The sequence below is a fragment of the Camelus dromedarius genome, chromosome 23, assembly GCF_036321535.1.
Source record: "Camelus dromedarius isolate mCamDro1 chromosome 23, mCamDro1.pat, whole genome shotgun sequence".
Lineage (NCBI taxonomy): Eukaryota > Metazoa > Chordata > Mammalia > Artiodactyla > Camelidae > Camelus > Camelus dromedarius.
The window spans coordinates 34,172,655-34,244,743 of NC_087458.1; positions in this window are offsets into that span (position 1 = coordinate 34,172,655).

Genomic DNA, 72,089 nt, shown 5'->3' on the forward strand with positions numbered 1-72,089 from the left:
GAAGGACGACTTTCACACACACTTATCTCTCAGAAATGAGCAAGTGGAGAGACGTTCGTTCATCTAGCACCAAGGGAAAGGTTGCAGGAGACACTTTTTCTCTGTTTCTCAGTCTGTTTCGTAGTGCCGGTTTGAAGTTCCTGCAGTTTTCACTGTAAAACCGAGTTGGAGCTAGTACCTCCCCATATATATGTATGGAATGGAGTTTGCAACTGAAAAGAAACTTTGTGTTCCCAACAAGCTTTGTGAAGGACGGCTTTCACACACACATATCTCTCAGAACTGAGCAAGAAGAGAGACGTTCGTTCATCTAGCACCAAAGGAACGAGTAACAGGAGACACATTTTCTCTGCTTTCTCAGTCTGTTTCCTTGTGCCGGTTTGAAGTTCCTGCAGTTTTCACTGTAAAACGGAGTTGAAGCTACTACCTCCCCATATATATGTATGGAATGGAGTTTGCAACTGAAAAGAATCTTTGTGTTCCCAACAAGCTAGTTGAAAGACGGCTTTCACACACACTTATCTCTCAGAACTGAGCAAGTGGAGAGACGTTCGTTCATCTAGCACCAAGGGAACGGGTTGCAGGAGACACTTTTTCTCTGCTTTCTCAGTCTGTTTCCAAGTGCCGGTTTGAAGTTACTGCAGTTTTCACTGTAAAACCGAGTTGGATCTAATAACTAGCCATATATATGTATGGAATGGAGTTTGCAACTGAAAAGAAACTTTGTGTTCCCAAAAAGCTAGGTGAAGGACGGCTTTCACATACACTTATCTCTCGGAACTGAGCAAGCGGAGAGACGTTCGTTCATCTAGCAGCAAGGGAACTGTTTGCAGGAGACACTTTTTCTCTGCTTTCTCAGTCTGTTTCCTAGTGCCGGTTTGAAGTTCCTGCAGTTTTCACTGTAAAACCGAGTTGGAGCTCATACCTCCCCATATATATGTATGGAATGGAGTTTGCAACTGAATAGAAACTTTGTGTTCCCAATAAGCTAGGTGAAGGACGGCTTTCACACACACTAATCTCTCAGAACTGAGCAAGTGGAGAGACGTTCGTTCATCTAGCACCAAGGGAACGGGTTGCAGGAGACCCATTTTCTGTGCTTTCTCAGTCTGTTTCCTAGTGCCGGTTTGAAGTTCCTGAAGTTTCACTGTAAATCCGAGTTGGAGCTAGTACCTCCCCATATATATGTATGGAATGGAATTTGCAACTGAAAAGAAACTTTGTGTTCCCAACAAGCTAGGTGAAGGACGGCTTTCACACACACATATCTCTCAGAACTGAGCAAGAAGAGAGACGTTCGTTCATCTAGCACCAAGGGAACGGGTTGCAGGAGACACTTTTTCTCTGCTTCTCAGTCTGTTTCCTAGTGCCGGTTTGAAGTTCCTGCAGTTTTCACTGTAAAACCGAGTTGGAGCTAGTACCTCCCCATATATATTTATGGAATGGAGTTTGCAACTGAAAAGAAACTTTGTGTTCCCAACAAGCTAGGTGAAGGACGGCTTTCACACACACTTATCTCTCAGAACTGAGCAAGTGGAGAGACGTTCGTTCATCTAGCACCAAGGGAACGGGTTGCAGGAGACACTTATTCTCTGCTTTCTCAGTCTGTTTCCTAGTGCCGGTTTGAAGTTCCTGCAGTTTTCACTGTCAAACCGAGTTGGAGCTAGTACCTCCCCATATATATTTATGGAATGAAGTTTGCAGCTGAAAAGAAACTTTGTGTTCCCATCAAGCTAGGTGAAGGACGGCTTTCACACACAATTATCTCTCAGAAATGAGCAAGTGGAGAGACGTTCGTTCATCTAGCACCATGGGAACGGGTTGCAGGTGATATTTTTCCTCTGCTTTCTCAGTCTGTTTCCTAGTGCCGGTTAGAAGTTCCTGCAGTTTTCACCGTAAAACCGAGTTGGAGCTGGTACCTCCCCTTATATATGTATGGAATGGAGTTTGCAACTGAAAAGAAACTTTGTGTTCCCAACAATCTAGGTGAAGGACGGCTTTCACACACACTTATCTCTCAGAACTGAGCAAGTGGAGAGACGTTCGTTAATCTAGCACCAAAGGAACGAGTTACAGGAGACACATTTTCTCTGCATTCTCAGTCTGTTTCCTTGTGCCGGTTTGAAGTTCCTGCAGTTTTCACTGTAAAACGGAGTTGGAGCTACTACCTCCCCATATGTATGTATGGAATGGAGTTTGCAACTGAAAAGAAACTTTGTGTTCCCAACAAGCTATTTGAAGGACGGCTGTCACACACACTTATCTCTCAGAACTGAGCAAGTGGAGAGACGTTCGTTCATCTAGCACCAAGGGAACGGGTTGCAGGAGACACTTTTTCTCTGCTTTCTCAGTCTTTTTCCATGTGCCGGTTTGAAGTTCCTGCAGTTTTCACTGTAAAACCGAATTGGATCTAGTAACTAGCCATATATATGTATGGAATGGAGTTTGCAACTGAAAAGAAACTTTGTGTTCCCAACAAGCTAGGTGAAGGACGGCTTTCACACACACTTATCTCTCGGAACTGAGCAAGTGGAGAGACGTTCGTTCATCTAGCAGCAAGGGAACGGGTTGCAGGAGACACATTTTCTCTGCTTTCTCAGTCTGTTTCCTAGTGCCGGTTTGAAGTTCCTTCAGTTTTCACTGTAAAACCGAGTTGGAGCTAGTACCTCCCCATATATATGTATGGAATGGAGTTTGCAACTGAAAAGAAACTTTGTGTTCCCAACAAGCTAGGTGAAGGACGGCTTTCACACACACTTATCTCTCAGAACTGAGGAAGTGGAGAGACGTTCGTTCATCTAGCACCAAGGGAACGGGTTGCAGGAGACACTATTTCTCTGCTTTCTCAGTCTGTTTCCTAGTGCCGGTTTGAAGTTCCTGCAGTTTTCACTGTCAAACCGAGTTGGAGCTTGTACCTCCCCATATATATGTATGGAATGGAGTTTGCAACTGAAAAGAAACTTTGTGTTAACAACAAGCTAGTTGAAGGACGGCTTTCACACACACTTATCTCTCAGAAATGAGCAAGTGGAGAGACGTTCGTTCATCTAGCACCAAGGGAACGAGTTGCAGGTGACACATTTTCTTTGCTTTCTCAGCATGTTTCCTAGTGCCGGTTTGAAGTTCCTGCAGTTTCCACTGTAAAACGGATTTGGAGCTAGTACCTCCCCATATATATGTATGGAATGGAGTTTGCAACTGAAAAGAAACTTTGTGTTCCCAACAAGCTAGGTGAAGGACGGCTTTCACACACACATATCTCTCAGAAATGAGCAAGTGGAGAGACGTTCGTTCATCTAGCACCAAGGGAACGGGATGCAGGAAACACTTTTTCTCTGCTTTCTCAGTCTGTTTCCTAGTGCCGGTTTGAAGTTCCTGCAGTTTTCACTGTAAAACCGAGTTGGATCTTGTAACTAGCCATATATATGTATGGAATGGAGTTTGCAACTGAAAAGAAACTTTGTGTTCCCAACCAGCTAGTTGAAGGACGGCTTTCACACACACTTATCTCTCGGAACTGAGCAAGTGGAGAGACGTTCGTTCATCTAGCACCAAGGGAATGGGTTGCAGGATACACTTTTTCTCTGCTTTCTCAGTCTGTTTCCTAGTGCCGGTTTGAAGTTCCTGCAGTTTTCACTCTAAAACAGAGTTGGAGCTAGTACCTCCCCATATATATGTATGGAATGGAGTTTGCAACTGAAAAGAAACTTTGTGTTCCCAACAAGCTAGGTGAAGGACGGCTTTCACACACACTTATCTCTCAGAACTGAGCAAGTGGAGAGACGTTCGTTCATCTAGCACCAAGGGAACGGGTTGCAGGAGACACTTTTTCTCTGCTTTCTCAGTCTGTTTCCTAGTGCCGTTTTGAAGTTCCTGGACTTTTCACTGTAAAACGGAGTTGGAGCTAGTACCTCCCCATATATATGTATGGAATGGAGTTTGCAACTGAAAAGAAACTTTGTGTTCCCAACAAGCTAGGTGAAGGACGGCTTTCACACACACTTATCTCTCAGAAATGAGCAAGTAGAGAGACGTTCGTTCATCTAGCACCAAGGGAACGGGTTGCAGGTGACACATTTTCTCTGATTTCTCAGTCTGTTTCCTAGTGCCGGTTTGAAGTTCCTGCAGTTTTCACTGTAAAACCGAGTTGGAGCTAGTACCTCCCCATATATAAGTATGGAATGGAAATTGCAACTGAAAACAATCTTTGTGTTCCCAACAAGCTAGGTGAAGGACGGCTTTCACACACACTTATCTCTCAGAACTGAGCAAGTGGAGAGACGTTCGTTCATCTAGCACCAAGGGAACGGGTTGCAGGTGACACATATTCTTTGTTTCTCAGCATGTTTCCTAGTGCCGGTTTGAAGTTCCTGCCGTTTTCACTGTAAAACGGATTTGGAGCTAGTACCTCCCCATATATATGTATGGAATGTAGTTTGCAACTGAAAAGAAACTTTGTGTTCCCAACAAGCTAGGTGAAGGACGGCTTTCACACACACATATCTCTCAGAATTGAGCAAGTGGAGAGACGTTCGTTCATCTAGCACCAAGGGAACGGGTTGCAGGAGACACTTTTTCTCTGCTTTCTCAGTCTGTTTCCTAGTGCCGGTTTGAAGTTCCTGCAGTTTTCACTGTAAAACCGAGTTGGATCTAGTAACTAGCCATATATATGTATGGAATGGAGTTTGCAACAGAAAAGAAACTTTGTGTTCCCAACAAGCTAGTTGAAGGACGGCTTTCACACACACTTATCTCTCGGAACTGAGCAAGTGGAGAGACTTTCGTTCATCTAGCACCAAGGGAATGGGTTACAGGATACACTTTTTCTCTGCTTTCTCAGTCTGTTTCCTAGTGCCGGTTTGAAGTTCCTGCAGTTTTCACTGTAAAACCGAGTTGGAGCTAGTACCTCCCCATATATATGTATGGAATGGAGTTTGCAACTGAAAAGAAACTTTGTGTTCCCAACAAGCTAGGAGAAGGACGGCTTTCACACACACTTATCTCTCAGAACTGAGCAAGTAGAGAGGCGTTCGTTCATCTAGCACCAAGGAACGGGTTGCAGGAGACACATTTTCTCTGATTTCTCAGTCTGTTTCCTAGTGCCGGTTTGAAGTTCCTGCAGTTTTCACTGTAAAACCGAGTTGTAGCTAGTACCTCCCCATATATATGTATGGAATGGAGTTTGCAACTGAAAACTATCTTTGTGTTCCCAACAAGCTAGGTGAAGGACGGCTTTCGCACACAATTATCTCTCAGAACTGAGCAAGTAGAGAGACGTTCGTTCATCTAGCACCAAGGGAACGGGTTGCAGGAGACAGTTTTTCTCTTCTTTCTCAGTCTGTTTCCCAGTGCCGGTTTGAAGTTCCTGCAGTTTTCACTGGAAAACCGAGTTGGAGCTTGTACCTCCCCATATATATGTATGGAATGGAGTTTGCAACTGAAAAGAACCTTTGTGTTCCCAACAAGCTATGTGAAGGACTGCTTTCACACACACTTATCTCTCAGACCTGAGCAAGTGGAGAGACGTCCGTTCATCTAGCACCAAGGGAACGGGTTGCAGGAGACACTTTTTCTCTACTTTCTCAGTCTGTTTCCTAGTGCCGGTTTGAAGTTCCTGCAGTTTTCACTGTAAATCCGAGTTGGAGCTCATACCTCCCCATATATATGTATGGAATGGAGTTTGCAGCTGAAAAGAAACTTTGTGTTCCCAATAAGCTAGGTGAAGGACGGCTTTCTCACACACTTATCTCTCAGAAATGAGCAAGTGGAGAGACGTTCGTTCATCTAGCACCAAGGGAATGGGTTGCAGGAGAAACTTTTTCTCTGCTTTCTCAGTCTGTTTCCTAGTGCCGGTTAGAAGTTCCTGCAATTTTCACCGTAAAACCGAGTTGGAGCTAGTACCTCCCCATATATACGTATGGAATGGAGTTTGCAACTGAAAAGAAACTTTGTGTTCACAACAAGCTAGGTGAAGGACGGCTTTCACACACACTTATCTCTCAGAACTGAGCAAGGGGAGAGGCGTTCGTTCATCTAGCAACAAGTGAACGGGTTACAAGAGACACATTTTCTCTCCTTTCTCAGTCTGTTTCCTAGTGCCGGTTTGAAGTTCCTGCAGTTTTCACTGTAAAACGGAGTTGGAGCTTCTACCTCCTTATATATATGTATGGAATGGAGTTTGCAACTGAAAAGAAACTTTGTGTTACCAACAAACTAGGTGAAGGACGGCTTTAACACACACTTATCTCTCAGAACTGAGCAAGTGGATAGACGTTCGTTCATCTAGCACAAAGGGAACGGGTTGCAGGAGACACTTTTTCTCTGTTTTCTCTGTCTGTTTCTTAGTGCCGGTTTGAAGTTCCTGCAGTTTTCACTGGAAAACCGAGTTGGAGCTTGTACCTCCCCATATATATGTATTGAATGTAGTTTGCAACTGAAAAGAAACTTTGTGTTCCCAAAAAGCTAGTTGAAGGACGGCTTTCACACACACTTATCTCTCAGAACTGAGCAAGTGGAGAGACGTTCGTTCATCTAGCACCAAGGGAACGGGTTGCATGTGACACTTTTTCTCTGCTTTCTCAGTCTGTTTCCTAGTGCCGGTTTGAAGTTCCTGCAGTTTTCACTGTCAAACCGAGTTGGAGCTATTACCTCCCCATATATATGTATGGAATGGAGTTTACAACTGAAAAGAAACTTTGTGTTCCCAACAAGCTAGGTGAAGGACGGCTTTCACACACACTTATCTCTCAGAACTGAGCAAGTGGAGAGACGTTCGTTCATCTAGCACCAAGGGAACAGGTTGCAGGAGACACTTTTTCTCTGCTTTCTCAGTCTGTTTCCTAGTGCCGGTTTGAAGTTCCTGCAATTTTCAGTCAAACCGAGTTGGAGCTAGTACCTCCCCATATATATTTATGGAATGGAGTTGGCAGCTGAAAAGAAACTTTGTGTTCCCAACAAGCTAGGTGAAGGACGACTTTCACTCACACATATCCCTCAGAACTGAGCAAGTGGAGAGACGTTCGTTCATCTAGCACCAAGGGAACGGGTTGCAGGAGACACTTTTTCTCTTCTTTCTCAGTCTGTTTCCTAGTGCCGTTTTGAAGTTCCTGCAGTTTTCACTGGAAAACCGAGTTGGAGCTTGTACCTCCCCATATATATGTATTGAATGGAGTTTGCAACTGAAAAGAAACTTTGTGTTCCCAACAAGCTATGTGAAGGATTCCTTTCACACACACTTATCTCTCAGAACTGAGCAAGTGGAGAGACGTTCGTTCATCTAGCACCATGGGAACGGGTTGTAGGAGACACTTTTTCTCTGCTTTCTCAGTCTGTTTCCTAGTGCCGGTTTGAAGTTCCTGCAGTTTTCACTGTAAAATCGTGTTGGAGCTTGTACCTCCCCTTATATATGTATGGAATGGAGTTTGCAACTGAAAAGAAACTTTGTTTTCCCAACAAGCTAGGTGAAGTACGGCTTTCACACACAATTATCTCTCAGAACTGAGCAAGTGGAGAGACGTTCGTTCATCTAGCACCAAGAGAATGGGTTGCAGGAGAAACTTTTTCTCTGCTTTCTCAGTCTGTTTCCTAGTGCCGGTTAGAAGTTCCTGCAATTTTCACCGTAAAACCGAGTTGGAGCTAGTACCTCCCCATATATACGTATGGAATGGAGTTTGCAACTGAAAAGAAACTTTGTGTTCACAACAAGCTAGGTGAAGGACGGCTTTCACACACACTTATCTCTCAGAACTGAGCAAGGGGAGAGGCGTTCGTTCATCTAGCACCAAGGGAACGGGTTACAAGAGATACATTTTCTCTCCTTTCTCAGTCTGTTTCCTAGTGCCGGTTTGAAGTTCCTGCAGTTTTCACTGTAAAACGGAGTTGGAGCTAGTATCTCCCCTTATATATGTATGGATTGGGGTTTGCAACTGAAAAGAAACTTTGTGTTCCCAACAAGCTAGGTGAAGGACGGCTTTCACTCACACTTATCTCTCAGAACTGAGCAAGTAGATAGACGTTCGTTCATCTAGCACCAAGGGAACGGGTTTCAGGAGACACTTTTTCTCTGCTTTATCAGTCTGTTTCCTAGTGCCGGTTAGAAGTTCCTGCAGTTTTCACTGTAAAACCGAGTTTTATCTAGTACCTAGCCATATATATGTATGGAATGAAGTTTGCAACTGAAAAGAAACTTTGTGTTCCCAACAATCTAGGTGAAGGACGGCTTTCACACACACTTATCTCTCGGTACTGAGCAAGTGGAGAGACGTTCGTTCATCTAGCACCAAGGGAACGGGTTGCAGGAAACACTTTTTCTCTGCTGTCTCAGTCTGTTTCCTAGTGCCGGTTTGAAGTTCCTGCCGTTTTCACTGTAAATCCGAGTTGGAGCTTGTACTTCCCCATATATATGTATGGAATGGAGTTTGCAACTGAAAAGAACTTTGTGTTCCTAACAAGCTAGTTGAAGTACGGCTTTCACACACACTTATCTCTCGGAACTGAGCAAGTGGAGAGACGTTCGTTCATCTAGCACCAAGGGAACGGGTTGCAGGAGACACTTTTTCTCTCGTTTCTCAGTCTGTTTCCTAGTGCCGGTTTGAAGTTCCTGCAGTTTTCTCTGTAAAACCGAGTTGGATCAAGTACCTCCGAATATATATGTATGGAATGGAGTTTGCAACTGAAGAGAAACTTTGTGTTCCCAACAAGCTAGGTGAAGGACGGCTTTCACACACACTTATCTCTCGGAACTGAGCAAGTGGAGAGACGTTCGTTCATCTAGCACTAAGGGAACGGGTTGCAGGAGACACTTTTTCTCTGCTTTCTCAGTCTGTTTCCTAGTGCCGGTTTGAAGTTCCTGCCGTTTACACTGGAAAACCGAATTAGAGCTTGTACCTCCCATATATATGTATTGAATGGAGTTTGCAACTGAAAAGAAACTTTGTGTTCCCAACAAGCTAGGTGAAGGACGGCTTTCACACACAATTATCTCTCAGAAATGAGCAAGTGGAGAGACGTTCGTTCATCTAGCACCAAGGGAACGGGTTGCAGGAGACACTTTTTCTCTGCTTTCTCAGTCTGTTTCCTAGTGCCGGTTAGAAGTTCCTGCAGTTTTCACTGTACAACCGAGTTGGAGCTAGTACCTCCCCATATATATGTATGGAATGGAGTTTGCAACTGAAAAGAAACTTTGTGTTCACAACAAGCTAGGTGAAGGGCGGCTTTCACACACACTTATCTCTCAGAACTGAGCAAGTGGAGAGACGTTCGTTCATCTAGCACCAAGGGAACGGGTTGCATGAGACACTTTTTCTCTGCTTTCTCAGTCTGTTTCCTAGTGCCGGTTTGAAGTTCCTGCAGTTTTCACTGGAAAACCGAGTTGGAGCTTGTACCTCCCCATATATATGTATTGAATGGAGTTTGCAACTGAAAAGAAACTTTGTGTTCCCAACAAGCTATGTGAAGGACTCCTTTCACACACACTTATCTCTCAGAACTGAGCAAGTGGAGAGACGTTCGTTCATCTAGCACCATGGGAACGGGTTGTAGGAGACACTTTTTCTCTGCTTTCTCAGTCTGTTTCCTAGTACCGGTTTGAAGTTCCTGCAGTTTTCACTGTAAAGTCGTGTTGGAGCTTGTACCTCCCCTTATATATGTATGGAATGGAGTTTGCAACTGAAAAGAAACTTTGTTTTCCCAACAAGCTAGGTGAAGTACGGCTTTCACACACAATTATCTCTCAGAACTGAGCAAGTGGAGAGACGTTCGTTCATCTAGCACCAAGAGAATGGGTTGCAGGAGAAACTTTTTCTCTGCTTTCTCAGTCTGTTTCCTAGTGCCGGTTAGAAGTTCCTGCAATTTTCACCGTAAAACCGAGTTGGAGCTAGTACCTCCCCATATATACGTATGGAATGGAGTTTGCAACTGAAAAGAAACTTTGTGTTCACAACAAGCTAGGTGAAGGACGGCTTTCACACACACTTATCTCTCAGAACTGAGCAAGGGGAGAGGCGTTCGTTCATCTAGCACCAAGGGAACGGGTTACAAGAGATACATTTTCTCTCCTTTCTCAGTCTGTTTCCTAGTGCCGGTTTGAAGTTCCTGCAGTTTTCACTGTAAAACGGAGTTGGAGCTAGTATCTCCCCTTATATATGTATGGATTGGGGTTTGCAACTGAAAAGAAACTTTGTGTTCCCAACAAGCTAGGTGAAGGACGGCTTTCACTCACACTTATCTCTCAGAACTGAGCAAGTAGATAGACGTTCGTTCATCTAGCACCAAGGGAACGGGTTTCAGGAGACACTTTTTCTCTGCTTTCTCAGTCTGTTTCCTAGTGCCGGTTAGAAGTTCCTGCAGTTTTCACTGTAAAACCGAGTTTTATCTAGTACCTAGCCATATATATGTATGGAATGAAGTTTGCAACTGAAAAGAAACTTTGTGTTCCCAACAATCTAGGTGAAGGACGGCTTTCACACACACTTATCTCTCGGTACTGAGCAAGTGGAGAGACGTTCGTTCATCTAGCACCAAGGGAACGGGTTGCAGGAAACACTTTTTCTCTGCTGTCTCAGTCTGTTTCCTAGTGCCGGTTTGAAGTTCCTGCCGTTTTCACTGTAAATCCGAGTTGGAGCTTGTACTTCCCCATATATATGTATGGAATGGAGTTTGCAACTGAAAAGAACTTTGTGTTCCTAACAAGCTAGTTGAAGTACGGCTTTCACACACACTTATCTCTCGGAACTAAGCAAGTGGAGAGACGTTCGTTCATCTAGCACCAAGGGAACGGGTTGCAGGAGACACTTTTTCTCTAATTTCTCAGTCTGTTTCCTAGTGCCGGTTTGAAGTTCCTGCAGTTTTCACTGTAAAACCGAGTTGGATCAAGTACCTCCCCATATATATGTATGGAATGGAGTTTGCAACTGAAGATAAACTTTGTGTTCCCAACAAGCTAGGTGAAGGACGGCTTTCACACACACTTATCTCTCGGAACTGAGCAAGTGGAGAGACGTTCGTTCATCTAGCACTAAGGGAACGGGTTGCAGGAGACACTTTTTCTCTGCTTTCTCAGTCTGTTTCCTAGTGCCGGTTTGAAGTTCCTGCCGTTTACACTGGAAAACCGAATTAGAGCTTGTACCTCCCATATATATGTATTGAATGGAGTTTGCAACTGAAAAGAAACTTTGTGTTCCCAACAAGCTAGGTGAAGGACGGCTTTCACACACACTTATCTCTCAGAAATGAGCAAGTGGAGAGACGTTCGTTCATCTAGCACCAAGGGAACGGGTTGCAGGAGACACTTTTTCTCTGCTTTCTCAGTCTGTTTCCTAGTGCCGGTTAGAAGTTCCTGCAGTTTTCACTGTACAACCGAGTTGGAGCTAGTACCTCCCCATATATATGTATGGAATGGAGTTTGCAACTGAAAAGAAACTTTGTGTTCACAACAAGCTAGGTGAAGGGCGGCTTTCACACACACTTATCTCTCAGAACTGAGCAAGTGGAGAGACGTTCGTTCATCTAGCACCAAGGGAACGGGTTGCATGAGACACTTTTTCTCTGCTTTCTCAGTCTGTTTCCTAGTGCCGGTTTGAAGTTCCTGCAGTTTTCACTGTAAAACCGTGTTGGATCTAGTACCTCCCCATATATATATATGGAATGGAGTTTGCAACTGGAAAGAAACTATGTGTTCCCAATAAGCAAGGTGAAGGACGGCTTTCACTCACACATATCCCTCAGAACTGAGCAAGTGGAGAGACGTTCGTTCATCTAGCACCAAGGAAACGCGTTGCAGGAGACACTTTTTCTCTGCTTTCTCAGTCTGTTTCCCAGTGCCGGTTTGAAGTTCCTGCAGTTTTCACTGTAAAACCGAGTTGGAGCTCATACCTCCCCATGTATATGTATGGAATGGAGGTTGCAACTGTAAAGAAACTTTGTGTTCCCAATAAGCTAGTTGAAGGACGACTTTCACTCACACATATCCCTCAGAACTGAGCAAGTGGAGAGACGTTCGTTCATCTAGCACCAAGGGAACGGGTTGCATGAGACACTTTTTCTCTTCTTTCTCAGTCTGTTTCCTAGTGCCGGTTTGAAGTTCCTGCAGTTTTCACTGGAAAACCGAGTTGGAGCTTGAACCTCCCCATATATATGTATTGAATGGAGTTTGCAACTGAAAAGGAACTTTGTGTTCCCAACAAGCTGTGTGAAGGACTGCTTTCACACACACTTATCTCTCAGAACTGAGCAAGTGGAGAGACGTTCGTTCATCTAGCACCAAGGGAACGGGTTGCAGGAGACACTTTTTCTCTGCTTTCTCAGTCTGTTTCCTAGTGCCGGTTTGAAGTTCCTGCAGTTTTCACTGTAAAACCGAGTTGGAGCTCATACCTCCCCATATATATGTAATGAATGGAGTTTGCAGCTGAAAAGAAACATTGTGTTCCCAATAAGCTAGGTGAATTACGGCTTTCTCACACACTTATCTCTCAGAAATGAGCAAGTGGAGAGACGTTCGTTCATCTAGCACCAAGGGAACGCGTTGCAGGAGACACTTATTCTCTGCATTCTCAGTCTGTTTCCCAGTGCAGGTTTGAAGTTCCTGCCGTTTTCACTGTAAAACCGATTTGGAGCTTGTACCTCCCCATATATATGTATGGAATGGAGTTTGCAACTGAAAAGAAACTTTGTGTTCCCAACAAGCTATGTGAAGGACGGCTTTCACACACACTTATCTCTCAGAAATGAGCAAGTGGAGAGACGTTCGTTCATCTAGCACCAAGGGAACGGGTTGCAGGAGACACTTTTTCTCTGCTTTCTCAGTCTGTTTCCTAGTGCCGGTTTGAAGTTCCTGCCGTTTTCACTGGAAAACCGAATTAGAGCTTGTACCTCCCATATATATGTATTGAATGGAGTTTGCAACTGAAAAGAAACTTTGTGTTCCCAACAAGCTAGGTGAAGGACGGCTTTCACACACACTTATCTCTCAGAAATGAGCAAGTGGAGAGACGTTCGTTCATCTAGCACCAAGGGAACGGGTTGCAGGAGACACTTTTTCTCTGCTTTCTCAGTCTGTTTCCTAGTGCCGGTTAGAAGTTCCTGCAGTTTTCACTGTACAACCGAGTTGGAGCTAGTATTTCCCCATATATATGTATGGAATGGAGTTTGCAACTGAAAAGAAACTTTGTGTTCACAACAAGCTAGGTGAAGGGCGGCTTTCACACACACTTATCTCTCAGAACTGAGCAAGTGGAGAGACGTTCGTTCATCTAGCACCAAGGGAACGGGTTGCATGAGACACTTTTTCTCTGCTTTCTCAGTCTGTTTCCTAGTGCAGGTTTGAAGTTCCTGCAGTTTTCACTGTAAAACCGTGTTGGATCTAGTACCTCCCCATATATATGTATGGAATGGAGTTTGCAACTGGAAAGAAACTATGTGTTCCCAATAAGCAAGGTGAAGGACGGCTTTCACTCACACATATCCCTCAGAACTGAGCAAGTGGAGAGACGTTCGTTCATCTAGCACCAAGGAAACGCGTTGCAGGAGACACTTTTTCTCTGCTTTCTCAGTCTGTTTCCCAGTGCCGGTTTGAAGTTCCTGCAGTTTTCACTGTAAAACCGAGTTGGAGCTCATACAACCCCATGTATATGTATGGAATGGAGGTTGCAACTGTAAAGAAACTTTGTGTTCCCAATAAGCTAGGTGAAGGACGACTTTCACTCACACATATCCCTCAGAACTGAGCAAGTGGAGAGACGTTCGTTCATCTAGCACCAATGGAACGGGTTGCATGAGACACTTTTTCTCTTCTTTCTCAGTCTGTTTCCTAGTGCCGGTTTGAAGTTCCTGCAGTTTTCACTGGAAAACCGAGTTGGAGCTTGAACCTCCCCATATATATGTATTGAATGGAGTTTGCAACTGAAAAGAAACTTTGTGTTCCCAACAAGCTATGTGAAGGACTGCTTTCACACACACTTATCTCTCAGAACTTAGCAAGTGGAGAGACGTTCGTTCATCTAGCACCAAGGGAACGGGTTGCAGGAGACACTTTTTCTCTGCTTTCTCAGTCTGTTTCCTAGTGCCGGTTTGAAGTTCCTGCAGTTTTCACTGTAAAACCGAGTTGGAGCTCATACCTCCCCATATATATGTATGGAATGGAGTTTGCAGCTGAAAAGAAACTTTGTGTTCCCAATAAGCTAGGTGAATGACGGCTTTCTCACACACTTATCTCTCAGAAATGAGCAAATGGAGAGACGTTCGTTCATCTAGCACCAAGGGAACGCGTTGCAGGAGACACTTTTTCTCTGCATTCTCAGTCTGTTTCCCAGTGCCGGTTTGAAGTTCCTGCAGTTTTCACTGTAAAACCGAGTTGGAGCTTGTACCTCCCCATATATATGTATGGAATGGAGTTTGCAACTGAAAAGAAACTTTGTGTTCCCAACAAGCTAGGTGAAGGACGGCTTTCACACACACTTATCTCTCAGAAATGAGCAAGTGGAGAGACGTTCGTTCATCTAGCACCAAGGGAACGGGTTGCAGGAGACACTTTTTCTCTGCTTTCTCATTCTGTTTCCTAGTGCCGGTTAGAAGTTCCTGCAGTTTTCACTGTACAACCGAGTTGGAGCTAGTACCTCCCCATATATATGTATGGAATGGAGTTTGCAACTGAAAAGAAACTTTGTGTTCACAACAAGATAGGTGAAGGGCGGCTTTCACACACACTTATCTCTCAGAACTGAGCAAGTGGAGAGACGTTCGTTCATCTAGCACCAAGGGAACGGGTTGCATGAGACACTTTTTCTCTGCTTTCTGAGTCTGTTTCCTAGTGCCGGTTTGAAGTTCCTGCAGTTTTCACTGTACAACCGAGTTGGAGCTAGTACCTCCCCATATATATGTATGGAATGGAGTTTGCAACTGGAAAGAAACTATGTGTTCCCAATAAGCAACGTGAAGGACGGCTTTCACTCACACATATCCCTCAGAACTGAGCAAGTGGAGAGACGTTCGTTCATCTAGCACCAAGGAAACGCGTTGCAGGAGACACTTTTTCTCTGCTTTCTCAGTCTGTTTCCCAGTGCCGGTTTGAAGTTCCTGCAGTTTTCACTGTAAAACCGAGTTGGAGCTCATACCTCCCCATGTATATGTATGGAATGGAGGTTGCAACTGTAAAGAAACTTTGTGTTCCCAATAAGCTAGGTGAAGGACGACTTTCACTCACACATATCCCTCAGAACTGAGCAAGTGGAGAGACGTTCGTTCATCTAGCACCAAGGGAACGGGTTGCATGAGACACTTTTTCTCTTCTTTCTCAGTCTGTTTCCTAGTGCCGGTTTGAAGTTCCTGCAGTTTTCACTGGAAAACCGAGTTGGAGCTTGAACCTCCCCATATATATGTATTGAATGGAGTTTGCAACTGAAAAGAAACTTTGTGTTCCCAACAAGCTATGTGAAGGACTGCTTTCACACACACTTATCTCTCAGAACTGAGCAAGGGGAGAGACGTTCGTTCATCTAGCACCAAGGGAACGGGTTGCAGGAGACACTTTTTCTCTGCCTTCTCAGTCTGTTTCCTAGTGCCGGTTTGAAGTTCCTGCAGTTTTCACTGTAAAACCGAGTTGGAGCTCATACCACCCCATATATATGTATGGAATGGAGTTTGCAGCTGAAAAGAAACTTTGTGTTCCCAATAAGCTAGGTGAATGACGGCTTTCTCACACACTTATCTCTCAGAAATGAGCAAGTGGAGAGACGTTCGTTCATCTAGCACCAAGGGAACGCGTTGCAGGAGACACTTTTTCTCTGCATTCTCAGTCTGTTTCCCAGTGCCGGTTTGAAGTTCCTGCAGTTTTCACTGTAAAACCGATTTGGAGCTTGTACCTCCCCATATATATGTATGGAATGGAGTTTGCAACTGAAAAGAAACTTTGTGTTCCCAACAAGCTATGTGAAGGACGGCTTTCACACACACTTATCTCTCAGAAATGAGCAAGTGGAGAGACGTTCGTTCATCTAGCACCAAGGGAACGGGTTGCAGGAGACACTTTTTCTCTGCTTTCTCATTCTGTTTCCTAGTGCCGGTTTGAAGTTCCTGCCGTTTTCACTGGAAAACCGAATTAGAGCTTGTACCTCCCATATATATGTATTGAATGGAGTTTGCAACTGAAAAGAAACTTTGTGTTCCCAACAAGCTAGGTGAAGGACGGCATTCACACACACTTATCTCTCAGAAATGAGCAAGTGGAGAGACGTTCGTTCATCTAGCACCAAGGGAACGCGTTGCAGGAGACACTTTTTCTCTGCATTCTCAGTCTGTTTCCCAGTGCCGGTTTGAAGTTCCTGCCGTTTTCACTGTAAAACCGAGTTGGAGCTTGTACCTCCCCATATATATGTATGGAATGGAGTTTGCAACTGAAAAGAAACTTTGTGTTCCCAACAAGCTATGTGAAGGACGGCTTTCACACACACTTATCTCTCTGAAATGAGCAAGTGGAGAGACGTTCGTTCATCTAGCACCAAGGGAACGGGTTGCAGGAGACACTTTTTCTCTGCTGTCTCAGTCTGTTTCCTGGTGCCGGTTTGAAGTTCCTGCAGTTTTCACTGTAAAACCGAGTTGGAGCTAGTACTTCCCCATATATATGTATGGAATGGAGTTTGCAACTGAAAAGAATCTTTGTGTTCCCAACAAGATAGTTGAAGTACGGCTTTCACACACACTTATCTCTCGGAACTGAGCAAGTGGAGAGACGTTCGTTCATCTAGCACTAAGGGAACGGGTTGCAGGAGACACATTTTCTCTGCTTTCTCAGTCTGTTTCCTAGTGCCGGTTTGAAGTTCCTGCCGTTTTCACTGGAAAACCGAATTAGAGCTTGTACCTCCCATATATATGTATTGAATGGAGTTTGCAACTGAAAAGAAACTTTGTGTTCCCAACAAGCTAGGTGAAGGACGGCTTTCACACACACTTATCTCTCAGAACTGAGCAAGTGGAGAGACGTTCGTTCATCTAGCACCAAGGGAACGGCTTACAAGAGACACATTTTCTCTCCTTTCTCAGTCTGTTTCCTAGTGCCTGTTTGAAGTTCCTGCAGTTGTCACTGTAAAACGGAGTTGGAGCTAGGATCTCCCCTTATATATGTAAGGATTGGGGTTTGCAACTGGAAAGAAACTTTGTGTTCCCAACAAGCTAGGTGAAGGACGGCTTTCACACACTCTTATCTCTCAGAACTGAGCAAGTAAAGAGACGTTCGTTCATCTAGCACCAAGGGAACGGGTTTCAGGAGACACATTTTCTGTGCTTTCTCTGTCTGTTTCCTAGTGCCGGTTTGAAGTTCCTGTAGTTTTCACTGTAAAACCGAGTTGGATCAAGTACCTAGCCATATATATGTATGGAATGGAGTTTGCAACTGAAGAGAAACTTTGTGTTCCCAACAAGCTAAGTGAAGGACGGCTTTCACACACACTTATCTCTCGGAACTGAGCAAGTGGAGAGACGTTCGTTCATCTAGCACTAAGGGAACGGGTTGCAGGAGACACTTTTTCTCTGCTTTCTCAGTCTGTTTCCTAGTGCCGGTTTGAAGTTCCTGCCGTTTTCACTGGAAAACCGAATTAGAGCTTGTACCTCCCATATATATGTATTGAATGGAGTTTGCAACTGAAAAGAAACTTTGTGTTCTCAACAATCTAGGTGAAGGACGGCTTTCACACACACTTATCTCTCAGAAATGAGCAAGTGGAGAGACGTTCGTTCATCTAGCACCAAGGGAACGGGTTGCAGGAGACACTTTTTCTCTGCTTTCTCATTCTGTTTCCTAGTGCCGGTTAGAAGTTCCTGCAGTTTTAACTGTACAACCGAGTTGGAGCTAGTACCTCCCCATATATATGTATGGAATGGAGTTTGCAACTGAAAAGAAACTTTGTGTTCACAACAAGCTAGGTGAAGGGCGGCTTTCACACACACTTATCTCTCAGAACTGAGCAAGTGGAGAGACGTTCGTTCATCTAGCACCAAGGGAACGGGTGGCAGGAGACACTTTTTCTCTGCTTTCTCAGTCTGTTTCCTAGTGCCGGTTTGAAGTTCCTGCAGTTTTCACTGTAAAACCGAGTTGGATCTAGTACCTCCCCATATATATGTATGGAATGGAGTTTGCAACTGGAAAGAAACTTTGTGTTCCCAATAAGCAACTTGAAGGACGGCTTTCACTCACACATATCCCTCAGAACTGAGCAAGTGGAGAGACGTTCGTTCATCTAGCACCAAGGAAACGCGTTGCAGGAGACACTTTTTCTCTGCTTTCTCAGTCTGTTTCCCAGTGCCGGTTTGAAGTTCCTGCAGTTTTCACTGTAAAAGCGAGTTGGAGCTCATACCTCCCCATGTATATGTATGGAATGGAGGTTGCAACTGTAAAGAAACTTTGTGTTCCCAATAAGCTAGGTGAAGGACGACTTTCACTCACACATATCCCTCAGAACTGAGCAAGTGGAGAGACGTTCGTTCATCTAGCACCAAGGGAACGGGTTGCATGAGACACTTTTTCTCTTCTTTCTCAGTCTGTTTCCTAGTGCCGGTTTGAAGTTCCTGCAGTTTTCACTGGAAAACCGAGTTGGAGCTTGAACCACCCCATATATATGTATTGAATGGAGTTTGCAACTGAAAAGAAACTTTGTGTTCCCAACAAGCTATGTGAAGGACTGCTTTCACATACACTTATCTCTCAGAACTGAGCAAGTTTAGAGACGTTCGTTCATCTAGCACCAAGGGAACGGGTTGCAGGAGACACTTTTTCTCTGCTTTCTCAATCTGTTTCCTAGTGCCGGTTTGAAGTTCCTGCAGTTTTCACTGTAAAACCGAGTTGGAGCTCATACCTCCCCATATATATGTATGGAATGGAGTTTGCAACTGAAAAGAAACTTTGTGTTCCCAACAAGCTATGTGAAGGACGGCTTTCACACACACTTATCTCTCAGAAATGAGCAAGTGGAGAGACGTTCGTTCATCTAGCACCAAGGGAACGGGTTGCAGGAGACACTTTTTCTCTGCTGTCTCAGTCTGTTTCCTAGTGCCGGTTTGAAGTTCCTGCAGTTTTCACTGTAAAACCGAGTTGGAGCTAGTACTTCCCCATATATATGTATGGAATGGAGTTTGCAACTGAAAAGAAACTTTGTGTTCCCAACAAGCTAGTTGAAGTACGGCTTTCACACACACTTATCTCTCGGAACTGAGCAAGTGGAGAGACGTTCGTTCATCTAGCACTAAGGGAACGGGTTGCAGGAGACACTTTTTCTCTGCTTTCTCAGTCTGTTTCCTAGTGCCGGTTTGAAGTTCCTGCCGTTTTCACTGGAAAACCGAATTAGAGCTTGTACTTCCCATATATATGTATTGAATGGAGTTTGCAACTGAAAAGAAACTTTGTGTTCCCAACAAGCTAGGTGAAGGACGGCTTTCACACACACTTATCTCTCAGAAATGAGCAAGTGGAGAGACGTTCGTTCATCTAGCACCAAGGGAACGGGTTTCAGGAGACACTTTTTCTCTGCTTTCTCAGTCTTTTTCCTAGTGCCGGTTAGAAGTTCCTGCAGTTTTCACTGTACAACCGAGTTGGAGCTAGTATTTCCCCATATATATGTATGGAATGGAGTTTGTAACTGAAAAGAATCTTTGTGTTCACAACAAGCTAGGTGAAGGGCGGCTTTCACACACACTTATCTCTCAGAACTGAGCAAGTGGAGAGACGTTCGTTCATCTAGCACTAAGGGAACGGGTTGCAGGAGACACTTTTTCTCTGCTTTCTCAGTCTGTTTCCTAGTGCCGGTTTGAAGTTCCTGCCGTTTTCACTGGAAAACCGAATTAGAGCTTGTACCTCCCATATATATGTATTGAATGGAGTTTGCAACTGAAAAGAAACTTTGTGTTCCCAACAAGCTAGATGAAGGACGGCTTTCACACACACTTATCTCTCAGAAATGAGCAAGTGGAGAGACGTTCGTTCATCTAGCACCAAGGGAACGGGTTGCAGGAGACACTTTTTCTCTGCTTTCTCATTCTGTTTCCTAGTGCCGGTTAGAAGTTCCTGCAGTTTTAACTGTACAACCGAGTTGGAGCTAGTACCTCCCCATATATATGTATGGAATGGAGTTTGCAACTGAAAAGAAACTTTGTGTTCACAACAAGCTAGGTGAAGGGCGGCTTTCACACACACTTATCTCTCAGAACTGAGCAAGTGGAGAGACGTTCGTTCATCTAGCACCAAGGGAACGGGTGGCAGGAGACACTTTTTCTCTGCTTTCTCAGTCTGTTTCCTAGTGCCGGTTTGAAGTTCCTGCAGTTTTCACTGTAAAACCGAGTTGGATCTAGTACCTCCCCATATATATGTATGGAATGGAGTTTGCAACTGGAAAGAAACTTTGTGTTCCCAATAAGCAACTTGAAGGACGGCTTTCACTCACACATATCCCTCAGAACTGAGCAAGTGGAGAGACGTTCGTTCATCTAGCACCAAGGAAACGCGTTGCAGGAGACACTTTTTCTCTGCTTTCTCAGTCTGTTTCCCAGTGCCGGTTTGAAGTTCCTGCAGTTTTCACTGTAAAACCGAGTTGGAGCTCATACCTCCCCATGTATATGTATGGAATGGAGGTTGCAACTGTAAAGAAACTTTGTGTTCCCAATAAGCTAGGTGAAGGACGACTTTCACTCACACATATCCCTCAGAACTGAGCAAGTGGAGAGACGTTCGTTCATCTAGCACCAAGGGAACGGGTTGCATGAGACACTTTTTCTCTTCTTTCTCAGTCTGTTTCCTAGTGCCGGTTTGAAGTTCCTGCAGTTTTCACTGGAAAACCGAGTTGGAGCTTGAACCACCCCATATATATGTATTGAATGGAGTTTGCAACTGAAAAGAAACTTTGTGTTCCCAACAAGCTATGTGAAGGACTGCTTTCACATACACTTATCTCTCAGAACTGAGCAAGTGGAGAGACGTTCGTTCATCTAGCACCAAGGGAACGGGTTGCAGGAGACACTTTTTCTCTGCTTTCTCATTCTGTTTCCTAGTGCCGGTTTGAAGTTCCTGCAGTTTTCACTGTAAAACCGAGTTGGAGCTCATACCTCCCCATATATATGTATGGAATGGAGTTTGCAACTGAAAAGAAACTTTGTGTTCCCAACAAGCTATGTGAAGGACGGCTTTCACACACTTATCTCTCAGAAATGAGCAAGTGGAGAGACGTTCGTTCATCTAGCACCAAGGGAACGGGTTGCAGGAGACACTTTTTCTCTGCTGTCTCAGTCTGTTTCCTAGTGCCGGTTTGAAGTTCCTGCAGTTTTCACTGTAAAACCGAGTTGGAGCTAGTACTTCCCCATATATATGTATGGAATGGAGTTTGCAACTGAAAAGAAACTTTGTGTTCCCAACAAGCTAGTTGAAGTACGGCTTTCACACACACTTATCTCTCGGAACTGAGCAAGTGGAGAGACGTTCGTTCATCTAGCACTAAGGGAACGGGTTGCAGGAGACACTTTTCTCTGCTTTCTCAGTCTGTTTCCTAGTGCCGGTTTGAAGTTCCTGCCGTTTTCACTGGAAAACCGAATTAGAGCTTGTACTTCCCATATATATGTATTGAATGGAGTTTGCAACTGAAAAGAAACTTTGTGTTCCCAACAAGCTAGGTGAAGGACGGCTTTCACACACACTTATCTCTCAGAAATGAGCAAGTGGAGAGACGTTCGTTCATCTAGCACCAAGGGAACGGGTTGCAGGAGACACTTTTTCTCTGCTTTCTCAGTCTGTTTCCTAGTGCCGGTGAGAAGTTCCTGCAGTTTTCACTGTACAACCGAGTTTGAGCTAGTATTTCCCCATATATATGTATGGAATGAGGTTTGCAACTGAAAAGAATCTTTGTGTTCACAACAAGCTAGGTGAAGGGCGGCTTTCACACACACTTATCTCTCAGAACTGAGCAAGTGGAGAGACGTTCGTTCATCTAGCACCAAGGGAACGGCTTACAAGAGACACATTTTCTCTCCTTTCTCAGTCTGTTTCCTAGTGCCGGTTTGAAGTTCCTGCAGTTGTCACTGTAAAACGGAGTTGGAGCTAGGATCTCCCCTTATATATGTAAGGATTGGGGTTTGCAACTGAAAAGAAACTTTGTGTTCCCAACAAGCTAGGTGAAGGACGGCTTTCACACACTCTTATCTCTCAGAACTGAGCAAGTAAAGAGACGTTCGTTCATCTAGCACCAAGGGAACGGGTTTCAGGAGACACATTTTCTCTGCTTTCTCAGTCTGTTTCCTAGTGCCGGTTTGAAGTTCCTGTAGTTTTCACTGTAAAACCGAGTTGGATCAACTACCTAGCCATATATATGTATGGAATGGAGTTTTCAACTAAAGAGAAACTTTGTGTTCCCAACAAGCTAAGTGAAGGACGGCTTTCACACACACTTATCTCTCGGAACTGAGCAAGTGGAGAGACGTTCGTTCATCTAGCACTAAGGGAACGGGTTGCAGGAGACACTTTTTCTCTGCTTTCTCAGTCTGTTTCCTAGTGCCGGTTTGAAGTTCCTGCCGTTTTCACTGGAAAACCGAATTAGAGCTTCTACCTCCCATATATATGTATTGAATGGTGTTTGCAACTGAAAAGAAACTTTGTGTTCCCAACAAGCTAGGTGAAGGACGGCTTTCACACACACTTATCTCTCAGAACTGAGCAAGTGGAGAGACGTTCGTTCATCTAGCACCAAGGGAACGGCTTACAAGAGACACATTTTCTCTCCTTTCTCAGTCTGTTTCCTAGTGCCTGTTTGAAGTTCCTGCAGTTGTCACTGTAAAACGGAGTTGGAGCTAGGATCTCCCCTTATATATGTAAGGATTGGGGTTTGCAACTGGAAAGAAACTTTGTGTTCCCAACAAGCTAGGTGAAGGACGGCTTTCACACACTCTTATCACTCAGAACTGAGCAAGTAAAGAGACGTTCGTTCATCTAGCACCAAGGGAACGGGTTTCAGGAGACACATTTTCTCTGCTTTCTCTGTCTGTTTCCTAGTGCCGGTTTGAAGTTCCTGTAGTTTTCACTGTAAAACCGAGTTGGATCAAGTACCTAGCCATATATATGTATGGAATGGAGTTTGCAACTGAAGAGAAACTTTGCGTTCCCAACAAGCTAAGTGAAGGACGGCTTTCACACACACTTATCTCTCGGAACTGAGCAAGTTGAGAGACGTTCGTTCATCTAGCACTAAGGGAACGGTTTGCAGGAGACACTTTTTCTCTGCTTTCTCAGTCTGTTTCCTAGTGCCGGTTTGAAGTTCCTGCCGTTTTCACTGGAAAACCGAATTAGAGCTTGTACCTCCCATATATATGTATTGAATGGAGTTTGCAACTGAAAAGAAACTTTGTGTTCCCAACAAGCTAGGTGAAGGACGGCTTTCACACACACTTATCTCTCAGAAATGAGCAAGTGGAGAGACGTTCGTTCATCTAGCACCAAGGGAACGGGTTGCAGGAGACACTTTTTCTCTGCTTTCTCATTCTGTTTCCTAGTGCTGGTTAGAAGTTCCTGCAGTTTTAACTGTACAACCGAGTTGGAGCTAGTACCTCCCCATATATATGTATGGAATGGAGTTTGCAACTGAAAAGAAACTTTGTGTTCACAACAAGCTAGGTGAAGGGCGGCTTTCACACACACTTATCTCTCAGAACTGAGCAAGTGGAGAGACGTTCGTTCATCTAGCACCAAGGGAACGGGTGGCAGGAGACACTTTTTCCCTGCTTTCTCAGTCTGTTTCCTAGTGCCGGTTTGAAGTTCCTGCAGTTTTCACTGTAAAACCGAGTTGGATCTAGTACCTCCCCATATATATGTATGGAATGGAGTTTGCAACTGGAAAGAAACTTTGTGTTCCCAATAAGCAACTTGAAGGACGGCTTTCACTCACACATATCCCTCAGAACTGAGCAAGTGGAGAGACGTTCGTTCATCTAGCACCAAGGAAACGCGTTGCAGGAGACACTTTTTCTCTGCTTTCTCAGTCTGTTTCCCAGTGCCGGTTTGAAGTTCCTGCAGTTTTCACTGTAAAACCGAGTTGGAGCTCATACATCCCCATGTATATGTATGGAATGGAGGTTGCAACTGTAAAGAAACTTTGTGTTCCCAATAAGCTAGGTGAAGGACGACTTTCACTCACACATATCCCTCAGAACTGAGCAAGTGGAGAGACGTTCGTTCATCTAGCACCAAGGGAACGGTTTGCATGAGACACTTTTTCTCTTCTTTCTCAGTCTGTTTCCTAGTGCCGGTTTGAAGTTCCTGCAGTTTTCACTGGAAAACCGAGTTGGAGCTTGAACCACCCCATATATATGTATTGAATGGAGTTTGCAACTGAAAAGAAACTTTGTGTTCCCAACAAGCTATTTGAAGGACTGCTTTCACATACACTTATCTCTCAGAACTGAGCAAGTGGAGAGACGTTCGTTCATCTAGCACCAAGGGAACGGGTTGCAGGAGACACTTTTTCTCTGCTTTCTCATTCTGTTTCCTAGTGCCGGTTTGAAGTTCCTGCAGTTTTCACTGTAAAACCGAGTTGGAGCTAGTAACTCCCCATATATATGTATGGAATGGAGTTTGCAACTGAAAAGAAACTTTGTGTTCCCAACAAGCTATGTGAAGGACGGCTTTCACACACACTTATCTCTCAGAAATGAGCAAGTGGAGAGACGTTCGTTCATCTAGCACCAAGGGAACGGGTTGCAGGAGACACTTTTTCTCTGCTGTCTCAGTCTGTTTCCTAGTGCCGGTTTGAAGTTCCTGCAGTTTTCACTGTAAAACCGAGTTGGAGCTAGTACTTCCCCATATATATGTATGGAATGGAGTTTGCAACTGAAAAGAAACTTTGTGTTCCCAACAAGCTAGTTGAAGTACGGCTTTCACACACACTTATCTCTCGGAACTGAGCAAGTGGAGAGACGTTCGTTCATCTAGCACTAAGGGAACGGGTTGCAGGAGACACTTTTTCTCTGCTTTCTCAGTCTGTTTCCTAGTGCCGGTTTGAAGTTCCTGCCGTTTTCACTGGAAAACCGAATTAGAGCTTGTACTTCCCATATATATGTATTGAATGGAGTTTGCAACTGAAAAGAAACTTTGTGTTCCCAACAAGCTAGGTGAAGGACGGCTTTCACACACACTTATCTCTCAGAAATGAGCAAGTGGAGAGACGTTCGTTCATCTAGCACCAAGGGAACGGGTTGCAGGAGACACCTTTTCTCTGCTTTCTCAGTCTGTTTCCTAGTGCCGGTTAGAAGTTCCTGCAGTTTTCACTGTACAACCGACTTGGAGCTAGTATTTCCCCATATATATGTATGGAATGGAGTTTGCAACTGAAAAGAATCTTTGTGTTCACAACAAGCTAGGTGAAGGGCGGCTTTCACACACACTTATCTCTCAGAACTGAGCAAGTGGAGAGACGTTCGTTCATCTAGCACCAAGGGAACGGCTTACAAGAGACACATTTTCTCTCCTTTCTCAGTCTGTTTCCTAGTGCCGGTTTGAAGTTCCTGCAGTTGTCACTGTAAAACGGAGTTGGAGCTAGAATCTCCCCTTATATATGTAAGGATTGGGGATTGCAACTGGAAAGAAACTTTGTGTTCCCAACAAGCTAGGTGAAGGACGGCTTTCACACACTCTTATCTCTCAGAACTGAGCAAGTAAAGAGACGTTCGTTCATCTAGCACCAAGGGAACGGGTTTCAGGAGACACATTTTCTCTGCTTTCTCAGTCTGTTTCCTAGTGCCGGTTTGAAGTTCCTGTATTTTTCACTGTAAAACCGAGTTGGATCAAGTACCTAGCCATATATATGTATGGAATGGAGTTTGCAACTGAAGAGAAACTTTGTGTTCCCAACAAGCTAAGTGAAGGACGGCTTTCACACACACTTATCTCTCGGAACTGAGCAAGTGGAGAGACGTTCGTTCATCTAGCACTAAGGGAACGGGTTGCAGGAGACACTTTTTCTCTGCTTTCTCAGTCTGTTTCCTAGTGCCGGTTTGAAGTTCCTGCCGTTTTCACTGGAAAACCGAATTAGAGCTTGTACCTCCCATATATATGTATTGAATGGAGTTTGCAACTGAAAAGAAACTTTGTGTTCCCAACAAGCTAGGTGAAGGACGGCTTTCACACACACTTATCTCTCAGAAATGAGCAAGTGGAGAGACGTTCGTTCATCTAGCACCAAGGGAACGGGTTGCAGGAGACACTTTTTCTCTGCTTTCTCATTCTGTTTCCTAGTGCCGGTTAGAAGTTCCTGCAGTTTTAACTGTACAACCGAGTTGGAGCTAGTACCTCCCCATATATATGTATGGAATGGAGTTTGCAACTGAAAAGAAACTTTGTGTTCACAACAAGCTAGGTGAAGGGCGGCTTTCACACACACTTATCTCTCAGAACTGAGCAAGTGGAGAGACGTTCGTTCATCTAGCACCAAGGGAACGGGTGGCAGGAGACACTTTTTCTCTGCTTTCTCAGTCTGTTTCCTAGTGCCGGTTTGAAGTTCCTGCAGTTTTCACTGTAAAACCGAGTTGGATCTAGTACCTCCCCATATATATGTATGGAATGGAGTTTGCAACTGGAAAGAAACTTTGTGTTCCCAATAAGCAACTTGAAGGACGGCTTTCACTCACACATATCCCTCAGAACTGAGCAAGTGAAGAGACGTTCGTTCATCTAGCACCAAGGAAACGCGTTGCAGGAGACACTTTTTCTCTGCTTTCTCAGTCTGTTTCCCAGTGCCGGTTTGAAGTTCCTGCAGTTTTCACTGTAAAACCGAGTTGGAGCTCATACCTCCCCATGTATATGTATGGAATGGAGGTTGCAACTGTAAAGAAACTTTGTGTTCCCAATAAGCTAGGTGAAGGACGACTTTCACTCACACATATCCCTCAGAACTGAGCAAGTGGAGAGACGTTCGTTCATCTAGCACCAAGGGAACGGGTTGCATGAGACACTTTTTCTCTTCTTTCTCAGTCTGTTTCCTAGTGCCGGTTTGAAGTTCCTGCAGTTTTCACTGGAAAACCGAGTTGGAGCTTGAACCACCCCATATATATGTATTGAATGGAGTTTGCAACTGAAAAGAAACTTTGTGTTCCCAACAAGCTATGTGAAGGACTGCTTTCACATACACTTATCTCTCAGAACTGAGCAAGTGGAGAGACGTTCGTTCATCTAGCACCAAGGGAACGGGTTGCAGGAGACACTTTTTCTCTGCTTTCTCATTCTGTTTCCTAGTGCCGGTTTGAAGTTCCTGCAGTTTTCACTGTAAAACCGAGTTGGAGCTCATACCTCCCCATATATATGTATGGAATGGAGTTTGCAACTGAAAAGAAACTTTGTGTTCCCAACAAGCTATGTGAAGGACGGCTTTCACACACACTTATCTCTCAGAAATGAGCAAGTGGAGAGACGTTCGTTCATCTAGCACCTAGGGAACGGGTTGCAGGAGACACTTTTTCTCTGCTGTCTCAGTCTGTTTCCTAGTGCCGGTTTGAAGTTCCTGCAGTTTTCACTGTAAAACCGAGTTGGAGCTAGTACTTCCCCATATATATGTATGGAATGGAGTTTGCAACTGAAAAGAAACTTTGTGTTCCCAACAAGCTAGTTGAAGTACGGCTTTCACACACACTTATCTCTCGGAACTGAGCAAGTGGAGAGATGTTCGTTCATCTAGCACTAAGGGAACGGGTTGCAGGAGACACTTTTTCTATGCTTTCTCAGTCTGTTTCCTAGTGCCGATTTGAAGTTCCTGCCGTTTTCACTGGAAAACCGAATTAGAGCTTGTACTTCCCATATATATGTATTGAATGGAGTTTGCAACTGAAAAGAAACTTTGTGTTCCCAACAAGCTAGGTGAAGGACGGCTTTCACACACACTTATCTCTCAGAAATGAGCAAGTGGAGAGACGTTCGTTCATCTAGCACCAAGGGAACGGGTTGCAGGAGACACTTTTTCTCTGCTTTCTCAGTCTGTTTCCTAGTGCCGGTTAGAAGTTCCTGCAGTTTTCACTGTACAACCGAGTTGGAGCTAGTATTTCCCCATATATATGTATGGAATGGAGTTTGCAACTGAAAAGAATCTTTGTGTTCACAACAAGCTAGGTGAAGGGCGGCTTTCACACACACTTATCTCTCAGAACTGAGCAAGTGGAGAGACGTTCGTTCATCTAGCACCAAGGGAACGGCTTACAAGAGACACATTTTCTCTCCTTTCTCAGTCTGTTTCCTAGTGCCGGTTTGAAGTTCCTGCAGTTGTCACTGTAAAACGGAGTTGGAGCTAGGATCTCCCCTTATATATGTAAGGATTGGGGTTTGCAACTGAAAAGAAACTTTGTGTTCCCAACAAGCTAGGTGAAGGACGGCTTTCACACACCCTTATCTCTCAGAACTGAGCAAGTAAAGAGACGTTCGTTCATCTAGCACCAAGGGAACGGGTTTCAGGAGACACATTTTCTCTGCTTTCTCAGTCTGTTTCCTAGTGCCGGCTTGAAGTTCCTGTAGTTTTCACTGTAAAACCGAGTTGGATCAAGTACCTAGCCATATATATGTATGGAATGGAGTTTGCAACTGAAGAGAAACTTTGTGTTCCCAACAAGCTAAGTGAAGGACGGCTTTCACACACACTTATCTCTCGGAACTGAGCAAGTGGAGAGACGTTCGTTCATCTAGCACTAAGGGAACGGGTTGCAGGAGACACTTTTTCTCTGCTTTCTCAGTCTGTTTCCTAGTGCCGGTTTGAAGTTCCTGCCGTTTTCACTGGAAAACCGTATTAGAGCTTGTACCTCCCATATATATGTATTGAATGGAGTTTGCAACTGAATAGAAACTTTGTGTTCCCAACAAGCTAGGTGAAGGACGGCTTTCACACACACTTATCTCTCAGAAATGAGCAAGTGGAGAGACGTTCGTTCATCTAGCACCAAGGGAACGGGTTGCAGGAGACACTTTTTCTCTGCTTTCCCATTCTGTTTCCTAGTGCCGGTTAGAAGTTCCTGCAGTTTTAACTGTACAACCGAGTTGGAGCTAGTACCTCCCCATATATATGTATGGAATGGAGTTTGCAACTGAAAAGAAACTTTGTGTTCACAACAAGCTAGGTGAAGGGCGGCTTTCACACACACTTATCTCTCAGAACTGAGCAAGTGGAGAGACGTTCGTTCATCTAGCACCAAGGGAACGGGTGGCAGGAGACACTTTTTCTCTGCTTTCTCAGTCTGTTTCCTAGTGCCGGTTTGAAGTTCCTGCAGTTTTCACTGTAAAACCGAGTTGGAACTAGTACCTCCCCATATATATGTATGGAATGGAGTTTGCAACTGGAAAGAAACTTTGTGTTCCCAATAAGAAACTTGAAGGACGGCTTTCACTCACACATATCCCTCAGAACTGAGCAAGTGGAGAGACGTTCGTTCATCTAGCACCAAGGAAACGCGTTGCAGGAGACACTTTTTCTCTGCTTTCTCAGTCTGTTTCCCAGTGCCGGTTTGAAGTTCCTGCAGTTTTCACTGTAAAACCTAGTTGGAGCTCATACCTCCCCATGTATATGTATGGAATGGAGGTTGCAACTGTAAAGAAACTTTGTGTTCCCAATAAGCTAGGTGAAGGACGACTTTCACTCACACATATCCCTCAGAACTGAGCAAGTGGAGAGACGTTCGTTCATCTAGCACCAAGGGAACGGGTTGCATGAGACACTTTTTCTCTTCTTTCTCAGTCTGTTTCCTAGTGCCGGGTGAAGTTCCTGCAGTTTTCACTGGAAAACCGAGTTGGAGCTTGAACCTCCCCATATATATGTATTGAATGGAGTTTGCAACTGAAAAGAAACTATGTGTTCCCAACAAGCTATGTGAAGGACTGCTTTCACATACAATTATCTCTCAGAACTGAGCAAGTGGAGAGACGTTCGTTCATCTAGCACCAAGGGAACGGGTTGCAGGAGACACTTTTTCTCTGCTTTCTCAGTCTTTTTCCTAGTGCCGGTTTGAAGTTCCTGCAGTTTTCACTTAAAACCGAGTTGGAGCTCATACCTCCCCATATATATGTATGGAATGGAGTTTGCAGCTGAAAAGAAACTTTGTGTTCCCAAAAAGCTAGGTGAATGACGGCTTTCTCACACACTTATCTCTCAGAAATGAGCAAGTGGAGAGACGTTCGTCCATCTAGCACCAAGGGAACGCGTTGCAGGAGACACTTTTTCTCTGCTTTCTCAGTCTGTTTCCCACTGCCGCTTTGAAGTTCCTGCCGTTTTCACTGTAAAACCGAGTTGGAGCTTGTACCTCCCCATATATATGTATGGAATGGAGTTTGCAACTGAAAAGAAACTTTGTGTTCCCAACAAGCTATGTGAAGGACGGCTTTCACACACACTTATCTCTCAGAAATGAGCAAGTGGAGAGACGTTCGTTCATCTAGCACCAAGGGAACGGGTTGCAGGAGACACTTTTTCTCTGCTTTCTCAGTCTGTTTCCTAGTGCCGTTTTGAAGTTCCTGCCGTTTTCACTGGAAAACCGAGTTGGAGCTTGTACCTCCCCATATATATGTATTGAATGGAGTTTGCATCTGAAAAGAAACTTTGTGTTCACAACAAGCTAGGTGAAGGACGGCTTTCACACACATTTATCTCTCAGAACTGAGCAAGGGGAGAGACGTTCGTTCATCTAGCACCAAGGGAACGGGTTACAAGAGACACATTTTCTCTCCTTTCTCAGTCTGTTTCCTAGTGCCGGTTTGAATTTCCTGCAGTTTTCACTGTAAAACCGAGTTGGATCTAGTACCTCCCCATATATATGTATGGAATGGAGTTTGCAACTGGAAAGAAACTTTGTGTTCCCAATAAGCAACGTGAAGGACGGCTTTCACTCACACATATCCCTCAGAACTGAGCAAGTGGAGAGACGTTCGTTCATCTAGCACCAAGGGAACGGGTTGCAGGAGACACTTTTTCTCTGCTTTCTCAGTCTGTTTCCTAGTTCCGGTTAGAAGTTCCTGCAATTTTCACTGTACAACCGAGTTGGAGCTAGTATTTCCCCATATATATGTATGGAATGGAGTTTGCAACTGAAAAGAATCTTTGTGTTCACAACAAGCTAGGTGAAGGGCGGCTTTCACACACACTTATCTCTCAGAACTGAGCAAGTGGAGAGACGTTCGTTCATCTAGCACCAAGGGAACGGCTTACAAGAGACACATTTTCTCTCCTTTCTCAGTCTGTTTCCTAGTGCCGGTTTGAAGTTCCTGCAGTTGTCACTGTAAAACGGAGTTGGAGCTAGGATCTCCCCTTATATATGTAAGGATTGGGGTTTGCAACTGAAAAGAAACTTTGTGTTCCCAACAAGCTAGGTGAAGGACGGCTTTCACACACTCTTATCTCTCAGAACTGAGCAAGTAAAGAGACGTTCGTTCATCTAGCACCAAGGGAACGGGTTTCAGGAGACACATTTTCTCTGCTTTCTCAGTCTGTTTCCTAGTGCCGGCTTGAAGTTCCTGTAGTTTTCACTGTAAAACCGAGTTGGATCAAGTACCTAGCCATATATATGTATGGAATGGAGTTTGCAACTGAAGAGAAACTTTGTGTTCCCAACAAGCTAAGTGAAGGACGGCTTTCACACACACTTATCTCTCGGAACTGAGCAAGTGGAGAGACGTTCGTTCATCTAGCACTAAGGGAACGGGTTGCAGGAGACACTTTTTCTCTGCTTTCTCAGTCTGTTTCCTAGTGCCGGTTTGAAGTTCCTGCCGTTTTCACTGGAAAACCGTATTAGAGCTTGTACCTCCCATATATATGTATTGAATGGAGTTTGCAACTGAAAAGAAACTTTGTGTTCCCAACAAGCTAGGTGAAGGACGGCTTTCACACACACTTATCTCTCAGAAATGAGCAAGTGGAGAGACGTTCGTTCATCTAGCACCAAGGGAACGGGTTGCAGGAGACACTTTTTCTCTGCTTTCTCATTCTGTTTCCTAGTGCCGGTTAGAAGTTCCTGCAGTTTTAACTGTACAACCGAGTTGGAGCTAGTACCTCCCCATATATATGTATGGAATGGAGTTTGCAACTGAAAAGAAACTTTGTGTTCACAACAAGCTAGGTGAAGGGCGGCTTTCACACACACTTATCTCTCAGAACTGAGCAAGTGGAGAGACGTTCGTTCATCTAGCACCAAGGGAACGGGTGGCAAGAGACACTTTTTCTCTGCTTTCTCAGTCTGTTTCCTAGTGCCGGTTTGAAGTTCCTGCAGTTTTCACTGTAAAACCGATTTGGAACTAGTACCTCCCCATATATATGTATGGAATGGAGTTTGCAACTGGAAAGAAACTTTGTGTTCCCAATAAGCAACTTGAAGGACGGCTTTCACTCACACATATCCCTCAGAACTGAGCAAGTGGAGAGACGTTCGTTCATCTAGCACCAAGGAAACGCGTTGCAGGAGACACTTTTTCTCTGCTTTCTCAGTCTGTTTCCCAGTGCCGGTTTGAAGTTCCTGCAGTTTTCACTGTAAAACCTAGTTGGAGCTCATACCTCCCCATGTATATGTATGGAATGGAGGTTGCAACTGTAAAGAAACTTTGTGTTCCCAATAAGCTAGGTGAAGGACGACTTTCACTCACACATATCCCTCAGAACTGAGCAAGTGGAGAGACGTTCGTTCATCTAGCACCAAGGGAACGGGTTGCATGAGACACTTTTTCTCTTCTTTCTCAGTCTGTTTCCTAGTGCCGGGTGAAGTTCCTGCAGTTTTCACTGGAAAACCGAGTTGGAGCTTGAACCTCCCCATATATATGTATTGAATGGAGTTTGCAACTGAAAAGAAACTATGTGTTCCCAACAAGCTATGTGAAGGACTGCTTTCACATACACTTATCTCTCAGAACTGAGCAAGTGGACAGACGTTCGTTCATCTAGCACCAAGGGAACGGGTTGCAGGAGACACTTTTTCTCTGCTTTCTCAGTCTTTTTCCTAGTGCCGGTTTGAAGTTCCTGCAGTTTTCACTTAAAACCGAGTTGGAGCTCATACCTCCCCATATATATGTATGGAATGGAGTTTGCAGCTGAAAAGAAACTTTGTGTTCCCAAAAAGCTAGGTGAATGACGGCTTTCTCACACACTTATCTCTCAGAAATGAGCAAGTGGAGAGACGTTCGTCCATCTAGCACCAAGGGAACGCGTTGCAGGAGACACTTTTTCTCTGCATTCTCAGTCTGTTTCCCACTGCCGCTTTGAAGTTCCTGCCGTTTTCACTGTAAAACCGAGTTGGAGCTTGTACCTCCCCATATATATGTATGGAATGGAGTTTGCAACTGAAAAGAAACTTTGTGTTCCCAACAAGCTATGTGAAGGACGGCTTTCACACACACTTATCTCTCAGAAATGAGCAAGTGGAGAGACGTTCGTTCATCTAGCACCAAGGGAACGGGTTGCAGGAGACACTTTTTCTCTGCTTTCTCAGTCTGTTTCCTAGTGCCGTTTTGAAGTTCCTGCCGTTTTCACTGGAAAACCGAGTTGGAGCTTGTACCTCCCCATATATATGTATTGAATGGAGTTTGCATCTGAAAAGAAACTTTGTGTTCACAACAAGCTAGGTGAAGGACGGCTTTCACACACACTTATCTCTCAGAACTGAGCAAGGGGAGAGACGTTCGTTCATCTAGCACCAAGGGAACGGGTTACAAGAGACACATTTTCTCTCCTTTCTCAGTCTGTTTCCTAGTGCCGGTTTGAATTTCCTGCAGTTTTCACTGTAAAACCGAGTTGGATCTAGTACCTCCCCATATATATGTATGGAATGGAGTTTGCAACTGGAAAGAAACTTTGTGTTCCCAATAAGCAACTTGAAGGACGGCTTTCACTCACACATATCCCTCAGAACTGAGCAAGTGGAGAGACGTTCGTTCATCTAGCACCAAGGAAACGCGTTGCAGGAGACACTTTTTCTCTGCTTTCTCAGTCTGTTTCCCAGTGCCGGTTTGAAGTTCCTGCAGTTTTCACTGTAAAACCTAGTTGGAGCTCATACCTCCCCATGTATATGTATGGAATGGAGGTTGCAACTGTAAAGAAACTTTGTGTTCCCAATAAGCTAGGTGAAGGACGACTTTCACTCACACATATCCCTCAGAACTGAGCAAGTGGAGAGACGTTCGTTCATCTAGCACCAAGGGAACGGGTTGCATGAGACACTTTTTCTCTTCTTTCTCAGTCTGTTTCCTAGTGCCGGGTGAAGTTCCTGCAGTTTTCACTGGAAAACCGAGTTGGAGCTTGAACCTCCCCATATATATGTATTGAATGGAGTTTGCAACTGAAAAGAAACTATGTGTTCCCAACAAGCTATGTGAAGGACTGCTTTCACATACACTTATCTCTCAGAACTGAGCAAGTGGACAGACGTTCGTTCATCTAGCACCAAGGGAACGGGTTGCAGGAGACACTTTTTCTCTGCTTTCTCAGTCTTTTTCCTAGTGCCGGTTTGAAGTTCCTGCAGTTTTCACTTAAAACCGAGTTGGAGCTCATACCTCCCCATATATATGTATGGAATGGAGTTTGCAGCTGAAAAGAAACTTTGTGTTCCCAAAAAGCTAGGTGAATGACGGCTTTCTCACACACTTATCTCTCAGAAATGAGCAAGTGGAGAGACGTTCGTCCATCTAGCACCAAGGGAACGCGTTGCAGGAGACACTTTTTCTCTGCATTCTCAGTCTGTTTCCCACTGCCGCTTTGAAGTTCCTGCCGTTTTCACTGTAAAACCGAGTTGGAGCTTGTACCTCCCCATATATATGTATGGAATGGAGTTTGCAACTGAAAAGAAACTTTGTGTTCCCAACAAGCTATGTGAAGGACGGCTTTCACACACACTTATCTCTCAGAAATGAGCAAGTGGAGAGACGTTCGTTCATCTAGCACCAAGGGAACGGGTTGCAGGAGACACTTTTTCTCTGCTTTCTCAGTCTGTTTCCTAGTGCCGTTTTGAAGTTCCTGCCGTTTTCACTGGAAAACCGAGTTGGAGCTTGTACCTCCCCATATATATGTATTGAATGGAGTTTGCATCTGAAAAGAAACTTTGTGTTCACAACAAGCTAGGTGAAGGACGGCTTTCACACACACTTATCTCTCAGAACTGAGCAAGGGGAGAGACGTTCGTTCATCTAGCACCAAGGGAACGGGTTACAAGAGACACATTTTCTCTCCTTTCTCAGTCTGTTTCCTAGTGCCGGTTTGAATTTCCTGCAGTTTTCACTGTAAAACCGAGTTGGATCTAGTACCTCCCCATATATATGTATGGAATGGAGTTTGCAACTGGAAAGAAACTTTGTGTTCCCAATAAGCAACGTGAAGGACGGCTTTCACTCACACATATCCCTCAGAACTGAGCAAGTGGAGAGACGTTCGTTCATCTAGCACCAAGGGAACGGGTTGCAGGAGACACTTTTTCTCTGCTTTCTCAGTCTGTTTCCTAGTTCCGGTTAGAAGTTCCTGCAATTTTCACTGTACAACCGAGTTGGAGCTAGTATTTCCCCATATATATGTATGGAATGGAGTTTGCAACTGAAAAGAAACTTTGTGTTCACAACAAGCTAGGTGAAGGGCGGCTTTCACACACACTTATCTCTCAGAACTGAGCAAGTGGAGAGACTTTCGTTCATCTAGCACCAAGGGAACGGCTTACAGGAGACACATTTTCTCTCCTTTCTCAGTCTGTTTCCTAGTGCCGGTTTCAAGTTCCTGCAGTTGTCACTGTAAAACGGAGTTGGAGCTAGGTTCTCCTCTTATATATGTAAGGATTGGGGTTTGCAACTGAAAAGAAACTTTGTGTTCCCAACAAGCTAGGTGAAGGACGGCTTTCACACACTCTTATCTCTCAGAACTGAGCAAGAAAAGAGACGTTCGTTCATCTAGCACCAAGGGAACGGGTTTCAGGAGACACATTTTCTCTGCTTTCTCAGTCTGTTTCCTAGTGCCGGTTTGAAGTTCCTTTAGTTTTCACTGTAAAACCGAGTTGGATCAAATACCTAGCCATATATATGTATGGAATGGAGTTTGCAACTGAAGAGAAACTTTGTGTTCCCAACAAGCTAAGTGAAGGACGGCTTTCACACACACTTATCTCTCGGAACTGAGCAAGTGGAGAGACGTTCGTTCATCTAGCACTAAGGGAACGGGTTGCAGGAGACACTTTTTCTCTGCTTTCTCAGTCTGTTTCCTAGTGCCGGTTTGAAGTTCCTGCCGTTTTCACTGGAAAACCGAATTAGAGCTTGTACCTCCCATATATATGTATTGAATGGAGTTTGCAACTGAAAAGAAACTTTGTGTTCCCAACAAGCTAGGTGAAGGACGGCTTTCACACACACTTATCTCTCAGAAATGAGCAAGTGGAGAGACGTTCGTTCATCCAGCACCAAGGGAACGGGTTGCAGGAGACACTTTTTCTCTGCTTTCTCATTCTGTTTCCTAGTGCCGGTTAGAAGTTCCTGCAGTTTTAACTGTACAACCGAGTTGGAGCTAGTACCTCCCCATATATATGTATGGAATGGAGTTTGCAACTGAAAAGAAACTTTGTGTTCACAACAAGCTAGGTGAAGGGCGGCTTTCACACACACTTATCTCTCAGAACTGAGCAAGTGGAGAGACGTTCGTTCATCTAGCACCAAGGGAACGGGTTGCAGGAGACACTTTTTCTCTGCTTTCTCAGTCTGTTTCCTAGTGCCGGTTTGAAGTTCCTGCAGTTTTCACTGTAAAACCGAGTTGGATCTAGTACCTCCCCATATATATGTATGGAATGGAGTTTGCAACTGGAAAGAAACTTTGTGTTCCCAATAAGCAACGTGAAGGACGGCTTTCACTCACACATATCCCTCAGAACTGAGCAAGTGGAGAGACGTTCGTTCATCTAGCACCAAGGGAACGGGTTGCATGAGACACTTTTTCTCTTCTTTCTCAGTCTGTTTCCTAGTGCCGGTTTGAAGTTCCTGCAGTTTTCACTGGAAAACCGAGTTGGAGCTTGAACCTCCCAATATATATGTATTGAATGGAGTTTGCAGCTGAAAAGAAACTTTGTGTTCCCAACAAGCTATGTGAAGGACTGCTTTCACACACACTTATCTCTCAGAACTGAGCAAGTGGAGAGACGATCGTTCATCTAGCACCAAGGGAACGGGTTGCAGGAGACACTTTTTCTCTGATTTCTCAGTCTTTTTCCTAGTGCCGGTTTGAAGTTCCTGCAGTTTTCACTGTAAAACCGAGTTGGAGCTCATACCTCCCCATATATATGTATGGAATGGAGTTTGCAGCTGAAAAGAAACTTTGTGTTCCCAATAAGCTAGGTGAATGACGGCTTTCTCACACACTTATCTCTCAGAAATGAGCAAGTGGAGAGACGTTCGTTCATCTAGCACCAAGGGAACGCGTTGCAGGAGACACTTTTTCTCTGCATTCTCAGTCTGTTTCCCAGTGCCGGTTTGAAGTTCCTGCCGTTTTCACTGTAAAACCGAGTTGGAGCTTGTACCTCCCCATATATATGTATGGAATGGAGTTTGCAACTGAAAAGAAACTTTGTGTTCCCAACAAGCTATGTGAAGGACGGCTTTCACACACACTTATCTCTCAGAAATGAGCAAGTGGAGAGACGTTCGTTCATCTAGCACCAAGGGAACGGGTTGCAGGAGACACTTTTTCTCTGCTTTCTCAGTCTGTTTCCTAGTGCCGGTTTGAAGTTCCTGCCGTTTTCACTGGAAAACCGAGTTGGAGCTTGTACCTCCCCATATATATGCATTGAATGGAGTTTGCATGTGAAAAGAAACTTTGTGTTCACAACAAGCTAGCTGAAGGACGGCTTTCACACACACTTATCTCTCAGAACTGAGCAAGGGGAGAGAAGTTCGTTCATCTAGCACCAAGGGAACGGGTTACAAGAGACACATTTTCTCTCCTTCCTCAGTCTGTTTCCTAGTGCCGGTTTGAAGTTCCTGCAGTTTTCACTGTAAAACAGAGTTGGATCTAGTACCTCCCCATATATATGTATGGAATGGAGTTTGCAACTGGAAAGAAACTTTGTGTTCCCAATAAGCAACGTGAAGGACGGCTTTCACTCACACATATCCCTCAGAACTGAGCAAGTGGAGAGACGTTCGTTCATCTAGCACCAAGGAAACGCGTTGCAGGAGACACTTTTTCTCTGCTTTCTCAGTCTGTTTCCCAGTGCCGGTTTGAAGTTCCTGCAGTTTTCACTGTAAAACCGAGTTGGAGCTCATACCTCCCCATGTATATGTATGGAATGGAGGTTGCAACTGTAAAGAAACTATGTGTTCCCAATAAGCTAGGTGAAGGACGACTTTCACTCACACATATCCCTCAGAACTGAGCAAGTGGAGAGACGTTCGTTAATCTAGCACCAAGGGAACGGGTTGCATGAGACACTTTTTCTCTTCTTTCTCAGTCTGTTTCCTAGTGCCGGTTTGAAGTTCCTGCAGTTTTCACTGGAAAACCAATTTGGAGCTTGAACCTCCCCATATATACGTATTGAATGGAGTTTGCAACTGAAAAGAAACTTTGTGTTCCCAACAAGCTATGTGAAGGTCTGCTTTCACACACACTTATCTCTCAGAACTGAGCAAGTGGAGAGACGTTCGTTCATCTAGCACCAAGGGAACGGGTTGCAGGAGACACTTTTTCTCTGCTTTCTCAATCTTTTTCCTAGTGCCGGTTTGAAGTTCCTGCAGTTTTCACTGTAAAACCGAGTTGGAGCTCATACCTCCCCATATATATGTATGGAATGGAGTTTGCAGCTGAAAAGAAACTTTGTGTTCCCAATAAGCTAGGTGAATGACGGCTTTCTCACACACTTATCTCTCAGAAATGAGCAAGTGGAGAGACGTTCGTTCATCTAGCACCAAGGGAACGCGTTGCAGGAGACACTTTTTCTCTGCATTCTCAGTCTGTTTCCCAGTGCCGGTTTGAAGTTCCTGCCGTTTTCACTGTAAAACCGAGTTGGAGCTTGTACCTCCCCATATATATGTATGGAATGGAGTTTGCAACTGAAAAGAAACTTTGTGTTCCCAACAAGCTATGTGAAGGACGGCTTTCACACACACTTATCTCTCAGAAATGAGCAAGTGGAGAGACGTTCGTTCATCTAGCACCAAGGGAACGGGATGCAGGAGACACTTTTTCTCTGCTTTCTCAGTCTGTTTCCTAGTGCCGGTTTGAAGTTCCTGCCGTTTTCACTGGAAAACCGAGTTGGAGCTTGTACCTACCCATATATATGTATTGAATGGAGTTTGCAACTGAAAAGAAACTTTGTGTTCACAACAAGCTAGGTGAAGGACGGCTTTCACACACACTTATCTCTCAGAACTGAGCAAGGGGAGAGACGTTCGTTCAGCTGGCACCAAGGGAACGGGTTACAAGAGACACATTTTCTCTCATTTCTCAGTCTGTTTCCTAGTGCCGGTTTGAAGTTCCTGCAGTTTTCACTGTAAAACGGAGTTGGAGCTAGTATCTCCCCTTATATATGTATGGATTGGGGTTTGCAACTGAAAAGAAACTTTGTGTTCCCAACAAGCTAGGTGAAGGACGGCTTTCACTCACACTTATCTCTCAGAACTGAGCAAGTAGAGAGACGTTCGTTCATCTAGCACCAAGGGAACGTGTTTCAGGAGACACTTTTTCTCTGCTTTCTCAGTCTGTTAGCTAGTGCCGGTTTGAAGTTCCTGCAGTTTTCACTATAAAACCGAGTTGGATCTAGTACCTAGCCATATATATATATGGAATGAAGTTTGCAACTGAAAAGAAACTTTGTGTTCCCAACAATCTAGGTGAAGGACGGCTTTCACCCACACTTATCTCTCGGTACTGAGCAAGTGGAGCGACGTTCGTTCATCTAGCACCAAGGGAACGGGTTGCAGGAGACACTTTTTCTCTGCTGTCTCAGTCTGTTTCCTAGTGCCGGTTTGAAGTTCCTGCAGTTTTCACTGTAAAACCGAGTTGGAGCTAGTACTTCCCCATATATATGTATGGAATGGAGTTTGCAACTGAAAAGAAACTTTGTGTTCCCAACAAGATAGTTGAAGTACGGCTTTCACACACACTTATCTCTCGGAACTGAGCAAGTGGAGAGAAGTTCGTTCATCTAGCACTAAGGGAACGGGTTGCAGGAGACACTTTTTCTCTGCTTTCTCAGTCTGTTTCCTAGTGCCGGTTTGAAGTTCCTGCCGTTTTCATTGGAAAACCGAATTAGAGCTTGTACCTCCCATATATATGTATTGAATGGAGTTTGCAACTGAAAAGAAACTTTGTGTTCCCAACAAGCTAGGTGAAGGACGGCTTTCACACACACTTATCTCTCAGAAATGAGCAAGTGGAGAGACGTTCGTTCATCTAGCACCAAGGGAACGGGTTGCAGGAGACACTTTTTCTCTGCTTTCTCAGTCTGTTTCCTAGTGCCGGTTAGAAGTTCCTGCAGTTTTCACTGTACAACCTAGTTGGAGCTAGTATTTCCCCATATATATGTATGGAATGGAGTTTGCAACTGAAAAGAAACTTTGTGTTCACAACAAGCTAGGTGAAGGGCGGCTTTCACACACACTTATCTCTCAGAACTGAGCAAGTGGAGAGACGTTCGTTCATCTAGCACCAAGGGAACGGCTTACAAGAGACACATTTTCTCTCCTTTCTCAGTCTGTTTCCTAGTGCCGGTTTGAAGTTCCTGCAGTTGTCACTGTAAAACGGAGTTGGAGCTAGGATCTCCCCTTATATATGTAAGGATTGGGGTTTGCAACTGAAAAGAAACTTTGTGTTCCCAACAAGCTAGGTGAAGGACGGCTTTCACACACTTTTATCTCTCAGAACTGAGCAAGTAAAGAGACGTTCGTTCATCTAGCACCAAGGGAACGGGTTTTAGGAGACATATTTTCTCTGCTTTCTCAGTCTGTTTCCTAGTGCCGGTTTGAAGTTCCTGTAGTTTTCACTGTAAAACCGAGTTGGATCAAGTACCTAGCCATATATATGTATGGAATGGAGTTTGCAACTGAAGAGAAACTTTGTGTTCCCAACAAGCTAAGTGAAGGACGGCTTTCACACACACTTATCTCTCGGAACTGAGCAAGTGGAGAGACGTTCGTTCATCTAGCACTAAGGGAACGGGTTGCAGGAGACACTTTTTCTCTGCTTTCTCAGTCTGTTTCCTAGTGCCGGTTTGAAGTTCCTGCCGTTTTCACTGGAAAACCGAATTAGAGCTTGTACCTCCCATATATATGTATTGAATGGAGTTTGCAACTGAAAAGAAACTTTGTGTTCCCAACAAGCTAGGTGAAGGTCGGCTTTCACACACACTTATCTCTCAGAAATGAGTAAGTGGAGAGACGTTCGTTCATCTAGCACCAAGGGAACGGGTTGCAGGAGACACTTTTTCTCTGCTTTCTCATTCTGTTTCCTAGTGCCGGTTAGAAGTTCCTGCAGTTTTAACTGTACAACCGAGTTGGAGCTAGTACCTCCCCATATATATGTATGGAATGGAGTTTGCAACTGAAAAGAAACTTTGTGTTCACAACAAGCTAGGTGAAGGGCGGCTTTCACACACACTTATCTCTCAGAACTGATCAAGTGGAGAGACGTTCGTTCATCTAGCACCAAGGGAACGGGTTGCAGGAGACACTTTTTCTCTGCTTTCTCAGTCTGTTTCCTAGTGCCGGTTAGAAGTTCCTGCAGTTTTCACTGTAAAACCGAGTTGGATCTAGTACCTCCCCATATATATGTATGGAATGGAGTTTGCAACTGGAAAGAAACTTTGTGTTCCCAATAAGCAACGTGAAGGAAGGCTTTCACTCACACATATCCCTCAGAACTGAGCAAGTGGAGAGACGTTCGTTCATCTAGCACCAAGGGAACGGGTTGCAGGAGACACTTTTTCTCTGCTTTCTCAGTCTGTTTCCTAGTGCCGGTTTGAAGTTCCTGCAGTTTTCACTGTAAAACCGAGTTGGATCTAGTACCTCCCCATATATATGTATGGAATGGAGTTTGCAACTGGAAAGAAACTTTGTGTTCCCAATAAGCAACGTGAAGGAAGGCTTTCACTCACACATATCCCTCAGAACTGAGCAAGTGGAGAGACGTTCGTTCATCTAGCACCAAGGAAACGCGTTGCAGGAGACACTTTTTCTCTGCTTTCTCAGTCTGTTTCCCAGTGCCGGTTTGAAGTTCCTGCAGTTTTCACTGTAAAACCGAGTTGGAGCTCATACCTCCCCATGTATATGTATGGAATGGAGGTTGCAACTGTAAAGAAACTTTGTGTTCCCAATAAGCTAGGTGAAGGACGACTTTCACTCACACATATCCCTCAGAACTGAGCAAGTGGAGAGACGTTCGTTCATCTAGCACCAAGGGAACGGGTTGCATGAGACACTTTTTCTCTTCTTTCTCAGTCTGTTTCCTAGTGCCGGTTTGAAGTTCCTGCAGTTTTCACTGTAAAATCGAGTTGGAGCTTGTACCTCCCCATATATATGTATGGAATGGAGTTTGCAACTGAAAAGAAACTTTGTGTTCCCAACAAGCTATGTGAAGGACGGCTTTCACACACACTTATCTCTCAGAAATGAGCAAGTGGAGAGACGTTCGTTCATCTAGCACCAAGGGAACGGGTTGCAGGAGACACTTTTTCTCTGCTTTCTCAGTCTGTTTCCTAGTGCCGGTTTGAAGTTCCTGCCGTTTTCACTGGAAAACCGAGTTGGAGCTCATACCTCCCCATATATATGTATGGAATGGAGTTTGCAGCTGAAAAGAAACTTTGTGTTCCCAATAAGCTAGGTGAATGACGGCTTTCTCACACACTTATCTCTCAGAAATGAGCAAGTGGAGAGACGTTCGTTCATCTAGCACCAAGGGAACGCGTTGCAGGAGACACTTTTTCTCTGCATTCTCAGTCTGTTTCACAGTGCCGGTTTGAAGTTCCTGCTGTTTTCACTGTAAAACCGAGTTGGAGCTTGTACCTCCCCATATATATGTATGGAATGGAGTTTGCAACTGAAAAGATACTTTGTGTTCCCAACAAGCTAGTTGAAGTACGGCTTTCACACACACTTATCTCTCGGAACTGAGCAAGTGGAGAAACGTTCGTTCATCTAGCACTAAGGGAACGGGTTGCAGGAGACACTTTTTCTCTGCTTTCTCAGTCTGTTTCCTAGTGCCGGTTTGAAGTTCCTGCCGTTTTCACTGGAAAACCGAATTAGAGCTTGTACCTCCCATGTATATGTATTGAATGGAGTTTGCAACTGAAAAGAAAGTATGTGTTCCCAACAAGCTAGGTGAAGGACGGCTTTCACACACACTTATCTATCGGTACTGAGCAAGTGGAGAGACGTTCGTTCATCTAGCACCAAGGGAACGGGTTGCAGGAGACACTTTTTCTCTGCTTTCTCAGTCTGTTTCCTAGTGCCGGTTAGAAGTTCCTGCATTTTTCACCGTAAAACCGAGTTGGAGCTAGTACCTCCCCATATATATGTATGGAATGAAGTTTGCAACTGAAAAGAAACTTTGTGTTCACAACAAGCTAGGTGAAGGACGGCTTTCACACACACTTATCTCTCAGAACTGAGCAAGGGGAGAGACGTTCGTTCATCTAGCACCAAGGGAACGGGTTACAAGAGACACATTTTCTCTCCTTTCTCAGTCTGTTTCCTAGTGCCGGTATGAAGTTCCTGCAGTTTTCACTGTAAAACGGAGTTTGAGCTAGTATCTCCCCTTATATATGTATGGATTGGGGTTTGCAACTGAAAAGAATCTTTGTGTTCCCAACAAGCTAGGTGAAGGACGGCTTTCACACACACTTATCTCTCAGAACTGAGCAAGTAGAGAGACGTACGTTCATCTAGCACCAAGGGAACGGGTTTCAGGAGACACTATTTCTCTGCTATCTCAGACTGTTTCCTAGTGCCGGTTTGAAGTTCCTGCAGTTTTCACAGTAAAACCGAGTTGGATCTAGTACCTAGCCATATATATGTATGGAATGGAGTTTGCAACTGAAATGAAACTTTGTGTTCCCAACAATCTAGGTGAAGGACGGCTTTCACACACACTTATCTCTCGGTACTGAGCAAGTGGAGAGACGTTCGTTCACCTAGCACCAAGGGAACGGGTTGCAGGAGACACTTTTTATCTGCTTTCTCAGTCTGTTTCCTAGTGCCGTTTTGAAGTTCCTGCAGTTTTCACTGTAAAACCGAGTTGGAGTTAGTACCTCCCCATATATATGTATGGAATGGAGTTTGCAACTGAAAAGAAACTTTGTGTTCCCAACAAGCTAGTTGCAGTACGGCTTTCACACACACTTATCTCTCGGAACTGAGCAAGTGGAGAGACGTTCGTTCATCTAGCACCAAGGGAACGGGTTGCAGGAGACACAATTTCTCTGCTTTCTCAGTCTGTTTCCTAGTGCCGGTTTGAAGTTCCTGCAGTTTTCACTGTAAAACCGAGTTGGATCTAGTACCTCCACATATATATTTATGGAATGGAGTTTGCAACTGAAGAGAAACTTTGTGTTCCCAACAAGCTAGGTGAAGGACGGCTTTCACACACACTTATCTCTCGTAACTGAGCAAGTGGAGAGACGTTCGTTCATCTAGCACTAAGGGAACGGGTTGCAGGAGACACTTTTTCTCTGCTTTCTCAGTCTGTTTCCTAGTGCCCGTTTGAAGTTCCTGCAGTTTTCACTGTAAAACCGAGTTGGATCTAGTACCTAGCCATATATATGTATGGAATGGAGTTTGCAACTGAAAAGAAACTTTGTGTTCCCAACAATCTAGGTGAAGGACGGCTTTCACACACACTTATCTCTCGGTACTGAGCAAGTGGAGAGACGTTCGTTCATCTAGCACCAAGGGAACGGGTTGCAGGAGACACTTTTTCTCTGCTTTCTCAGTCTGTTTCCTAGTGCCGTTTTGAAGTTCCTGCAGTTTTCACTGTAAAACCGAGTTGGAGCTAGTACCTCCCCATATATATGTAAGGAATGGGTTTTGCAACTGAAAAGAATCTTTGTGTTCCCAAAAACAAGTTGAAGTACGGCTTTCACACACACTTATCTCTCGGAACTGAGCAAGTGGAGAGACGTTCGTTCATCTAGCACCAAGGGAACGGGTTGCAGGAGACACTTTTCCTCTGCTTTCTCAGTCTGTTTCCTAGTGCCGTTTTGAAGTTCCTGCAGTTTTCACTGTAAAACCGTGTTGGAGCTAATATCTCCCCATATATATGTATGGGATGGAGTTTGCAACTGAAAAGAAACTTTGTGTTCCCAACAAGCTAGGTGAAGGGCGGCTATCACACACACTAATCTCTCAGAACTAAGCAAGTGGAGAGACGTTCGTTCATCTAGCACCAAGGGAACGGGTTGCAGGAGACACTATTTCTCTGCTTTCTCAGTCTGTTTCCTAGTGCCGGTTTGAAGTTCCTGCATTTTTCACTGTAAAACCGTGTTGGAGCTAGTACCTCCCCATATATATGTATGCAATGGAGTTTGCAACTGAAAAAAACTTTGTGTTCCCAACAAGCTAGCTGAAGAACGGCTTTCACACACATTTATCTCTCAGATCTGAGTAAGTAGAGAGACGTTCGTTCATCTAGCACCAAGGTAACGGGTTGCAGTAGACACTATATCTCTGCTTTCTCAGTCTGTTTCCTATTGCCGGTTTGAAGTTCCTGCAGTTTTCACTGTAAAACCGAGTTGGATCTAGTACCTCCCCATATATATGTATGGAATGGAGTTTGCAACTGAAAAGAATCTATGTGTTCCCAACAAGATATGTGTACGACGGCCTCCACACACACTTATCTCTCAGAACTGAGCAAGCAGAGAGACTTTCGTTCATCTAGCACCATCGGAAAGGGTTGCAGGAGACACTGTTTCTCTGCTTTCTCATTCTGTTTCCTAGTGCCGGTTTGAAGTTCCTAAAGTTTTCACTGTAAAACAGAGTTGGAGCTAGTACCTCCCCATATATATGTATGGAATGGAGTTTGCAACTGAAAAGAAACTTTTTGTTCCCAAAAAGCTAAGTGAAGGACGGCTTTCACACACACTTATCTCTCAGAAATGAGCATGTGGAGAGACGTTCGTTCATCTAGCACCAAGGGAACGGGTTGCAGGAGACACAATTTGTCTGCTTTCTCAGTCTGTTTCCTAGTGCCGGTTTGAAGTTCCTGCAGTTTTCACTGTAAAATCGAGTTGGATCTAGTACCTAGCTATATATATGTATGGAGTGGAGTTTGCAACTGAAAAGAAACTTTGTGTTCACAACAAGCTAGGTGAAGGACGGCTTTCACACACACTTATCTCTCAGAACTGAGCAAGTAGGGAGACGTTCGTTCATCTAGCACCAAGGGAACGGGCTGCAGGAGACACTTTTTCTCTGCTTTCTCAGTCTGTTTCCTAGTGCCGGTTTGAAGTTCCTGCATTTTTCACTGTAAAACCGAGTTGGAGCTAGTACCTCCCCATATATATGTATGGAATGGAGTTTGAAACTGAAAAGAAACTTTGTGTTCCCATCAAGCTAGGTGAAGGACGGCTTTCACACACACTTAGCTCTCAGAACTGAGCAAGTGGAGAGACGTTCGTTCATCTAGCACCAAGGGAACGGGTTGCAGGAGACACATTTTCTCTGCTTTCTCAGTCTGTTTCCTAGTGCCGGTTTGAAGTTCCTGCACTTTTCACTGTAAAACCGAGTTGGATGTAGTACCTCCCCATATATATGTATGCAATGGAGTTTGCAACTGAAAAGAAACTTTGTGTTCACAACAAGCTAGGTGAAGGACGGCTTTCACACACACTTATCTCTCAGAACTGAGCAAGTAGAGAGACGTTCGTTCATCTAGCACCAATGGAACGGGTTGCAGGAGACACTTTTTCTCCGCTTTCTCAGTCTGTTTCCTAGTGCCGGTTTGAAGTTCCTGCAGTTTTCACTGTAAAACCGAGTTGGAGCTAGTACCTCCCCATATATATGTATGGAATGTAGTTTGCAACTGAAAAGAAACTTTGTGTTCACAATAAGCTAGGTGAAGGACGGCTTTCACACACACTTATCTCTCAGAACTGAGCAAGTAGAGAGACGTTCGTTCATCTAGCACCAAGGGAACGGGTTGCAGTAGACACTTTTTCTCAGTTTTCTCAGTCTGTTTCCAAGTGCCGGTTTGAAGTTCCTGCAGTTTTCACTGTAAAACCGATTTGGAGATAGTACCTCCCCATATATATGTATGGAATGGAGTTTGCAACTGAAAAGAAACTTTGTGTTATCAAAAAGCTAGCTGAAGAACGGCTTTCACACACATTTATCTCTCAGAACTGAGTAAGTAGAGAGACGTTCGTTCATCTAGCACCAAGGGAACGGGTTGCAGGAGACACTTTTTTTCTCTGCTTTCTCAGTCTGTTTCCTATTGCCGGTTTGAAGATCCTGCAGTTTTCAATGTAAAACCGAGTTGGAGCTACTACCTCCACATATATATGTATGGAATGGAGTTTGCAACTGAAAAGAAACTATGTGTTCCCAACAAGCTAGGTGTAGGACCGCCTCCACACACACATATCTCTCAGAACTGAGCAAGCGGAGAGACGTTCGTTCATCTAGTACCAAGGGAACGGGTTGCAGGAGACACTGTTTCTCTGCTTTCTCAGTCTTTTTTCTAGTGCCGGTTTGAAGTTCCTGCAGTTTTCACTGTAAAACCGAGTTGGAGCTAGTAACTCCCCTTATATATGTATGGAATGGAGTTTGCAACTGAAAAGAAACTTTGTGTTCACAACAAGCTAGGTGAAGGACGGCTTTCACACACACTTATCTCTCAGAACTGAGCAAGTGGAGAGACGTTCGTTCATCTAGCACCAAGGGAACGGGTTGCAGGAGACACTTTTTCTCTGCTTTCTCAGTCTGTTTCCTAGTGCCGGTTTGAAGTTCCTGCAGTTTTCACTGTAAAACCGAGTTGGAGCTTGTACCTCCCCATATATATGTATGGAATGGAGTTTGCAACTGAAAAGAAACTTTGTGTTCCCAACAAGCTAGGTGAAGGACGGCTTTCAAACACACTTAGCTCTCAGAACTTAGCAAGTGGAGAGACGTTCGTTCATCTAGCACCAAGGGAACGGGTTGCAGGAGACACATTTTCTCTGCTTTCTCAGTCTGTTTCCTAGTGCCGGTTTGAAGTTCCTGCACTTTTCACTGTAAAACCGAGTTGGATCTAGTACCTCCCCATATATATGTATGCAATGGAGTTTGCAACTGAAAAGAAACTTTGTGTTCACAACAAGCTAGGTGAAGGACGGCTTTCACACACACTTATCTCTCAGAACTGAGCAAGTAGAGAGACGTTCGTTCATCTAGCACCAAGGGAACGGTTTGCAGTAGACACTTTTTCTCAGTTTTCTCAGTCTGTTTCCAAGTGCCGGTTTGAAGTTCCTGCAGTTTTCACTGTAAAACCGATTTGGAGATAGTACCTCCCCATATATATGTATGGAATGAAGTTTGCAACTGAAAAGAAACTTTGTGTTCCCAAAAAGCTAGCTGAAGAACGGCTTTCACACACATTTATCTCTCAGAACTGAGTAAGTAGAGAGACGTTCGTTCATCTAGCACCAAGGGAACGGGTTGCAGGAGACACTTTTTTTCTCTGCTTTCTCAGTCTGTTTCCTATTGCCGGTTTGAAGATCCTGCAGTTTTCAATGTAAAACCGAGTTGGAGCTACTACCTCCACATATATATGTATGGAATGGAGTTTGCAACTGAAAAGAAACTATGTGTTCCCAACAAGCTAGGTGTAGGACCGCCTCCACACACACATATCTCTCAGAACTGAGCAAGCGGAGAGACGTTCGTTCATCTAGTACCAAGGGAACGGGTTGCAGGAGACACTGTTTCTCTGCTTTCTCAGTCTTTTTTCTAGTGCCGGTTTGAAGTTCCTGCAGTTTTCACTGTAAAACCGAGTTGGAGCTAGTAACTCCCCTTATATATGTATGGAATGGAGTTTGCAAATGAAAAGAAACTTTGTGTTCACAACAAGCTAGGTGAAGGACGGCTTTCACACTCACTTATCTCTCAGAACTGAGCAAGTGGAGAGACGTTCGTTCATCAAGCACCAAGGGAACGGGTTGCAGGAGACACTTTTTCTCTGCTTTCTCAGTCTGTTTCCTAGTGCCGGTTTGAAGTTCCTGCAGTTTTCACTGTAAAACCGAGTTGGAGCTTGTACCTCCCCATATATATGTATGGAATGGAGTTTGCAACTGAAAAGAAACTTTGTGTTCCCAACAAGCTAGGTGAAGGACGGCTTTCACACACAATTATCTCTCAGAACTGAGCAAGTAGAGAGACGTTCGTTCATCTAGCACCAAGGGAACGGGTTGCAGGAGACACTTTTTCTCTGCTTTCTCAGTCTGTTTCCTAGTGCCGGTTTGAAGTTCCTGCAGTTTTCACTGTAAAACCGAGTTGGAGCTTGTACCTCCCCATATATATGTATGGAATGGAGTTTGCAACTGAAAAAAACTTTGTGTTCCCAACAAGCTAGCTGAAGAACGGCTTTCACACACATTTATCTCTCAGATCTGAGTAAGTAGAGAGACGTTCGTTCATCTAGCACCAAGGTAACGGGTTGCAGGAGACACTTTTTATCTGCTTTCTCAGTCTGTTTCCTATTGCCGGTTTGAAGTTCCTGCAGTTTTCACTGTAAAACCGAGTTGGATCTAGTACCTCCCCATATATATGTATGGAATGGAGTTTGCAACTGAAAAGAAACTATGTGTTCCCAACAAGATATGTGTACGACGGCCTCCACACACACTTATCTCTCAGAACTGAGCAAGCAGAGAGACTTTCGTTCATCTAGCACCAAAGGAAAGGGTTGCAGGAGACACTGTTTCTCTGCTTTCTCATTCTGTTTCCTAGTGCCGGTTTGAAGTTCCTAAAGTTTTCACTGTAAAACAGAGTTGGAGCTAGTACCTCCCCATATATATGTATGGAATGGAGTTTGCAACTGAAAAGAAACTTTATGTTCCCAAAAAGCTAGGTGAAGGACGGCTTTCACACACACTTATCTCTCAGAAATGAGCAAGTGGAGAGACGTTCGTTCATCTAGCACCAAGGGAACGGGTTGCAGGAGACACAATTTCTCTGCTTTCTCAGTCTGTTTCCTAGTGCCGGTTTGAAGTTCCTGCAGTTTTCACTGTAAAATCGAGTTGGATCTAGTACCTAGCCATATATATTTATGGAGTGGAGTTTGCAACTGAAAAGAAACTTTGTGTTCACAACAAGCTAGGTGAAGGACGGCTTTCACACACACTTATCTCTCAGAACTGAGCAAGTAGGGAGACGTTCGTTCATCTAGCACCAAGGGAACGGGCTGCAGGAGACACTATTTCTCTGTTTTCTCAGTCTGTTTCCTAGTGCCGGTTTGAAGTTCCTGCATTTTTCACTGTAAAACCGAGTTGGAGCTAGTACCTCCCCATATATATGTATTTAATGGAGTTTGAAACTGAAAAGAAACTTTGTGTTCCCATCAAGCTAGGTGAAGGACGGCTTTCACACACACTTAGCTCTCAGAACTGAGCAAGTGGAGAGACGTTCGTTCATCTAGCACCAGGGGAACGGGTTGCAGGAGACACATTTTCTCTGCTTTCTAAGTCTGTTTCCTAGTGCCGGTTTGAAGTTCCTGCACTTTTTACTGTAAAACCGAGTTGGATCTAGTACCTCCCCATATATATGTATGCAATGGAGTTTGCAACTGAAAAGAAACTTTGTGTTCACAACAAGCTAGGTGAAGGACGGCTTTCACACACACTTATCTCTCAGAACTGAGCAAGTAGAGAGACGTTCGTTCATCTAGCACCAAGGGAACGGGTTGCAGGAGACACTTTTTCTCTGCTTTCTCAGTCTGTTTCCTAGTGCCGGTTTGAAGTTCCTGCAGTTTTCACTGTAAAACCGAGTTGGAGCTAGTACCTCCCCATATATATGTATGGAATGGAGTTTGAAACTGAAAAGAAACTTTGTGTTCACAATAACCTAGGTGAAGGACGGCTTTCACACACAATTATCTCTCAGAACTGAGCAAGTAGAGAGACGTTCGTTCATCTAGCACCAAGGGAACGGGTTGCAGTAGACAGTTTTTCTCAGTTTTCTCAGTCTGTTTCCAAGTGCCGGTTTGAAGTTCCTGCAGTTTTCACTGTAAAACCGATTTGGAGATAGTACCTCCCCATATATATGTATGGAATGGAGTTTGCAACTGAAAAGAAACTTTGTGTTCCCAACAAGCTAGTTGAAGTACGGCTTTCACACACACTTATCTCTCGGAACTGAGCAAGTGGAAAGACTTTCGTTCATCTAGCACCAAGGGAACGGGTTGCAGGAGACACTTTTTATCTGCTTTCTCAGTCTGTTTCCTAGTGCCGGTTTGAAGTTCCTGCAGTTTTCACTGTAAAACCGAGTTGGAGCTAGTACCTCCCCATATATATGTATGGAATGGAGTTTGAAACTGAAAAGAAACTTTGTGTTCACAATAACCTAGGTGAAGGACGGCTTTCACACACAATTATCTCTCAGAACTGAGCAAGTAGAGAGACGTTCGTTCATCTAGCACCAAGGGAACGGGTTGCAGTAGACACTTTTTCTCAGTTTTCTCAGTCTGTTTCCAAGTGCCGGTTTGAAGTTCCTGCAGTTTTCACTGTAAAACCGATTTGGAGATAGTACCTCCCCATATATATGTATGGAATGGAGTTTGCAACTGAAAAGAAACTTTGTGTTCCCAACAAGCTAGTTGAAGTACGGCTTTCACACACACTTATCTCTCGGAACTGAGCAAGTGGAAAGACTTTCGTTCATCTAGCACCAAGGGAACGGGTTGCAGGAGACACTTTTTATCTGCTTTCTCAGTCTGTTTCCTAGTGCCGGTTTGAAGTTCCTGCAGTTTTCACTGTAAAAACCGAGTTGGAGCTAGTACCTCCCCATTTATATGTATGGAATGGAGTTTGCAACTGAAAAGAAACTTTGTGTTCCCAACAAGCTAGTTGAAGTACGGCTTTCACACACACTTATCTCTCGGAACTGAGCAAGTGGAAAGACTTTCGTTCATCTAGCACCAAGGGAACGGGTTGCAGGAGACACTTTTTATCTGCTTTCTCAGTCTGTTTCCTAGTGCCGGTTTGATGTTCCTGCAGTTTTCACTGTAAAACCGAGTTGGATCTAGTACCTCCCCATATATATGTATGGAATGGAGTTTGCAACTGAAGAGAAACTTTGTGTTCCCAACAAGCTAGGTGAAGGACGGCTTTCACACACACTTATCTCTCGGAACTGAGCAAGTGGAGAGACTTCCGTTCATCTAGCACTAAGGGAACGGGTTGCAGGGGACACTTTTTCTCTGTTTTCTCAGTCTGTTTCCTAGTGCCGGTTTGAAGTTCCTGCAGTTTTCACTGTAAAACTGAGTTGGATCTAGTACCTCCCCATATATATGTATGGAATGGAGTTTGCAACTGAAAAGAAACTTTGTGTTCCCAACAAGTTACGTGAAGGACGGCTTTCACACACACTTATCTCTCGGTACTGAGCAAGTGGAGAGACGTTCGTTCATCTAGCACCAAGGGAACGGGTTGCAGGAGACACTTTTTCTCTGCTTTCTCAGTCTGTTTCCTAGTGCCGTTTTGAAGTTCCTGCAGTTTTCACTGTAAAATCGTGTTGGAGCTAATATCTCCCCATATATATGTATGGGATGGAGTTTGCAACTGAAAAGAAACTTTGTGTTCCCAACAAGCTAGGTGAAGGACGGCTATCACACACAATTATCTCTCAGAACTAAGCAAGTGGAGAGACTTTCGTTCATCTAGCACCAACGGAAAGGGTTGCAGGAGACACTTTTTCTCTGCTTTCTCAGTCTGTTTCCTAGTGCCGGTTTGAAGTTCCTGCAGTTTTCACTGTAAAACCGAGTTGGATCTAGTACCTCCCCATATATATATATTGAATGGAGTTTGCAGCTGAAAAGAAACTTTGTGTTCCCAACAAGCTAGGTGAAGGACGGCTTTCACACTCACTTATCTCTCAGAAATGAGCAAGTGGAGAGACGTTCGTTCATCTAGCACCAAGGGAACGGTTGCAGGAGACACTTTTTCTCTGCATTCTCAGTCTGTTTCCTAGTGCCCGTTTGAAGTTCCTGCAGTTTTCACTGTAAAACCGAGTTGGAGCTAGTACCTCCCCATATATATGTATGGAATGGAGTTTGAAACTGAAAAGAAACTTTGTGTTCACAATAACCTAGGTGAAGGACGGCTTTCACACACACTTATCTCTCAGAACTGAGCAAGTAGAGAGACGTTCGTTCATCTAGCACCAAGGGAACGGGTTGCAGTAGACACTTTTTCTCAGTTTTCTCAGTCTGTTTCCAAGTGCCGGTTTGAAGTTCCTGCAGTTTTCACTGTAAAACCGATTTGGAGATAGTACCTCCCCATATATATGTATGGAATGGAGTTTGCAACTGAAAAGAAACTTTGTGTTCCCAACAAGCTAGTTGAAGTACGGCTTTCACACACACTTATCTCTCGGAACTGAGCAAGTGGAAAGACTTTCGTTCATCTAGCACCAAGGGAACGGGTTGCAGGAGACACTTTTTATCTGCTTTCTCAGTCTGTTTCCTAGTGCCGGTTTGAAGTTCCTGCAGTTTTCACTGTAAAACCGAGTTGGAGCTAGTACCTCCCCATATATATGTATGGAATGGAGTTTGCAACTGAAAAGAAACTTTGTGTTCCCAACAAGCTAGTTGAAGTACGGCTTTCACACACACTTACCTCTCGGAACTGAGCAAGTGGAAAGACTTTCGTTCATCTAGCACCAAGGGAACGGGTTGCAGGAGACACTTTTTATCTGCTTTCTCAGTCTGTTTCCTAGTGCCGGTTTGATGTTCCTGCAGTTTTCACTGTAAAACCGAGTTGGATCTAGTACCTCCCCATATATATGTATGGAATGGAGTTTGCAACTGAAGAGAAACTTTGTGTTCCCAACAAGCTAGGTGAAGGACGGCTTTCACACACACTTATCTCTCGGAACTGAGCAAGTGGAGAGACTTCCGTTCATCTAGCACTAAGGGAACGGGTTGCAGGGGACACTTTTTCTCTGTTTTCTCAGTCTGTTTCCTAGTGCCGGTTTGAAGTTCCTGCAGTTTTCACTGTAAAACTGAGTTGGATCTAGTACCTCCCCATATATATGTATGGAATGGAGTTTGCAACTGAAAAGAAACTTTGTGTTCCCAACAAGTTACGTGAAGGACGGCTTTCACACACACTTATCTCTCGGTACTGAGCAAGTGGAGAGACGTTCGTTCATCTAGCACCAAGGGAACGGGTTGCAGGAGACACTTTTTCTCTGCTTTCTCAGTCTGTTTCCTAGTGCCGTTTTGAAGTTCCTGCAGTTTTCACTGTAAAACCGTGTTGGAGCTAATATCTCCCCATATATATGTATGGGATGGAGTTTGCAACTGAAAAGAAACTTTGTGTTCCCAACAAGCTAGGTGAAGGACGGCTATCACACACAATTATCTCTCAGAACTAAGCAAGTGGAGAGACTTTCGTTCATCTAGCACCAACGGAAAGGGTTGCAGGAGACACTTTTTCTCTGCTTTCTCAGTCTGTTTCCTAGTGCCGGTTTGAAGTTCCTGCAGTTTTCACTGTAAAACCGAGTTGGATCTAGTACCTCCCCATATATATATATTGAATGGAGTTTGCAACTGAAAAGAAACTTTGTGTTCCCAACAAGCTAGGTGAAGGACGGCTTTCACACTCACTTATCTCTCAGAAATGAGCAAGTGGAGAGACGTTCGTTCATCTAGCACCAAGGGAACGGTTGCAGGAGACACTTTTTCTCTGCTTTCTCAGTCTGTTTCCTAGTGCCCGTTTGAAGTTCCTGCAGATTTCACTGTAAAACAGAGTTGGATCTAGTACCTAGCCATATATATGTATGGAATGGAGTTTGCAACTGAAAAGAAACTTTGTGTTCCCAACAATCTAGATGAAGGACGGCTTTCACACACACTTATCTCTCGGTACTGAGCAAGTGGAGAGACGTTCGTTCATCTAGCACCAAGGGAACAGGTTGCAGGAGACACTTTTTCTCTTCTTTCTCAGTATGTTTCCTTGTGCCGGTTTGATGTTCCTGCAGTTTTCACTGTAAAACCGAGTTGGAGCTAGTACCTCCCTATATATATGTATGGAATGGGGTTTGCAACTGAAAAGAAACTTTGTGTTCCCAACAAGCTAGTTGAAGTACGGCTTTCACACACACTTATCTCTCGGAACTGAGCAAGTGGAGAGACGTTCGTTCATCTAGCACCAAGGGAACGGGTTGCAGGAGACACTTTTTCTCTGCTTTCTCAGTCTGTTTCCTAGTGCCGGTTTGAAGTTCCTGCAGTTTTCACTGTAAAACTGAGTTGGATCTTGTACCTCCCCATATATATGTATGGAATGGAGTTTGCAACTGAAAAGAAACTTTGTGTTCCCAAGAAGTTACGTGAAGGACGGCTTTCACACACACTTATCTCTCGGAACTGAGCAAGTGGAGAGACGTTCGTTCATCTAGCACCAAGGGAACGGGTTGCAGGAGACACTTTTTCTCTGCTTTCTCAGTCTGTTTCCTAGTGCCGTTTTGAAGTTCCTGCAGTTTTCACTGTAAAACCGAATTGGATCTAGTACCTCCCCATATATATGTATGGAATGGAGTTTGCAACTGAAAAGAAACTATGTGTTCCCAACAAGCTAGGTGAAGGACGGCTTTCACACACAATTATCTCTCAGAACTGAGCAAGTAGAGAGACGTTCGTTCATCTAGCACCAAGGGAACGGGTTGCAGGAGACACTGTTTCTCTGCTTTCTCAGTCTGTTTCCTAGTGCCGGTTTGAAGTTCCTGCAGTTTTCACTGTAAAACCGTGTTGGAGCTAGTACCTCCCCATATATATGTATGGAATGGAGTTTGCAACTGAAAAAAACTTTGTGTTCCCAACAAGCTAGCTGAAGAACGGCTTTCACACACATTTATCTCTCAGATCTGAGTAAGTAGAGAGACGTTCGTTCATCTAGCACCAAGGTAACGGGTTGCAGGAGACACTATATCTCTGCTTTCTCAGTCTGTTTCCTATTGCCGGTTTGAAGTTCCTGCAGTTTTCACTGTAAAACCGAGTTGGATCTAGTACCTCCCCATATATATGTATGGAATGGAGTTTGCAACTGAAAAGAAACTATGTGTTCCCAACAAGATATGTGTACGACGGCCTCCACACACACTTATCTCTCAGAACTGAGCAAGCAGAGAGACTTTCGTTCATCTAGCACCAATGGAAAGGGTTGCAGGAGACACTGTTTCTCTGCTTTCTCATTCTGTTTCCTAGTGCCGGTTTGAAGTTCCTAAAGTTTTCACTGTAAAACAGAGTTGGAGCTAGTACCTCCCCATATATATGTATGGAATGGAGTTTGCAACTGAAAAGAAACTTTATGTTCCCAAAAAGCTAGGTGAAGGACGGCTTTCACACACACTTATCTCTCAGAAATGAGCAAGTGGAGAGACGTTCGTTCATCTAGCACCAAGGTAACGGGTTGCAGGAGACACAATTTCTCTGCTTTCTCAGTCTGTTTCCTAGTGCCGGTTTGAAGTTCCTGCAGTTTTCACTGTAAAATCGAGTTGGATCTAGTACCTAGCCATATATATATATGGATTGGAGTTTGCAACTGAAAAGAAACTTTGTGTTCACAACAAGCTAGGTGAAGGACGGCTTTCACACACACTTATCTCTCAGAACTGAGCAAGTAGGGAGACGTTCGTTCATCTAGCACCAAGGGAACGGGCTGCAGGAGACACTATTTCTCTGTTTTCTCAGTCTGTTTCCTAGTGCCGGTTTGAAGTTCCTGCATTTTTCACTGTAAAACCGAGTTGGAGCTAGTACCTCCCCATATATATGTATGGAATGGAGTTTGAAACTGAAAAGAAACTTTGTGTTCCCATCAAGCTAGGTGAAGGACGGCTTTCACACACACTTAGCTCTCAGAACTGAGCAAGTGGAGAGACGTTCGTTCATCTAGCACCAAGGGAACGGGTTGCAGGAGACACATTTTCTCTGCTTTCTCAGTCTGTTTCCTAGTGCCGGTTTGAAGTTCCTGCACTTTTCACTGTAAAACCGAGTTGGATCTAGTACCTCCCCATATATATGTATGCAATGGAGTTTGCAACTGAAAAGAAACTTTGTGTTCACAACAAGCTAGGTGAAGGACGGCTTTCACACACACTTATCTCTCAGAACTGAGCAAGTAGAGAGACGTTCGTTCATCTAGCACCAAGGGAACGGGTTGCAGGAGACACTTTTTCTCTGCTTTCTCAGTCTGTTTCCTAGTGCCGGTTTGAAGTTCCTGCAGTTTTCACTGTAAAACCGAGTTGGAGCTAGTACCTCCCCATATATATGTATGGAATGGGGTTTGCAACTGAAAAGAAACTTTGTGTTCACAATAAGCTAGGTGAAGGACGGCTTTCACACACACTTATCTCTCAGAACTGAGCAAGTAGAGAGACGTTCGTTCATCTAGCACCAAGGGAACGGGTTGCAGTAGACACTTTTTCTCAGTTTTCTCAGTCTGTTTCCAAGTGCCGGTTTGAAGTTCCTGCAGTTTTCACTGTAAAACCGATTTGGAGATAGTACCTCCCCATATATATGTATGGAATGAAGTTTGCAACTGAAAAGAAACTTTGTGTTCCCAAAAAGCTAGCTGAAGAACGGCTTTCACACACATTTATCTCTCAGAACTGAGTAAGTAGAGAGACGTTCGTTCATCTAGCACCAAGGGAACGGGTTGCAGGAGACACTTTTTTTCTCTGCTTTCTCAGTCTGTTTCCTATTGCCGGTTTGAAGATCCTGCAGTTTTCAATGTAAAACCGAGTTGGAGCTACTACCTCCACATATATATGTATGGAATGGAGTTTGCAACTGAAAAGAAACTATGTGTTCCCAACAAGCTAGGTGTAGGACCGCCTCCACACACACATATCTCTCAGAACTGAGCAAGCGGAGAGACGTTCGTTCATCTAGTACCAAGGGAACGGGTTGCAGGAGACACTGTTTCTCTGCTTTCTCAGTCTTTTTTCTAGTGCCGGTTTGAAGTTCCTGCAGTTTTCACTGTAAAACCGAGTTGGAGCTAGAACTCCCCTTATATATGTATGGAATGGAGTTTGCAACTGAAAAGAAACTTTGTGTTCACAACAAGCTAGTTGAAGGACGGCTTTCACACACACTTATCTCTCAGAACTGAGCAAGTGGAGAGACGTTCGTTCATCAAGCACCAAGGGAACGGGTTGCAGGAGACACTTTTTCTCTGCTTTCTCAGTCTGTTTCCTAGTGCCGGTTTGAAGTTCCTGCAGTTTTCACTGTAAAACCGAGTTGGAGCTTGTACCTCCCCATATATATGTATGGAATGGAGTTTGCAACTGAAAAGAAACTTTGTGTTCCCAACAAGCTATGTGAAGGACGGCTTTCACACACAATTATCTCTCAGAACTGAGCAAGTAGAGAGACGTTCGTTCATCTAGCACCAAGGGAACGGGTTGCAGGAGACACTTTTTCTCTGCTTTCTCAGTCTGTTTCCTAGTGCCGGTTTGAAGTTCCTGCAGTTTTCACTGTAAAACCGAGTTGGAGCTTGTACCTCCCCATATATATGTATGGAATGGAGTTTGCAACTTAAAAGAAACTTTGTGTTCCAAACAATCTAGGTGAAGGACGGCTTTCACACACACTTATCTCTCAGAATTGAGCAAGAAGATAGACGTTCGTTCATCTAGCACCAAGGGAACGGGTTGCAGGAGACACTATTTCTCTGCTTTCTCAGTCTGTTTCCTAGTGCCGGTTTGAAGTTCCTGCATTTTTCACTGTAAAACCGTGTTGGAGCTAGTACCTCCCCATATATATGTATGGAATGGAGTTTGCAACTGAAAAAAACTTTGTGTTCCCAACAAGCTAGCTGAAGAACGGCTTTCACACACATTTATCTCTCAGATCTGAGTAAGTAGAGAGACGTTCGTTCATCTAGCACCAAGGTAACGGGTTGCAGGAGACACTATATCTCTGCTTTCTCAGTCTGTTTCCTATTGCCGGTTTGAATTTCCTGCAGTTTTCACTGTAAAACCGAGTTGGATCTAGTACCTCCCCATATATATGTATGGAATGGAGTTTGCAACCTAAAAGTAACTATGTGTTCCCAACAAGATATGTGTACGACGGCCTCCACACACACTTATCTCTCAGAACTGAGCAAGCAGAGAGACTTTCGTTCATCTAGCACCAAAGGAAAGGGTTGCAGGAGACACTGTTTCTCTGCTTTCTCATTCTGTTTCCTAGTGCCGGTGTGAAGTTCCTAAAGTTTTCACTGTAAAACAGAGTTGGAGATAGTACCTCCCCATATATATGTATGGAATGGAGTTTGCAACTGAAAAGAAACTTTATGTTCCCAAAAAGCTAGGTGAAGAACGGCTTTCACACACAATTATCTCTCAGAAATGAGCAAGTGGAGAGACGTTCGTTCATCTAGCACCAAGGGAACGGGTTGCAGGAGACACAATTTCTCAGCTTTCTCAGTCTGTTTCCTAGTGCCGGTTTGAAGATCCTGCAGTTTTCACTGTAAAATCGAGTTGGATCTAGTACCTAGCCATATATATTTATGGAGTGGAGTTTGCAACTGAAAAGAAACTTTGTGTTCACAACAAGCTAGGTGAAGGACGGCTTTCACACACACTTATCTCTCAGAACTGAGCAAGTAGGGAGACGTTCGTTCATCTAGCACCAAGGGAACGGGCTGCAGGAGACACTATTTCTCTGTTTTCTCAGTCTGTTTCCTAGTGCCGGTTTGAAGTTCCTGCATTTTTCACTGTAAAACCGAGTTGGAGCTAGTACCTCCCCATATATATGTATGGAATGGAGTTTGAAACTGAAAAGAAACTTTGTGTTCCCATCAAGCTAGGTGAAGGACGGCTTTCACACACACTTAGCTCTCAGAACTGAGCAAGTGGAGAGACGTTCGTTCATCTAGCACCAAGGGAACGGGTTGCAGGAGACACATTTTCTCTGCTTTCTCAGTCTGTTTCCTAGTGCCGGTTTGAAGTTCCTGCACTTTTTACTGTAAAACCGAGTTGGATCTAGTACCTCCCCATATATATGTATGCAATGGAGTTTGCAACTGAAAAGAAACTTTGTGTTCACAACAAGCTAGGTGAAGGACGGCTTTCACACACACTTATCTCTCAGAACTGAGCAAGTAGAGAGACGTTCGTTCATCTAGCACCAAGGGAACGGGTTGCAGGAGACACTTTTTCTCTGCTTTCTCAGTCTGTTTCCTAGTGCCGGTTTGAAGTTCCTGCAGTTTTCACTGTAAAACCGAGTTGGAGCTAGTACCTCCCCATATATATGTATGGAATGGAGTTTGAAACTGAAAAGAAACTTTGTGTTCACAATAAGCTAGGTGAAGGACGGCTTTCACACACACTTATCTCTCAGAACTGAGCAAGTAGAGAGACGTTCGTTCATCTAGCACCAAGGGAACGGGTTGCAGTAGACACTTTTTCTCAGTTTTCTCAGTCTGTTTCCAAGTGCCGGTTTGAAGTTCCTGCAGTTTTCACTGTAAAACCGATTTGGAGATAGTACCTCCCCATATATATGTATGGAATGGAGTTTGCAACTGAAAAGAAACTTTGTGTTCCCAACAAGCTAGTTGAAGTACGGCTTTCACACACACTTATCTCTCGGAACTGAGCAAGTGGAAAGACTTTCATTCATCTAGCACCAAGGGAACGGGTTGCAGGAGACACTTTTTATCTGCTTTCTCAGTCTGTTTCCTAGTGCCGGTTTGAAGTTCCTGCAGTTTTCACTGTAAAACCGAGTTGGAGCTAGTACCTCCCCATATATATGTATGGAATGGAGTTTGCAACTGAAAAGAAACTTTGTGTTCCCAACAAGCTAGTTGAAGTACGGCTTTCACACACACTTATCTCTCGGAACTGAGCAAGTGGAAAGACTTTCGTTCATCTAGCACCAAGGGAACGGGTTGCAGGGGACACTTTTTATCTGCTTTCTCAGTCTGTTTCCTAGTGCCGGTTTGATGTTCCTGCAGTTTTCACTGTAAAACCGAGTTGGATCTAGTACCTCCCCATATATATGTATGGAATGGAGTTTGCAACTGAAGAGAAACTTTGTGTTCCCAACAAGCTAGGTGAAGGACGGCTTTCACACACACTTATCTCTCAGAACTGAGCAAGTGGAGAGACGTCCGTTCATCTAGCACTAAGGGAACGGGTTGCAGGGGACACTTTTTCTCTGTTTTCTCAGTCTGTTTCCTAGTGCCGTTTTGAAGTTCCTGCAGTTTTCACTGTAAAACTGAGTTGGATCTAGTACCTCCCCATATATATGTATGGAATGGAGTTTGCAACTGAAAAGAAACTTTGTGTTCCCAACAAGTTACGTGAAGGACGGCTTTCACACACAATTATCTCTCGGAACTGAGCAAGTGGAGAGACGTTCGTTCATCTAGCACCAAGGGAACGGGTTGCAGGAGACACTTTTTCTCTGCTTTCTCAGTCTGTTTCCCAGTGCCGTCTTGAAGTTCCTGCAGTTTTCACTGTAAAACCGTGTTGGAGCTAATATCTCCCCATATATATGTATGGGATGGAGTTTGCAACTGAAAAGAAACTTTGTGTTCCCAACAAGCTAGGTGAAGGACGGCTATCACACACAATTATCTCTCAGAACTAAGCAAGTGGAGAGACGTTCGTTCATCTAGCACCAAGGGAACGGGTTGCAGGAGACACTATTTCTCTGCTTTCTCAGTCTGTTTCCTAGTGCCGGTTTGAAGTTCCTGCATTTTTCACTGTAAAACCGTGTTGGAGCTAGTACCTCCCCATATATATGTATGGAATGGAGTTTGCAACTGAAAAAAACTTTGTGTTCCCAACAAGCTAGGTGAAGGACGGCTTTCACACTCACTTATCTCTCAGAAATGAGCAAGTGGAGAGACGTTCGTTCATCTAGCACCAAGGGAACGGTTGCAGGAGACACTTTTTCTCTGCTTTCTCAGTCTGTTTCCTAGTGCCCGTTTGAAGTTCCTGCAGTTTTCACTGTAAAACAGAGTTGGATCTAGTACCTAGCCATATATATGTATGGAATGGAGTTTGCAACTGAAAAGAAACTTTGTGTTCCCAACAATCTAGGTGAAGGACGGCTTTCACACACTCTTATCTCTCGGTACTGAGCAAGTGGAGAGACGTTCGTTCATCTAGCACCAAGGGAACAGGTTGCAGGAGACACTTTTTCTCTGCTTTCTCAGTATGTTTCCTTGTGCCGGTTTGATGTTCCTGCAGTTTTCACTGTAAAACCGAGTTGGAGCTAGTACCTCCCTATATATATGTATGGAATGGGGTTTGCAACTGAAAAGAAACTTTGTGTTCCCAACAAGCTAGTTGAAGTACGGCTTTCACACACACTTATCTCTCGGAACTGAGCAAGTGGAGAGACGTTCGTTCATCTAGCACCAAGGGAACGGGTTGCAGGAGACACTTTTTCTCTGCTTTCTCAGTCTGTTTCCTAGTGCCGGTTAGAAGTTCCTGCAGTTTTCACTGTAAAATCGTGTTGGAGCTAGTACCTCCCCATATATATGTATGGAATGGAGTTTGCAACTGAAAAGAAACTTAGTGTTCCCAACAAGCTAGTTGAAGGACGGCTTTCACACACACTTATCTCTCGGAACTGAGCAAGTGGAGAGACGTTTGTTCATCTAGCACCACGGGAACGGGTTGCAGGAGACACTTTTTCTCTGCTTTCTCAGTCTGTTTCCTAGTGCCGTTTTGAAGTTCCTGCAGTTTTCACTGTAAAACCGAGTTGGATCTAGTACCTCCCCATATATATGTATGGAATGGAGTTTGCAACTGAAAAGAAACTATGTGTTCCCAACAAGCTATGTGTACAACGGCCTCCACACACACTTATCTCTCAGAACTGAGCAAGCAGAGAGACTTTCGTTCATCTAGCACCAACGGAAAGGGTTGCAGGAGACACTTTTTCTCTGCTTTCTCAGTCTGTTTCCTAGTGCCGGTTTGAAGTTCCTGCAGTTTTCACTGTAAAACCGAGTTGGATCTAGTACCTCCCCATATATATGTATGGAATGGAGTTTGCAACTGAAGAGAAACTTTGTGTTCCCAACAAGCTAGGTGAAGGACGGCTTTCACACACACATATCTCTCGGAACTGAGCAAGTGGAGAGACGTTCGTTCATCTAGCACTAAGGGAACGGGTTGCAGGAGACACTTTTTCTCTGCTTTCTCAGTCTGTTTCCTAGTGCCGGTTTGAAGTTCCTGCCGTTTTCACTGGAAAACCGAATTGGAGCTTGTACCTCCCCATATATATATATTGAATGGAGTTTGCAACTGAAAAGAAACTTTGTGTTCCCAACAAGCTAGGTGAAGGACGGCTTTCACACTCACTTATCTCTCAGAAATGAGCAAGTGGAGAGACGTTCGTTCATCTAGCACCAAGGGAACGGTTGCAGGAGACACTTTTTCTCTGCTTTCTCAGGCTGTTTCCTAGTGCCCGTTTGAAGTTCCTGCAGTTTTCACTGTAAATCAGAGTTGGATCTAGTACCTAGCCATATATATGTATGGAATGGAGTTTGCAACTGAAAAGAAACTTTGTGTTCCCAACAATCTAGGTGAAGGACGGCTTTCACACACACTTATCTCTCGGTACTGAGCAAGTGGAGAGACGTTCGTTCATCTAGCACCAAGGGATCGGGTTGCAGGAGACACTTTTTCTCTGATTTCTCAGTATGTTTCCTTGTGCCGGTTTGATGTTCCTGCAGTTTTCACTGTAAAACCGAGTTGGAGCTAGTACCTCCCCATATATATGTATGGAATGGGGTTTGCAACTGAAAAGAAACTTTGTGTTCCCAACAAGCTAGTTGTAGTTCGGCTTTCACACACACTTATCTCTCGGAACTGAGCAAGTGGAGAGACGTTCGTTCATCTAGCACCAAGGGAACGGATTGCAGGAGACACTTTTTCTCTGCTTTCTCAGTCTGTTTCCTAGTGCCGGTTTGAAGTTCCTGCAGTTTTCACTATAAAACTGAGTTGGATCTAGTACCTCTCCATATATATGTATGGAATGGAGTTTGCAACTGAAAAGAAACTTTGTGTTCCCAAGAAGTTACGTGAAGGACGGCTTTCACACACACTTATCTCTCGGAACTGAGCAAGTGGAGAGACGTTCGTTCATCTAGCACCAAGGGAACGGGTTGCAGGAGACACTTTTTCTCTGCTTTCTCAGTCTGTTTCCTAGTGCCGTTTTGAATTTCCTGCAGTTTTCACTGTAAAACCGTGTTGGAGCTAATATCTCCCCATATATATGTATGGGATGGAGTTTGCAACTGAAAAGAAACTTTGTGTTCCCAACAAGCTAGGTGAAGGACGGCTATCACACACAATTATCTCTCAGAACTAAGCAAGTGGAGAGACGTTCGTTCATCTAGCACCAAGGGAACGGGTTGCAGGAGACACTATTTCTCTGCTTTCTCAGTCTGTTTCCTAGTGCCGGTTTGAAGTTCCTGCATTTTTCACTGTAAAACCGTGTTGGAGCTAGTACCTCCCCATATATATGTATGGAATGGAGTTTGCAACTGAAAAAAACTTTGTGTTCCCAACAAGCTAGCTGAAGAACGGCTTTCACACACATTTATCTCTCAGATCTGAGTAAGTAGAGAGACGTTCGTTCATCTAGCACCAACGGAAAGGGTTGCAGGAGACACTGTTTCTCTGCTTTCTCATTCTGTTTCCTAGTGCCGGTTTGAAGTTCCTAAAGTTTTCACTGTAAAACAGAGTTGGAACTAGTTCCTCCCCATATATATGTATGGAATGGAGATTGCAACTGAAAAGAAACTTTTTGTTCCCAAAAAGCTAGGTGAAGGACGGCTTTCACACACACTTATCTCTCAGAACTGAGCAAGTGGACAGACGTTCGTTCATCTAGCACCAAGGGAACGGGTTGCAGGAGACACAATTTCTCTGCTTTCTCAGTCTGTTTCCTAGTGCCGGTTTGAAGTTCCTGCAGTTTTCACTGTAAAATCGAGTTGGATCTAGTACCTAGCCATATATATTTATGGAGTGGAGTTTGCAACTGAAAAGAAACTTTGTGTTCACAACAAGCTAGGTGAAGGACGGCTTTCACACACACTTATCTCTCAGAACTGAGCAAGTAGGGAGACGTTCGTTCATCTAGCACCAAGGGAACGGGCTGCAGGAGACACTTTTTCTCTGCTTTCTCAGTCTGTTTCCTAGTGCCGGTTTGAAGTTCCTGCATTTTTCACTGTAAAACCGACTTGGAGCTAGTAAGTTCCCATATATATGTATGGAATGGAGTTTGAAACTGAAAAGAAACTTTGTGTTCCCATCAAGCTAGGTGAAGGACGGCTTTCACACACACTTATCTCTCAGAACTGAGCAAGTGGAGAGACGTTCGTTCATCTAGCACCCAGGGAACGGGTTGCAGGAGACACAATTTCTCTGCTTTCTCAGTCTGTTTCGTAGTGCCGGTTTGAAGTTCCTGCACTTTTCACTGTAAAACCGAGTTGGATCTAGTACCTCCCCATATATATGTATGCAATGGAGTTTGCAACTGAAAAGAAACTTTGTGTTCACAACAAGCTAGGTGAAGGACGGCTTTCACACACACTTATCTCTCAGAACTGAGCAAGTAGAGAGACGTTCGTTCATTTAGCACCAAGGGAACGGGTTGCAGGAGACACTTTTTCTCTGCTTTCTCAGTCTGTTTCCTAGTGCCGTCTTGAAGTTCCTGCAGTTTTCTCTGTAAAACCGTGTTGGAGCTAATATCTCCCCATATATATGTATGGGATGGAGTTTGCAACTGAAAAGAAACTTTGTGTTCCCAACAAGCTAGGTGAAGGACGGCTATCACACACAATTATCTCTCAGAACTAAGCAAGTGGAGAGACGTTCGTTCATCTAGCACCAAGGGAACGGGTTGCAGGAGACACTATTTCTCTGCTTTCTCAGTCTGTTTCCTAGTGCCGGTTTGAAGTTCCTGCATTTTTCACTGTAAAACCGTGTTGGAGCTAGTACCTCCCCATATATATGTATGGAATGGAGTTTGCAACTGAAAAAAACTTTGTGTTCCCAACAAGCTAGGTGAAGGACGGCTTTCACACTCACTTATCTCTCAGAAATGAGCAAGTGGAGAGACGTTCGTTCATCTAGCACCAAGGGAACGGTTGCAGGAGACACTTTTTCTCTGCTTTCTCAGTCTGTTTCCTAGTGCCCGTTTGAAGTTCCTGCAGTTTTCACTGTAAAACAGAGTTGGATCTAGTACCTAGCCATATATATGTATGGAATGGAGTTTGCAACTGAAAAGAAACTTTGTGTTCCCAACAATCTAGGTGAAGGACGGCTTTCACACACTCTTATCTCTCGGTACTGAGCAAGTGGAGAGACGTTCGTTCATCTAGCACCAAGGGAACAGGTTGCAGGAGACACTTTTTCTCTGCTTTCTCAGTATGTTTCCTTGTGCCGGTTTGATGTTCCTGCAGTTTTCACTGTAAAACCGAGTTGGAGCTAGTACCTCCCTATATATATGTATGGAATGGGGTTTGCAACTGAAAAGAAACTTTGTGTTCCCAACAAGCTAGTTGAAGTACGGCTTTCACACACACTTATCTCTCGGAACTGAGCAAGTGGAGAGACGTTCGTTCATCTAGCACCAAGGGAACGGGTTGCAGGAGACACTTTTTCTCTGCTTTCTCAGTCTGTTTCCTAGTGCCGGTTTGAAGTTCCTGCAGTTTTCACTGTAAAACTGAGTTGGATCTTGTACCTCCCCATATATATGTATGGAATGGAGTTTGCAACTGAAAAGAAACTTTGTGTTCCCAAGAAGTTACGTGAAGGACGGCTTTCACACACACTTATCTCTCGGAACTGAGCAAGTGGAGAGACGTTCGTTCATCTAGCACCAAGGGAACGGGTTGCAGGGGACACTTTTTCTCTGCTTTCTCAGTCTGTTTCCTAGTGCCGTTTTGAAGTTCCTGCAGTTTTCACTGTAAAACCGAGTTGGATCTAGTACCTCCCCATATATATGTATGGAATGGAGTTTGCAACTGAAAAGAAACTATGTGTTCCCAACAAGCTATGTGTACGACGGCCTCCACACACACTTATCTCTCAGAACTGAGCAAGCAGAGAGACTTTCGTTCATCTAGCACCAACGGAAAGGGTTGCAGGAGACACTTTTTCTCTGCTTTCTCAGTCTGTTTCCTAGTGCCGGTTTGAAGTTCCTGCAGTTTTCACTGTAAAACCGAGTTGGATCTAGTACCTCCCCATATATATGTATGGAATGGAGTTTGCAACTGAAGAGAAACTTTGTGTTCCCAACAAGCTAGGTGAAGGACGGCTTTCACACACACTTATCTCTCGGAACTGAGCAAGTGGAGAGACGTTCGTTCATCTAGCACTAAGGGAACGGGTTGCAGGAGACACTTTTTCTCTGCTTTCTCAGTCTGTTTCCTAGTGCCGGTTTGAAGTTCCTGCCGTTTTCACTGGAAAACCGAATTGGAGCTTGTACCTCCCCATATATATATATTGAATGGAGTTTGCAACTGAAAAGAAACTTTGTGTTCCCAACAAGCTAGGTGAAGGACGGCTTTCACACTCACTTATCTCTCAGAAATGAGCAAGTGGAGAGACGTTCGTTCATCTAGCACCAAGGGAACGGTTGCAGGAGACACTTTTTCTCTGCTTTCTCAGGCTGTTTCCTAGTGCCCGTTTGAAGTTCCTGCAGTTTTCACTGTAAATCAGAGTTGGATCTAGTACCTAGCCATATATATGTATGGAATGGAGTTTGCAACTGAAAAGAAACTTTGTGTTCCCAACAATCTAGGTGAAGGACGGCTTTCACACACACTTATCTCTCGGTACTGAGCAAGTGGAGAGACGTTCGTTCATCTAGCACCAAGGGAACGGGTTGCAGGAGACACTTTTTCTCTGATTTCTCAGTATGTTTCCTTGTGCCGGTTTGATGTTCCTGCAGTTTTCACTGTAAAACCGAGTTGGAGCTAGTACCTCCCCATATATATGTATGGAATGGGGTTTGCAACTGAAAAGAAACTTTGTGTTCCCAACAAGCTAGTTGAAGTTCGGCTTTCACACACACTTATCTCTCGGAACTGAGCAAGTGGAGAGACGTTCGTTCATCTAGCACCAAGGGAACGGATTGCAGGAGACACTTTTTCTCTGCTTTCTCAGTCTGTTTCCTAGTGCCGGTTTGAAGTTCCTGCAGTTTTCACTATAAAACTGAGTTGGATCTAGTACCTCTCCATATATATGTATGGAATGGAGTTTGCAACTGAAAAGAAACTTTGTGTTCCCAAGAAGTTACGTGAAGGACGGCTTTCACACACACTTATCTCTCGGAACTGAGCAAGTGGAGAGACGTTCGTTCATCTAGCACCAAGGGAACGGGTTGCAGGAGACACTTTTTCTCTGCTTTCTCAGTCTGTTTCCTAGTGCCGTTTTGAAGTTCCTGCAGTTTTCACTGTAAAACCGTGTTGGAGCTAATATCTCCCCATATATATGTATGGGATGGAGTTTGCAACTGAAAAGAAACTTTGTGTTCCCAACAAGCTAGGTGAAGGACGGCTATCACACACAATTATCTCTCAGAACTAAGCAAGTGGAGAGACGTTCGTTCATCTAGCACCAAGGGAACGGGTTGCATGAGACACTATTTCTCTGCTTTCTCAGTCTGTTTCCTAGTGCCGGTTTGAAGTTCCTGCATTTTTCACTGTAAAACCGTGTTGGAGCTAGTACCTCCCCATATATATGTATGGAATGGAGTTTGCAACTGAAAAAAACTTTGTGTTCCCAACAAGCTAGCTGAAGAACGGCTTTCACACACATTTATCTCTCAGATCTGAGTAAGTAGAGAGACGTTCGTTCATCTAGCACCAACGGAAAGGGTTGCAGGAGACACTGTTTCTCTGCTTTCTCATTCTGTTTCCTAGTGCCGGTTTGAAGTTCCTAAAGTTTTCACTGTAAAACAGAGTTGGAACTAGTTCCTCCCCATATATATGTATGGAATGGAGATTGCAACTGAAAAGAAACTTTTTGTTCCCAAAAAGCTAGGTGAAGGACGGCTTTCACACACACTTATCTCTCAGAACTGAGCAAGTGGACAGACGTTCGTTCATCTAGCACCAAGGGAACGGGTTGCAGGAGACACAATTTCTCTGCTTTCTCAGTCTGTTTCCTAGTGCCGGTTTGAAGTTCCTGCAGTTTTCACTGTAAAATCGAGTTGGATCTAGTACCTAGCCATATATATTTATGGAGTGGAGTTTGCAACTGAAAAGAAACTTTGTGTTCACAACAAGCTAGGTGAAGGACGGCTTTCACACACACTTATCTCTCAGAACTGAGCAAGTAGGGAGACGTTCGTTCATCTAGCACCAAGGGAACGGGCTGCAGGAGACACTTTTTCTCTGCTTTCTCAGTCTGTTTCCTAGTGCCGTTTTGAAGTTCCTGCATTTTTCACTGTAAAACCGACTTGGAGCTAGTAAGTTCCCATATATATGTATGGAATGGAGTTTGAAACTGAAAAGAAACTTTGTGTTCCCATCAAGCTAGGTGAAGGACGGCTTTCACACACACTTATCTCTCAGAACTGAGCAAGTGGAGAGACGTTCGTTCATCTAGCACCCAGGGAACGGGTTGCAGGAGACACAATTTCTCTGCTTTCTCAGTCTGTTTCGTAGTGCCGGTTTGAAGTTCCTGCACTTTTCACTGTAAAACCGAGTTGGATCTAGTACCTCCCCATATATATGTATGCATTGGAGTTTGCAACTGAAAAGAAACTTTGTGTTCACAACAAGCTAGGTGAAGGACGGCTTTCACACACACTTATCTCTCAGAACTGAGCAAGTAGAGAGACGTTCGTTCATTTAGCACCAAGGGAACGGGTTGCAGGAGACACTTTTTCTCTGCTTTCTCAGTCTGTTTCCTAGTGCCGGTTTGAAGTTCCTGCAGTTTTCACTGTAAAACCGAGTTGGAGCTAGTACCTCCCCATATATATGTATGGAATGGAGTTTGCAACTGAAAAGAAACTTTGTGTTCACAACAAGCTAGGAGAGGACGGCTTTCACACACACTTATCTCTCAGAACTGAGCAAGTGGAGAGACGTTCGTTCATCTAGCACCAAGTGAACAGGTTGCAGGAGACACTTTTTCTCTGCTTTCTCAGTCTGTTTCCTAGTGCCGGTTTGAAGTTCCTGCAGTTTTCACCGTAAATCAGTTTTGGAGCTAGTACCTCCTCATATATATGTATGGAATGGAGTTTGCAACTGAAAAGAATCTTTGTGTTCACAACAAGCTAGGTGAAGGACGGCTTTCACACACACTTATCTCTCAGAACTGAGCAAGTGGAGAGACTTTCGTTCATCTAGCACCAAGGGAACGGGTTGCAGGAGACACTCAATCTCTGCTTTCTCAGTCTGTTTCCTAGTGATGGTTTGAAGTTCCTGCAGTTTTCACTTTAAAACCGTGTTGGATCTAGTACCTACCCATATATATGTATGGAATGGAGTTTGCAACTGAAAAGAAACTATGTGTTCCCAACAATTTAGGTGAAGGACGGCTTTCACACACACTTATCTCTCAGAACTGAGCAAGTGGAGAGACGTTCCTTCATCTAGCACCAAGGGAACGGGTTGCAGGACACACTTTTTCTCTGCTTTCTCAGTCTGTTTCCTAGTGCCGGTTTGAAGTTCCTGCAGTTTTCACTGTAAAACCGAGTTGGATCTAGTACCTCCCCATATATATGTATGGAATGGAGTTTGCAACTGAAAAGAAACTTTGTGTTCCCAACAAGCTAGGTGAAGGACGGCTTTCACACACACTTATCTCTCAGAACTGAGCAAGTGGGGAGACTTTCGTTCATCTAGCACCAAGGGAACGGGTTGCAGGAGACATTTTTTCTCTTCTTTCTCAGTCTGTTTCCTAGTGCCTGTTTGAAGTTCCTGCAGTTTTCAATGTAAAACCGAGTTGGATCTAGTACCTACCCATATATTTGTATGGAATGGAGTTTGCAACTGAAAAGAAACTTAGTGTTCCCTACAAGCTAGGTGAAGGACGGCTTTCACACACACTTATCTCTCAGAACTGAGCAATTGGAGAGACGTTCCTTCATCTAGCACCAAGGGAACGGGTTGAAGGAGACACTTTTTCCCTGCTTTCTCAGTCTGTTTCCTAGTGCCGGTTTGAAGTTCCTGCAGTTTTCACAGTAAAACCGAGTTGGAGCTAGTACCTCCCCATATATATGTATGGAATGGAGTTTGCAACTGAAAAGAAACTTTGTGTTCCCAACAAGCTAGTTGAAGGACGGCTTTCACACACACTTATCTCTCAGAACTGAGCAAGTGGAGAGACTTTCGTTCATCTAGCACAAAGGGAAAGGGTTGCAGGAGACACTTTTTCTCTGCTTTCTCAGTTTGTTTCCTAGTGATGGTTTGAAGTTCCTGCAGTTTTCACTGTAAAACCGAGTTGGATCTAGTACATACCCATATATATGTATGGAATGGAGTTTGCAACTGAAAAGAAACTTTGTGTTCCCAACAATTTAGATGAAGGACGGCTTTCACACACACATATTTCTCAGAACTGAGCAAGTGGAGAGACGTTCCTTCATCTAGCACCAAGGGAACGGGTTGCAGGAGACACTTTTTCTCTGCTTTCCCTGTCTGTTTCCTAGTGCCGATTAGAAGTTCCTGCAGTTTTCACCGTAAAACCGAGCTGGAGCTAGTACCTCACCATATATATGTATGGAATGGAGTTTGCAACTGAAGAGAAACCTTGTGTTCCCAACAAGCTTGGTGAAGGTCGGCTTTCACACACACTTATCTCTCAGAACTGAGCAACTGGAGAGACGTTCGTTCATCTAGCACCAAGGGAAATGGTTGCAGGAGACACTTTTTCTCTGCTTTCTCAGTCTGTTTCCTAGTGATGGTTTGAAGTTCCTGCAGTTTTCACTGTAAAACCGAGTTGGAGCTAG